Below are 69188 nucleotides of genomic sequence, written 5' to 3' on the forward strand. Positions count from 1 at the left end.
ATTTTTTAAATGCGTGCGGAATAAAAAGAGAACTAACGGTGCCTTACACACCTCAGCAAAACGGCGTTGCTGAGCGCGCACATCGTACAATCGTTGAAATGGCTAGGAGTATGTTAATTCATGCAAATTTAAAAGAATTTTTGTGGGCTGAAGCCGTTCAAACTGCAGTATATTTGAGAAATAGATGGCCGACCAGAGCGTTAAATGGATGCACCCCCTTCGAGGCTTGGAACAAGCGCAAGCCGACGGTAAACCATCTGAAAATATTTGGTTCACGCGCATTTGCACTGGAAAAAACCAAAAAAGGCAAATTCGTTGCAAAAGGAAAGGAGTACACTTTTGTTGGCTACTCTTTTGCAGCAAAAGCATATCGTTTATATGACCAAGAAAAGCTAATGATAGTGGAACGCCGAGACGTCAAAATTGTGGAGGGTGAGTTCGTCAAGGAAGTAAATGATATTTACGAAAATGGAGATCAGACTGAGGATCTTGCAAAAATCATCATACGCTTTGAGTCAAACGAAGAACCTGTGCAGGTACAAACTGTTGTTGAGCCCGAAGACAAAACGATTAGCAACATTGACAACAGCGATGATGATGAGGAGGAGTACTTCGTAAGTGCAAGCGATCCAGAACAGAGCCGCAGCTCAGATGAAGAAGACATCCCACAAATACGTGGCCCAGGAAGGCCAAAAATCATTCGTACTGGACAACCTGGCAGACCAAAGAAGCAGTACAATGTCCTCAACAATCTTAGCTGCTCCGATGACATTGAGACTCCACGGACCGTTGCAGAGGCGTTGCAAAGCCACGATGCAGAAGAATGGAAAAAATCTATGCGAAAGGAATTCGATGCACTCGTGTCAAATAATACATGGACTCCTGTCAATCTTCCGCCCGGAAAAAAGGCTATAGGTTCAAAATGGGTTTTCAGAATCAAACGCAACCAAAACGGTGACATTGAAAGGTTTAAGTCGAGACTTGTGGCACAAGGATGTGGCCAGCAGTTTGGCGTAAACTACTGGGAGACATATTCTCCAGTGATACGTTATGAGACAATCCGAATGTTATTTGCGATTGCTGCAGAAAAGCAGTTACACATGCATCAGGTGGATATCTCTAACGCGTATCTCAACGGTAAACTCCAAGAGTCGTCTATATGAAGCAATCCGTAGGCTTTATAGATGAGCAGAACCCCCACAAGGTACTCAAACTTCAAAAGGCTATCTATGGGCTGAAGCAGTCTGGACGTGTCTGGAATGACACATTGAACGAGGTGCTGGTTAACATGGGCTTTAAAAAATGTCAACACGAGCCATGTCTATACGTCAAACAGCATCAACAAGGCTTCAGTTATATAGCAGTTTACGTCGACGACCTGATAATCATCTGTCCAAAAGAGATGGACGTCAGCGCGATCAAGCAAAATATCGCATCCGTATTTGAGATGAAAGATGGAGGTCAGCTCAACTTTTTCCTAGGCATGGAAATTCATCGAGAAGGCAAACAAGGCGCCCTCAAGTTATGTCAGAAAAGGTATATTGAAAGCGTTTTGAATACTTTCGGTATGCAGGATTGCCGTCCAGTCGCAACACCACTTGACCCAGGTTTTCACGTTAGTTGTAACGATGAAGAATGTGTAAAGGTAAATAAGACATATTATCAATCACTAATTGGTTCGCTCATGTACTTAGCAGTTTTGAGCCGGCCCGACATTCTTCATGCTGTGAGCAAACTATCACAGCGAAACCAAGACCCTCATGTGGAGCACGAAACTGCAGCTAAGCATGTGTTGCGCTATTTACGAGGCACAATGAATATGAGCATCATCTACCAAAAGTCTGGAGAGCCAGTAAAAGGGTTCGCCGATGCTGATTGGGCAAATGACAAGCTGGACCGAAAATCATATTCCGGATACGTTTTCTTCCTAGCTGGTAGTGCGTTTTCGTGGACATCAGCCAAGCAGAGCGTCGTCGCCATGAGCAGCACCGAAGCAGAGTATGTGGCGCTATCAACAGCCGCTAGAGAAGCAGTATATCTACAAGGTCTGTTGCAAGAGATTGGATACTCAAATCAAGGGCCAATGACTATCTATGGTGACAACCTCAGTGCGCATCATATTGCGAAAAATCCTATTCACCATAAACGCACAAAGCATATAGATTTAGAATATCATTTTGTTAGAGACAAAGTAGAAAGTAAAGAGATAAAACTTGAATATGTATCCACACAGAAAAACGTTGCCGATGAATTAACCAAAAGTTTATGTAAGCAAAAGCATTATAGATTTGTAAAATCGCTTGGATTAATTGATTAATACATTGTAATCACAAAATATTATGCTTAAGCAAAAGTGTTGAAATTTGAAGTGTAACCATAATATGATCTGTCTGGCAACGCAAATTAACATAATGTACATGAACAGCGAGAGCCTCTGTTATCTCTCGTCTCGACTATTCGTATGTAAGTACATATGTACACATGTCATCTCTTCAGTTCTGAATAAACCACTTATGAGCACAGACGCGTCGTTCTCTATTTAATACATGACAAAAGGCGCAATTCACAATAGGTTATGGGCCCAGATCACCGAAAGATCGGGCGTGTATTAAAGACAATAAAAAAACCGTGGTAGAACTGGAAGTTAATATTTTGTTTGATGCAATTGCAAATAAATCGTGCACCAGTTAGAAAGTGGCGTGTAGCAATTAAAACAAAATGAGTGTGTCTCTGCAAATTGAAAAATTGGGGGAAGACAATTACGATGTGTGGTCTATGTCCATGCGTAGTGTATTGATCACAACGGATTTGTGGACATATGTAAGTGGTAAAACCGAAAGGCCACAGGAGGAAGCAGCAGGAATACGGGAACGCTTGGCACAGTGGGACAAGGCTGATCAAAAGGCGTTGGCATGTATTATATTAAATGTAAAAGCAACGCAGTTGATGCACATAAAGTCGTGCACAACGTCGAAGCAGGCGTGGCAAAAATTACGCCATGTACATGTGTCAGTGGGACCAGTGCGAAAGGTACAGTTATACCAAAAACTTTTGCGGCAAAATATGCAAAACGGTGATAACGTGGTACAATATGTAAATTCTTTCGTGGAAATTACTGAAAAGTTAGCCGAGCTAAATATCGACATTCAAGACGAGCTAAAAGTAATAATGTTGTTGTCGAGCTTGCCCAGCGGTTGGGAAAATTTCGTCGTGGCGATAGAAACACGCGACAGTCTGCCGTCGTTCGAAACGGTAAAAGTAAAAATACTTGAAGAAGGAGCACGTAAAGACGAAAGAGACGATCGTGAGCTTGCTGTACAGGCAGTGTACGCACACACACAGACTCAAAGAAACGGTGCGCGTTCGAAGAATTACGGCGCCAGTCGAAAAGACGGCAAACGAGACTGCCAGAAATCCAACGAGCATCGCGAGTTTCGAGGAAAATGCTACAAATGTAAACAAAGCGGGCACCGCGCATCCGAGTGCAAAAGCAACAAAGATAATACGAAAGAGTGCGTAAGGGATGAAAAATCAAACTTTTTTTTTTTTTTTTTTTTTTTTCATGTGGAAAATTTGTATTTTATTGTAAACAAGTTTACTGCTACCTTTCGTGGCAACTTAATCTAGTTTTACATTTAAGGGGAAAAACAATTGATCACAGGAGATACATACCTAATCTTAATGTTACATATATGGAGTAGGTACATACATTATTTAGAATATTTACAAAAAGTTAATGAGATGTTATAGGAGGGATCTAGTAGGGAGATCCAGTGGATGACTCTTTTTGAGTCTTCTTTTCCTTGGCGGGTTAATTCGACGTCTGGCTAGCGCATTAGGGTGACCACCAAGTCGTTGCAAGTACCTTGCTGCATGTAATTGTATAACATCGCCCACTTTGGGAACCTTTAGGTCCCTCTCGATGTCGCTGTTTCGTATGTACCATGGAGCATTGCATATTCGTCGTAGAATTTTTGACTGAGCAACTCTAATTTTATTTAAGTTGGTTTTTGACGCGATGCCGTAAACTTGAAGTGCGTATTTCCATATGGGGCTGAGGATGGACTTGTATATCGTGACTTTGCTGTACAGCGATAGCTTATTTCTTGGTGCAAGTAGCCACGCCATCTTTCCCGCTTTCGCCATCACAGACTGTCGAACCATGGTAGTATGGGTTTTGAAATTTAGTGACCTGTCGAGTACAACACCCAGGTATTTGTACGAGCTCTTGTGCGTAAGTGTGGAGCCCAGCATATTAATGCCTCCGCAAGAAAGTGTTCTCGTAGCAAAAGTAACATTAGCACATTTGCTGCTGTTGATGCCTATGTTCCATTTCTGAGCCCAGACCTCAAAGCTGCTCACATATTGTTGCAGAGCTTCCGTAGCTAGATTTATGCTTGGACTTCTGGTCAGCACTGCAGTGTCATCCGCGTAGGTTGCTATCAACACATCGTCCTCGTCCAACCCAGTTATTACCCTTGAGGAAGGCATATCGGCTGTATATAGGGTATATAACGTTGGTCCAAGAACGCTGCCTTGTGGGACGCCTGCACAGATTGGGCGCTTCGATGATTTTGCTCCATTTACAACAACTCTAAAACTTCTGTCCATTAGAAAGCTACTCACCAGCTGGAATAGCTGCGGCGGCAATATGTTTCTCAGCTTAAAGAGGAGGCCATCATGCCACACCCTGTCAAACGCTTGTTGAATGTCCATAAACACAGCTACCGAATACATTTTTTGCTCCATTGCATCAAGCGCGAAGTTGACCACTCGATGAAGTTGTTCTGGCGTGCCGTGACCTTGTCTAAATCCAAACTGCCACTTTGGAATTCTTTTCTTTACAGGTTCAAGCTGCATGATGCGGTTCAGTATCATTCTTTCCGCCATCTTCCCTAGCGCTGAGAGCAGGCTAATTGGTCTGTAGCCATCGACTTCTGTGTGTTGTTTTTCTGGCTTAGGTACCATGGAGATTAGCGCCATCTTCCAGCAGGTAGGAAAGTGTCCTATCCTAAGAATGCTGTTGAGGAGCAGCACTATAAATAGCAGCGCTTTTTTAGGCAGAAGTTTTAAAGTCCTGTTGTCCAGCAGGTCCTCACAAGGGGATTTTTTGGCCTTCAGCTTCTTAATTTGCTGCACCACCTCTTGAAATGTGACTGGGCTTGCTGGCAAGGACATTTGAAATGGCATTTCCAATTGTAGCTCGACGGCCCTTCGTGTAACAGCAGACGTAAGATTAAATGGCTTAAATCTTTGCTCTAAACTGTCTGCGAAGATATCAGCCTTTTGCTGACTGGAGTAGCACCAACCGCCTGCTGGATTTTTAATTGGCGATTTAGGCATGACTACTCTTTTAAATCGGCTTGTAAGCTTCCAGAGAGTATAGTTGAAAGATGCATCGGGGCCAGCTTTTTCTAAAATGTTATCAATGCTCGTCTGCTTGACTTTTGCAAGTACCTTTTGCAAACGGTTTGATAGTCTCAAGTAGATTTGATGAACTCGAGTATCACCCGTTCTCGCATACTCTCTTCTTACTCTTCTTTTCAGGCGCAGGAGAGCTACGGCACTTGGGGAAAGAGTATCTTGTCGTCGTTGGCTTGGTGAACATTGGTTTACAGGCGCAGCAGAAGATGCAGCCAATATTACGTTTCTCATAAATATCGAGATTGCATCTTCTATATCATCGGGACTTTTTATTTTCGTGTTGAGGTTGATTCTACTATCTAGTTCGGCTTGAAATACTTCAACGCAAGAGCCTCGAGGGAGAATTTGTTGCTTCATAGTTTTGATTTGAGGAGAATGATGCACTGATGCTACAATTGGCAGGTGATCCGAGGAGAGTTCATATTTAGTTTCGACTGACAGCTTGTTTTGCGCAATCCCGTTGACAATGAAAAAGTCGAGAGCAGAAGGTGTAAGGCGAGTGTTGTATGAGAAGAAAGTTGCCTCGCCAGTGGCAAGGATTTCGCATGTGCTACTGACGATGGCCTCTTGCAATCGCTTCCCTCGACAGCATGATCTCACGTTACCCCACCATGGGTGCTTTGCGTTAAAGTCACCGCCTGCGATGAATCTGTTCCCCAGGCTAAGAAAAAGTTGCTCAAAATCAGTTGTACTCCAAGGTTGGTTGGGTGGCAGGTATATTGAGGAGATCTTGATGCATCCAACATTAGTCGGCACACTCACGCTGGCAACTTGTATGTTTATCCTGGACATAGGTTCGTTCTGAGTATGGGCAATGGACGATCGTATGAACAGAGCAGAGCCACTTTTCGATGTTCCGCTGGGATGATCAGCGTAATATTGATCGTATCCTGGTACGAATGCTCTCCGACCAGGGCGCATATGTGTCTCTGTTATCAACATTACATCGATTTTATTAGCATTAAGGAAAAGTCTAAGTTCTTCAATGTTCTTGACTAGCCCTCGTGCATTCCATAATCCGATTTTTAATTGAAGCTTGTTCATTTTGAAATAAGCTTCTGTACCAGGTCGCGGAAGGCTTTGTTTGCCTCCATCGTATCCTGTATTAGTTTGAACATTTGATCCATTCTACTATTAAGGTCGTTTATAGCTTTTTCTAATATTTTGAATTTGCTACTAAAATGTTGATCTTCAGCACCATTAAACAACCGGGAGCTGTCATGTAATGTGTTCACGTTAATATTTTTCTCTGCACGCGGTCTTGTTATGTCTGCATAGGAGAACCCACTCCTCACATTGGCATTTGAGATGACTTGCGATCCGACTGGGTGATTTTTATTTTTGCTACTGGCAGGCATTCCATCTTCTGGTAGTCTGGCTGTCGGCTTAAGCTTCTTGCTGAGTTCAATTCGGACTGAACAACTTTTATAGCTAGATAGGTGATCTTCGCCGCAGTTTGCACAAATGGATTTGTTACTAAGACTTAGTTCGCACGATTTTGATCCAGTATAGTGGTCGCCAGAGCATTTTCCACAGACTGGCTTTTTAAGGCAGTAGTTTCGCGTATGTCCAACATCTTGGCATCTAAAGCACTGCACCAATTCTTTACTGTGCTTTGCCTTAATTACTGTTACTCTGTGCCTTCCAATTTGAGTAATCTTAAGTGCCTCTGCAATATTTGGTGTTTTCTTTAGGTTCACGTAGAACATACTCTGTCTTGTTTTTAAGTTATTTATTTCATGATCATCCTCTTCATTTATTTCAATATTACGCCAGTTTGGCTTCCTGGGGCAGTAGATGTTCATGACTGTGAAACCCTTGTCGGTGAAAGTGTGCTCAATTAAGTGTTTTGGTACATTTGGATGGATATCTCGAATAATCAATCTGTACGGCGTATCCTCTCTCAACTGATGGTGCCAGAATTCACAGTTTTGCTTCGTCAGCATATCAATAACTGTTCGAAAAGCTTGGGAATTTTTTGCATATATACGCGAAACTCCAAATCTGGATGTGCGAATGTCATACTCATCAGCTGGAATTACAGAATTGAGGGCGTCTTCGAGTTTGTCCATTAGGCACTATGCTTGGCTGCTGCTCATTGCTAGCTTCGTTTGCTACTAGCCCATGTTGCTCTTCTTCGTCCAGTTCCATGACAGATTCAGCTTCTTCAGATAGCGCTGCATAGCGATTATTTAGAAGTGTTACTGAAGGGGTAGTAACAGTTGTAAAATTTTGGCGGCCCTTGAATGGGTGATTTTTTGGAATAGCTGGGTGTGTAGTTTGTTTAATTGTTTTTGAGACTTTATCAGCTCTTTTTTGCTTTTTACTAATAGAGACCATCGGCATCTGAAAGCTACAATCTTTTCCTTGGGATACTTTTTTGGCTAAGCTTGAAGTAGACGCCTCAGCTCTCGAGGTGCTCGGTACTGAACATATGCTGCCAGTTACGGTATTTGCCATTGAGTAATTCGCTGGACATTTCCCTGTTGAAAAAGATAGTGTGCTCGTGGTAATAGTGCTTGTAGTCGTTGCGATCAAGCTACTATTGTAGTTAGGCGTTCCAATTGCCTTATATAGGTCTTTAGCCAAGCTGGCACGGAATTCTGCAGGTGCACCAGCTATTTTCCTCATCTTATCAGTCGCTGAAAGCTTATCACTAAGCTGGGAATGATCAGGTGAGTCTACGTCCATTTTTTGGCACTTCACGAAATTTGCTTGTTTCAAATTTGTGATTGCCTAGCATCAAGAATTCTTGCTACTAAGAAAAGTTGAGCTTTTGTTGCCCTTCGTTTGCGGCTGCGCGCAGGGCGAGGGCAAAAGCTTGCCCGCTGTACGACAGCTTACTTCGCTTACTGTTCTTTGTTGTTCTCGTGTTACCGACACCGCTACGCAGTGTCTAAAAATAGATTCTCGTGCGAGATAAGCACACAGAATGCTCTTTGCGATTATTTAGAAACTTCACAGCGCGACACGTCCGTCTTCGACGAATGTATGGAAAGAACTGAAACTGTTTAATGCACAGCTGCGTTGTTAAGCAGCGAAAAAATTCTTGGTGTATCGACAGTGGGGCAACATCGCATATGTGTTGTAATAAAAATTTGTTTGAAACCTTTAATAAGAAAAACACAACCATTATGTTGGCTGCAGAAAAGTATATTGAGTCCCTAGGTATTGGAACTGTAAAAATTAAATCAAATGAAACAAATATAGAATTGCGAAACGTGTTGTATGTGCCGGATTTAAAAATGAATTTCTTGTCGGTGAGCAAAGCAGCCGAGTTCGGGAATGTCACTACATTCGGAAATTCAGAAGCTTTAGTGCGAAATAAACATGGACATATAATGTTGCGAGCGGTACAAGAAAACAATTTATACGTGTATGGAGTGGAAAAAACCACTGATGAAGTGCATTTGATATTCGATATATCTCTTGCAAAAAAATGGCATAGCCGCTACGGGCATTTAAATTTTCAAAATTTAAAGAATCTTTGTGAGAAAGAACGTGTAATCGGGATGAAAATTAAAAACGTATCCGTAAATACAAATTGCGACACATGCAATAAGGCTAAAATATGTGCATTGCCGTTCCCACAAAAGGCAGAACGTGTTACGAAAAGTGTTCTCGAATTGATCCATACCGACGTATGCGGACCTATGAATGTTAAATCTCTGGCTGGAAACCGTTATTTTGTTACATTTATATACGACTACTCGCGAGAAATTCACGTATATTTTATGCGCGCCAAAAATGAAGTTTTTGAGAAATTTAAAATGTATAAAAGTTATGTTGAGTGCCAAACCGAAAAAACAATCAAAGCCTTGCGAAGCGATAACGGTACTGAGTACATAAACAATGAATTTACAAATTTTTTAAATGCGTGCGGAATAAAAAGAGAACTAACGGTGCCTTACACACCTCAGCAAAACGGCGTTGCTGAGCGCGCACATCGTACAATCGTTGAAATGGCTAGGAGTATGTTAATTCATGCAAATTTAAAAGAATTTTTGTGGGCTGAAGCCGTTCAAACTGCAGTATATTTGAGAAATAGATGGCCTACCAGAGCGTTAAATGGATGCACCCCCTTCGAGGCTTGGAACAAGCGCAAGCCGACGGTAAACCATCTGAAAATATTTGGTTCACGCGCATTTGCACTGGAAAAAACCAAAAAAGGCAAATTCGTTCAAAAAGGAAAGGAGTACACTTTTGTTGGCTACTCTTTTGCAGCAAAAGCATATCGTTTATATGACCAAGAAAAGCTAATGATAGTGGAACGCCGAGACGTCAAAATTGTGGAGGGTGAGTTCGTCAAGGAAGTAAATGATATTTACGAAAATGGAGATCAGACTGAGGATCTTGCAAAAATCATCATACGCTTTGAGTCAAACGAAGAACCTGTGCAGGTACAAACTGTTGTTGAGCCCGAAGACAAAACGATTAGCAACATTGACAACAGCGATGATGATGAGGAGGAGTACTTCGTAAGTGCAAGCGATCCAGAACAGAGCCGCAGCTCAGATGAAGAAGACATCCCACAAATACGTGGCCCAGGAAGGCCAAAAATCATTCGTACTGGACAACCTGGTAGACCAAAGAAGCAGTACAATGTCCTCAACAATCTTAGCTGCTCCGATGACATTGAGACTCCACGGACCGTTGCAGAGGCGTTGCAAAGCCACGATGCAGAAGAATGGAAAAAATCTATGCGAAAGGAATTCGATGCACTCGTGTCAAATAATACATGGACTCCTGTCAATCTTCCGCCCGGAAAAAAGGCTATAGGTTCAAAATGGGTTTTCAGAATCAAACGCAACCAAAACGGTGACATTGAAAGGTTTAAGTCGAGACTTGTGGCACAAGGATGTGGCCAGCAGTTTGGCGTAAACTACTGGGAGACATATTCTCCAGTGATACGTTATGAGACAATCCGAATGTTATTTGCGATTGCTGCAGAAAAGCAGTTACACATGCATCAGGTGGATATCTCTAACGCGTATCTCAACGGTAAACTCCAAGAGTCGTCTATATGAAGCAATCCGTAGGCTTTATAGATGAGCAGAACCCCCACAAGGTACTCAAACTTCAAAAGGCTATCTATGGGCTGAAGCAGTCTGGACGTGTCTGGAATGACACATTGAACGAGGTGCTGGTTAACATGGGCTTTAAAAAAAGTCAACACGAGCCATGTCTATACGTCAAACAGCATCAACAAGGCTTCAGTTATATAGCAGTTTACGTCGACGACCTGATAATCATCTGTCCAAAAGAGATGGACGTCAGCGCGATCAAGCAAAATATCGCATCCGTATTTGAGATGAAAGATGGAGGTCAGCTCAACTTTTTCCTAGGCATGGAAATTCATCGAGAAGGCAAACAAGGCGCCCTCAAGTTATGCCAGAAAAGGTATATTGAAAGCGTTTTGAATACTTTCGGTATGCAGGATTGCCGTCCAGTCGCAACACCACTTGACCCAGGTTTTCACGTTAGTTGTAAAGATGAAGAATGTGTAAAGGTAAATAAGACATATTATCAATCACTAATTGGTTCGCTCATGTACTTAGCAGTTTTGAGCCGGCCCGACATTCTTCATGCTGTGAGCAAACTATCACAGCGAAACCAAGACCCTCATGTGGAGCACGAAACTGCAGCTAAGCATGTGTTGCGCTATTTACGAGGCACAATGAATATGAGCATCATCTACCAAAAGTCTGGAGAGCCAGTAAAAGGGTTCGCCGATGCTGATTGGGCAAATGACAAGCTGGACCGAAAATCATATTCCGGATACGTTTTCTTCCTAGCTGGTAGTGCGTTTTCGTGGACATCAGCCAAGCAGAGCGTCGTCGCCATGAGCAGCACCGAAGCAGAGTATGTGGCGCTATCAACAGCCGCTAGAGAAGCAGTATATCTACAAGGTCTGTTGCAAGAGATTGGATACTCAAATCAAGGGCCAATGACTATCTATGGTGACAACCTCAGTGCGCATCATATTGCGAAAAATCCTATTCACCATAAACGCACAAAGCATATAGATTTAAAATATCATTTTGTTAGAGACAAAGTAGAAAGTAAAGAGATAAAACTTGAATATGTATCCACACAGAAAAACGTTGCCGATGAATTAACCAAAAGTTTATGTAAGCAAAAGCATTATAGATTTGTAAAATCGCTTGGATTAATTGATTAATACATTGTAATCACAAAATATTATGCTTAAGCAAAAGTGTTGAAATTTGAAGTGTAACCATAATATGATCTGTCTGGCAACGCTAATTAACATAATGTACATGAACAGCGAGAGCCTCTGTTATCTCTCGTCTCGCCTATTCGTATGTAAGTACATATGTACACATGTCATCTCTTCAGTTCTGAATAAACCACTTATGAGCACAGACGCGTCGTTCTCTATTTAATACATGACAAAAGGCGCAATTTACAATAAATACCACTTTTCAGCAAGTAAGCCAACCCACCAACAATACGGCAGCATCCATAACAGAAATGGATAAGTACCTGGCTGAGGAGTACACCAGCCGAAAAGATGATCCATTGGTATGGTGGAATCAGCGGAAAGCGCAATACCCGCTACTTTATAACTATATGCTGAAGCGCCTCTGCTTAGTCGCCACCTCAGTGCCATGCGAGCGCATATTTTCAAGTGCAGGCGAAACCATACGTAAAAGGCGCTCCCTTTTAAAGTCAACAACCGTTGAAAATTTAATTTTTTGCATAACAACATGTAAATCGGAAGTGAGCTCAACCTAATTTTTACTTGATTGCTTGTTTGCTTGATTAACATTTTTTTCTCTTATAGCTCTTAAATGAAGAAAACGAAAAGTATAAGAATTCCTATGAAAGGATCTCCTTTTTTTTAAGTTAGTATAAGAATTCCTATGAAAGGGTCTCCTTATTTTTATGTTAGTATAAGAATTAGGATCTCCTTATTTTTATGTTAGTATAAGAATTCCTAAGAAAGGAAATAAAAAGTTTGTTTTTTTGTTATATACATTTTTTTTTTTTTTTAGTTATAAATGTTTGATTAATATTGAAATGTAACGTATTTTATTTGTGTAAAAGTCTGTGGTGCTTAGGGTTCTGTTCATGAATAGTGAACAACTGAGCAAGTCAGCAACTGAGCAAGTGAGCAACTGAGCAAGTGAGCAAATGAGCAAGTGAACAACTGAGCAAGTGAACAAGTGAGTAACTGAGCAATCTAAGAGAGCAAGTGAGCAAGTGAGCAATATGAGTAAGTTGACTCACTTACTAAAAAAGAACAAGTGAACATGTTTACCAAAATGAGCAATGTTTACCCAACACTAATACCAGGCCACCGCGATAATAATACGAATAAACAATACTCTAAATAATATCTTACATGTATGTACATATATCTAACAGATTTAATTTTAGGCGGGGAACTTGGATGTGACTTAATTACTTAAAAGTCTTGAAATTAAGTCATATCAAGTCGACTCAAAGGTCAGATTAATTTTTGACCCCATTTAATATATAATGGCCTCCTCGTGGTGTTCCCTGGGTACCGATCTTCAATCGGGAGCCAATTTGAGCGGCGACTTTAAGTACATATGTATGTATGTATTTACGTATATATATGTATGTAGTTACATATATGAACATTCTTAAGGCATATCCTCTATTTATAGAAAGAAATATATATATTTATGCAAATTTATTTAAGTATATACACACTTGATCATAATAATAGGTACACGTTGAAGCTTTTCATTAATAATTAGTTTTATCGTACTTTAAGTGTTGAAAACAAAATTTTTTTTGGTATGTTTTATTTGTCAATGTATTGCAGTTCCGTGACAAAAAAAAATGAAACAGGGAAACCGCCGAATAACAGAGCTTTAAGCGATATTGCGAGTTGACATCACATTTTGGCTGATCAAAATAATAGGTACAGTGTCAGTAAATTTTGAATATCAAGTGAATAATTTGGAAATTCTTGGCTTTTTGGCAATTAAACATCCATTTCATTTAACTACAGTCTAAATATAAACAAATAATTATTTTTTTTTTTACAAGAATAGGCCGAAAGTCTTATTGTACAGCCCAATTGGCTCTTAGTCTGAAAAAAGAAGGCCAATCTCTTCGGGCCATTGCTAAATTAATGAAAAGGTTTCATAATTTTGTTGAAATGCTTTAAAAATAAAAACCTAGTCAGGAAACTCGCGGAAAGCCACAGAAAACAACCATAACACGTGACCACTACATGCTTTTCTTTGAGGAATAAGGACCCATTTAAGTCGTTAAAGGCTATTGTATCAGAAATTGCACTAGAAGTTAGTGCTCCAACGATCCGTAGACGGCTACAACAAGCCAGCCTTCCAAGGAGAATAGAAAGAAAGGTCCAACTTACGCGTCAAAAAAATTTATCCATGGGGCAAACTTTTGCTAAAGATCATAAAAACTGCGCAGGATGCGCCGGAGAGAAAAAGTGGAGAAGCCTTTTATGGAGCGACGAAACTAAAATAAATTTATTAGGGAATAAATGTGAAAGCAATGTAGGAAGCCTTAAAAGAAAGAATTTTGATCCATGTTTCACAAAAAAAATTTGTCAAACATGGAGGTGCCAGTTAAAGATATGGGGCTGCTCATCCTGGTACGGCGTAGGTCCATTTTTCCTGACAACGAACAGAATGGACGCTGAGCAATACAAACCCAGATTGCAGACAGTTATGCTATCTTATTCTGAAGAAAACATGAGTTTCCATTGGGTATTTAAGTAATATAACGACCCAAGGCACACATCCAAGCTTTTGACCAAATTTTTTGAGGACCAAACAATAGACGTTTTAAAGGGGCTTCTTAAATTTTCCGACTTAAATCCAATCGAAAACTTGTGGGCAGATTTACGAACAAAATTAGCCAAGTTTTCATTTTCGAATAATCAAAAATTATGCGAGGGCATCCAAAAATTGTGGTATGAGACACCTGCCAGACGCTTATTAAAAGTACGCCAAAAATAATTATAAAGGTGAAAAAAATAAAGGTGGATACATCGGATATTAACTATCAAATCCCATTTAGGCATCAACAAAATAATAATAACCAGTTAACAAACTTTTTTCATAACAATACTTGAAGTGTACCTATTATTTTGAGCAGCATGATTGTTCGGAGCAGAACCCAGCCGATTAGCTGCTTGCCAAATAGCACCTAATTCTTGGCCCTCAGCCGCTTATTTTGTTTGTTACTTATGTCTATGTCACTCATTTGTTTGTTAAAGCTTTGCGCTTGCTTGCCCTGCTAAACGCTCTCTGCCAGCTCGCTCTTCGCTATCTCCGCTTTGCGTCTGCCTACCGACGTCGGCCGAGCGAAGCTGCGCTTAGCGATCGGAGCGGCAATGTAAAGGGCAGGCAAGCCACACTTGCAATTTGGATGTCACGCATTAAAGAACATATCGTAATTTTATTTCTGCGCCGAGTTTTGTTTAATTCGAAATAATTAGTCGGCCGATTCGACACAAACAACATTATCTCCACATAAAATTTGGTGACCCCGACGTGATCTCTGAGTTGCAGTGTCAATTAATAATCATTCGCGATCGACATTCGTTAGCCCTAGCAAATTTTCGGCGGTTAAGCACAATTCGGTGCTAAAACACACTTACATACACCTACATACACGCATTGCTTGCTATTAATTTCTCTGTCGCGACAATTCGGTCAGTGCAGTGCGGTAGGCAGTGCAGCGAACTCACTAATACACACAAGCGGAGTACAAAGCGGAATCGGACAGCTCGCACAGCCGCACAGCAAAAGGCATTAGCTGTAATCCCTTTGCTTTCGGTTCCCACGTTTATACGTATACAGGGTGTCTTTTTCGGTCGTGCTGAGTGACTCTTTTAAAACCTCAACATGGCAGCACCTGAGCCTACCAATGTCGCGAACGCAGCAATGCCGAGTGATGTAGATTTCTACAAGCACAAGGCCGAGTCCATCGCGCGCCAACTAAAGGCCATGGATCGCTTTCTCACCAAGGAAGAGCTTGCCGAGTTAGATGAGGCAGAACTTCAAGCTCGCTTAGAGCAGATCGAGCGAATGAATGCGGATTTCGATGCCGCTCAAACGAGCCTTGAAAGGCTGGATTTCCTGCAGTTAGCCCATGATGCCCGGCTGGACTTTTCGAATGTTTATGTCAAGGTTAGGTCCAGGCTGTCGCGGGAGTTGATGGCTGCTCGCACGGTAAATGTTGCCAATTCAACGGCTCGGCATACTCTCGAGGGGAATTCGTCGTTGTTCGTCTATAATAGTATAGGCCGTTCTCGAATGCCCGAGTTGCAGCTTCCGCGATTCGGGGGAACTACATGGATTGGCCAGAATTCCACTCGATGTTCTCGACAATGGTGCACAAAGACCATCGTATACCAATCATCGAAAAATTCCAATATCTTCGTGGATGTCTAGATGGTGCTGCGCTGGATACGATTCGTTCCTTGGAACTTTCTGAGGAGAATTACGACAAGGCGTTGAATTTACTAATGTTGCGATTCGATAATAAACTGTTACATTTTCAGGCACACGTCAAGGCTATTTTCGGGCTGCAAGGGGTGGAGAAGGGCTCGGCTATCGGCTTGCGCGCGCTCAGCGACAAAATCAATTCGCACTTGCGTGCACTTCAGACCTTGGCGACCCCGCAGGAGATATCCGATGGGTTGCTGATCTTCATCATAGGCACGAAACTGGACCACAAAACAAAGGAGAAATGGGAAGAGAACTTGCCGACGTCAGGATTGCCTCGGTGGTCAAGCATGGCCTCATTTCTGGAAGCGAGATGTCGGATGCTGGAGAATTTGGGATCAGCCATGGCAACAAGTCCTAGTCAACAGGTGGGAGAAGACAAACCTGTCACCCTTATCACCTCCAGTAACGACCATCCTAACCCCATATGTAACCATTGCAATTCCTCCGAGCATTACATATCTAGATGTCAGGCATTCCTGAATCTCTCTGCGTTTGAACGATACAAAGAAGCAAAGAAGAGCCGCTTGTGTTTGAACTGCCTCAACAAAGGCCATGAATTGCAGAGGTGCAGGTCAGGACTTTGCAGGCATTGCCAGGCCAAACATCACACGCTACTCCACATTCCATCGGGAACTGGTGCTTCATCTTCCTCTTCACCGGCCGAGGAATCGATCCAGCAAGAGGCCGCGACTGTGCTTCTAGCAAGCGGGTGTTCCAGCCCTCCCCCCTCGATCCAGAAATCTCAGCCTAGCCAGAACGTGTTGCTACCTACTGCCCTCGTCCATGTAACAGATCGTTATGGAGCACTTATCCCATGTCGTGCCATTTTGGATTCTGCATCACAGGCAAACTTTGTAACATCTAGACTTGCTGATCAGTTGCAGTTGGATCATCGCTCGTCTTATGTTCACATCTCTGGAATTGGAGATTCCATTCTACCTTCGAGCAAGTCTGTACATATAGTTGTACAATCCCAGGACGCAAGCTATCGAGCTTCCTTCGCTGCAATTGTCACCAACTCAATTACGGAAATGCAGCCTAACTTCGGCGTAGACGCAAAGGATTGGCCAATGCCGAATAATCTAAAACTAGCTGATCCTAATTTCTCCAAGCCCCAACGTATCGATCTGTTGATAGGTTCTGGTTTGTTCTTCGATTTAATGTGCGTCGGACAGATTCGACTATCAGCCCAATTGCCAACATTGCAGGAGACTAAACTTGGTTGGATAGTATCAGGAAGCATTGATAGCTCGGAGAATAAGCGTGCAGCTTTAGCCGCTTTTGAAAATTCCTCGTGCATCTCTATTGACGATTTTCGACCCACAACGCTGGAGTACCAAAACTTAGAGCAGCAATGCAGGAAGCAGCTGCTCGAGTGCCAGGTGCAAGTGGAAAAACTGCGATCGGAGAATCAGGAACTGCAGCGCGAACTTTTCCATATATTAAAAACCTACATATCCACGCCAAATGAAATTCAACTTTCAACAGTTTCTACATTGCCAAATTTCCTGCCATTCTATGCAATTACAGAGGTTCCCGATGATCAAGACGTAGTCACGACAAGCCGCCTTCGTAAAGAAGCGCCGATTGCTGCGTTCGACGATCATCCCAGCGTAGCCGCCAGCTGCGCCCAAGCAAGCATCTTCAAGAGGGCCGTTGGAAAAATAGAGGTTCTGCCCCTTCAGGATGGATCTGTTGAAAGCCTTTGCCTTCCAACGGGGGGTGAATGTTCGGAGCAGAACCCAGCCGATTAGCTGCTTGCCAAATAGCACCTAATTCTTGGCCCTCAGCCGCTTATTTTGTTTGTTACTTATGTCTATGTCACTCATTTGTTTGTTAAAGCTTTGCGCTTGCTTGCCCTGCTAAACGCTCTCTGCCAGCTCGCTCTTCGCTATCTCCGCTTTGCGTCTGCCTACCGACGTCGGCCGAGCGAAGCTGCGCTTAGCGATCGGAGCGGCAATGTAAAGGGCAGGCAAGCCACACTTGCAATTTGGATGTCACGCATTAAAGAACATATCGTAATTTTATTTCTGCGCCGAGTTTTGTTTAATTCGAAATAATTAGTCGGCCGATTGGGGATAAAAAACATTATCTCCACAATGATATTGACTGTGAAGTACAAATGGAGCTATTTTCTTTTATAACATTATCTTATAATATAATCAAGTTTATTTGATTGAAAACAGATACTTAAGGAATAATTGAGAACTAATTTTAAGTTTAATATATTGCATAAAACCGTTTTCTGTTATGTTAAAGTTTACGTAGATGTGTGTACCTATTATTATGATCAAGTGTGTATATATATTTTTTCTTATATTGTATATTTAGATACATCATTGTTTTAGTTATAATAAACAAAAAAGTCGAGAACCGACGGCGTTTGCATAATTTTTATAATTTATAATAAACCTGTTTAAAATAAGGAAATAAATGTGTATTTTTATTATTGTAATATATTATATTTTGTGGTATAAATCAAACAAATAACAGCCCCACCCCCTGCCCATTCTTCATTTATTTTGTGGCGGTTGGTCAGTCCATCAAAAGACCCAAAACAAGAACCAAACTCAAATTTCAATTCTAGCGGCCAGCAATACTAAACACCCACACGCAAAGTACGTGAGAATGCATGTGCACCCATACACTAAAACATGCTGGTGGCAAAACAGAACCAGACCTGAGAAAGTTCAAAAAAATCTGAAAAAGCATACAATCACATATTTTTGTCGAAACATATTGCGTGTGTACTAACACATGCAAAGATGTTCTCTCTGCGCTCTCTCTCTCATGATGACGTCACTCTGGGGTACTGAACGCGCTAGCCAGTGTGTGACGCTTTCGTTGTATGAACTGGCACATCTATATACTGTATGGTTAGTGATGTCACGTAGTTTTGGTATATCTCTGAGGGACCGTATAACTTATCGATACCGATTGTGTTTTAAATAAGCGCCTCCTGTCGTTTAAGTACTTTTTTGCAGTTTTTTTATTTTTTCATTTAACTCTATATAAAAACTAAACTAAGTCCATCGGAAGTGTGTCGGGAATTAAAATCGACCAACTGAAACGACCGAAAGAAAGGCACATCGTGCAGCGCACGTTCGACAGGGCCCCGCACGGATTTTCTATTCAGACAAACTTTACATTTATGCAAAATCGAGTGCATATTCAATAAGAACGTTTTTTAGCCTGGAGCTAATATTATAAACTTAATTTTTATCGTAAGTTCGTAGGCAGAAAGAAGTTCTGGTGGTTTGTGTAAAATAAGAATGGCGGCAATAACGGAACTTTTTTCTCGCTCTAGTGTATGGGTGCTCTAGGCATTTCGAGGAAAAAATGTACATATGCACAAAAAAATGGGTTTAATGCACAAACATATGGATGTGCATATCTTTTTTCAAATGGCGGATCATGTTCAGTTCAGAATAACAAGATTAATGCAGCGTTTGCTGATTTCTGGACGCTTTTTCTTTTGCTTCTGCCGCCGCGCCGTCGTCGTCAACATGTGTTTATGTGTGTGTGTGTGCGATCCCGCTTCCGTAAACATGCAGCAGTGGGTCGTGTTTCTCTTGAACTGTAGACTCTCTTTTTCTCTTATCTCTGTTCAGTTTTTTTTGTAGTGGATCTCATTTTCGTGCTTAGTTGTTGCTGCTTGATTTTTTTTTGTTAATTGTTGGGGGTGGTTGGTGGTAGGCGTTCAGGGCATTCCAAAGTACTTGAATCATGCTTAATCAAATGCTAATGTCTCTTTTTTTTTCTCCTCTGCAGGTCTGTAGAATTAAGAGGCGCCATGTCTTCGAGAGAAGAAATATTTGCAGTAGTCACCTCCGAGGTGCGGGCGCTAATCATTAGTGGGCGTAAGCCGCCGGTTCCCCTCGACGACATTCTCAAGGACTATTGCGAGTTCGTGGGAGAGCCACTGCCATTCCGCCGGTTGGGCTACAGAAGCGCCCAAGATCTGCTGGAGGCTACCAGGAACTTTAACTTTCAGACATACGGAAGCACGGTAAATGTCTTTTAGGAACCTAACATACTCTTCGCTTATTAGCGCCTCTGTCCACCCACTTGGACTCGCACGCACACACACCCCCGCCCGATCTTTAAAGGTTATACCCTGTATTCGTCGTTTAGGAGGAGGGTATATCGTGTTCGTGTATATGTTTGTAACATCCGGACGGGGGATGTATTCCCGACCCCATTCGGGGGGTTTTTTTCTGTTCAGCATCAATGGTCGAGATTATTTACATAACTTATAAAGTAGCTTTTAAAAATCGGCAAGACCAGATGCAATTTTGAAGGAGGTTTGCGGTCAGATCATTAGAGGTACAGGGTATCTGTTTGTCGCGATACTCGACTGCAGAAAGTTTGATGGCTTTCTCTCGCCAGCAGCCAGCAGCACGCTGAGCTTGCTCTCTCGCTCAGCTTTCGATTGGCGCTACGCTGCGAAGCTTTTGCGAGCGCACCCGCCCGCAGTACCTTTCAACGCGTGCCGAAAGCTACAGCTGCCTCTGCTTGCTGCTGCTGCCGCTTGTGTCCACGGGGGCCTGCCGCAAAAGGGGCGACGTGTCAACAGCCTTCTTCTTCGTGTTCGTCTTCAAAAACTGTAAACAATGGCATTTTACTTAACTTAGTTTATTTATTTAACCGCCGTAGTGGAGTGCGCGAGTTGCTGTGGCTTTTACGAGCTTTGCCTCGCGATTTCTTTAGTTGCTGATTGAGCGCTTTTTGAAATGCAGGCCGCCCCACTCCCCACGAAAATGTGTAACACGAAAATCGAAAATGCCAGCAATTTAAACTTTTATTTTTCTGTGCATATCTTTGTCTCATTGTGTGTGTGTGTGTGTGTGGTGAAAGTGAACGAACGACTGCTATCTCTGTTCGTCCGTGCATTACACTTGAATTCTAGAATAGATGCAAATGCAGATTTTTACTTCCGTTGCATGGGGGTGCGTGGGCTGGCACTCGCCGCTCTACCCCTAACGCATTGCTCTACGGTCCGCCCAAATCAATAATTCCGAGTGCAACCAAAATGAGAGCAGAACTTACTAAATGAATGCAAAATCCTCATTGTACATATATACTGAGTAGCTTTCTCTGCATATCGAGTATAGCCGTCCCCCATATCACGTCTGGCGCCCTACCCTGCCCATACCCATGCAGCATTGCTCAATGGAGCTCTCCGACCTTATAAAGAGCGAAAGACGATTACAGCAATGAACCACAGTCCGCATTAAATGATTCATTTGGCTGAGCAATCAAAAATCAACATGAAACAGCTGCGATTTCTAAACCAGACACCGCAGCACTTGAGCTAACTCTGAAATCTTAGGGCGAAGAGTTAGCTGGGGTGCTGGAGTTTTATTGGGTCTCATTGATACCCAAACTGGGAGCTCGCCAAGCAGAAATTTAATGGCGGAAGGCTTTCCCTGGTCCCAATAATTTTAACTTTTTTGGATGCCAGAATAACCATATCTCTTTGCAGGTCTACATCACCGCCAAGTCCAGTGCGAAATCGGATCACATTGCGTCTATGGTGCGGCAGCAGAAATCTTCTAAATCCAAAGGCTCCCTCTCAAGGCCGAATCCACAGCAACGCGTTTTTCAAAACGTTGCACCCGCTTACCAGCAACAAAGGTATTCTCAGCAACAGCATCAGCAGTATTCGCAGCAGCAGCAAAAAGAAGTGCTACAGAAACAGAAACAGCAAAAGCTGCAGTTGCAGCAACAGCAGCAGCATCAACGGAATCACGTGCAGAATAAACTGCAGAATCAACTGCAGAATCAACAGCAGAATCAACTGCACAATCAACTGCAGAAGCAACTGCAACAGCAGCAGGAAAATTTAAAACAACAGCACGAGAAAGAGTTGACTGAGAAAAAATTGGAGATTGCGAAGCTGCAGGAGGTGGTTAATGGGCTTCGCAAGCACGGAGAGGAGAAGCAACGCCAGCTGGAAGAGATCAAGGTGCAGGACGAGCAAAAACTCAAGGAGCGGAAACAAGAAATAAAGAAGCTGGAGAAAGAGCTTGAGCATTTCCAACGCAAGGCCGAAGCCAAAGAGCTTCTGGACAAAAAGCTGGAGAACGTCGCTCCAAAAATCGCATCCAACACGCCGGTGCTGGCCAAAGATAAGAAGCAGCATCAGGGCGAGAACCAAGCTACCAAAAAAGTCGGAGAACTGGAGAAAGTCGCTCCGAAAATCGGTTATTTCAGACCAGGCAACGAGCAGACGCTGGCCAAAGATAAAGAGCACCATTCGAAAGAAGACGTGCACTTAGGCCGCATCGATATTTGCAACATGAATGGCCGTAGCAACGGCAACGGCCATGGCAGAACCATGGCGGGAAAGCCTCCTCAGCGCCCCATACTGGGCAACGGTGCTCCGCATCGTGGAGGTGGTCCGGGGGCTGCTTTTGACACGCCCATCAGCTCAAAAAATCGAGGAATGCAGCAGCGGAGCTCGGTGAATGATAGACTGAAGCTACAACAGCAGCCAGCGGCGACTCCAGTGACCGCAAATCAAACACCAATGCCTGTAGCAGTGCCGATAACTCCTCCTAAAACGCCAGAAACTCCCTCGACAAAGCCCAATCAGAGAGCACCGCGGACATCGCCGAAAATTCCGAAATCCCGGAGCCCCAGCAAGTTCGAGTTCAACTCAGATGCGACCCGCGACCCCATCGCCACTCTGAAGGCGTATTGCGATTTCAAAAACTTAGAGCAGCCCGCTTACCGCATCTTCGAGAACGTTGATCGGAGCCAAATTGTCTGCTCAGTGACGGTCGGCGCCTACGTTTACAGCTGCTATCCCAAGGAGTTTACTGATGAGCCGACGGCTCGCAGGGAGACCGCCAGAACGGCCATTGAGAAGATCAACACCGCAGAGTCGCGCCAGCCGCTGGCTATCTGCACACTGACGGATCACGAGTTCATCGACGGCCTGTACCAAAAGCTGCGGCAGTACCCCAACGGCATTATAGGCCACAAGCTGGAGGAGTGGTATGAACAGACCTTTAACCACCACCTACCCAGCCACTGGCACGATCTGGTTGTGGAGTCGAGTAAGATTCGTCTGGAAAATAACGTCCATTCTCTCATTCTGCTTGCCAACGTTCCCGCCTCTCCGAAGCCGAACAGAGCAGAATTCCAGCGGCACGAAATGCCTGAGCTTCGGCTGCCGTGGATGAACGAGGTGGACCACAGTTTAGGGCGACACCACGACTGGAGCATGTACATCACCCACTGCGACTCCACCAAACAGGTCTGGGCCCGACTGATCGATCAGATATCCAGCCTAGAGAAGTTGACGATGCACCTCAACAAGCACGTGCCGGCGCGCACACTGATAACGGATCCCATTGAGCAGAATATGTATCTGGTGGAAGTCACCGAGGGCTGGAGTCGAGTGCGAGTGCTCTCCGTGGATGCGAAGCAGCGAACCTGCCGCTGCCACTTTGTGGACTTTGGGGACGTGGCCCAGTTTGAGTTTGAAGATCTGGTTGGTTGTCCGCCCCAGTTCCTGATGCTGCCCGCACAGGCTATCTGCATGGGCATGTATGCACTGGAAAAGTTCGCGGATCACCCGCACGCCCAGGCCGTGCTCCTTAAAGAGCTCGCCGGCCAGCGGGTGGTGGCTCGCATCCTTACCACCGAGAAGCAGTTCAACGAACTCGGCGGCTGTGCCCAGGGCATTTGGAAGGATGATAGGCGAAGCGCCTGTCTGGTGGGCACCCTGTACGACACTTCCACGGTGGAGGACATTCACCTAAACGATCTAGTTGCCAACAGCATCAGTCGCAACACCCCGGTGCCCATGCTGAGTCCGGACCAGAAGTCCAATCCGGTGCTCATCTCGCATATCAACGAGGGCGGCGACCTCACGGTTCTACTCCGTAACGAGGATCTAAAGTTTGTGGAGCGCAGCATTGCCAACACGGTGGCCGACATTGGGGAGAAGCATCGTGTCACCTACTCGGACCTGCTGCGCGATCGCCTGGTGTTTGTCTACGACGAGTCAGTCGAAGGATTAAAGCAATGGTACCGCGGCATGCTCACCACCAAGCCGGAGAACGCCGAAGAGGAGACCTTCGACGTGTACTATGTGGACGACGGGCGCCTCCGCAAGACGCACATCTCAAACATCTATCGACTGGAGGCCAACAATCTGGCGCTGGCCGGGTATCCGCCTCTGGCTCTGCGCGTCCGCCTTCACGACGTACCCGATATCGTGGGAGACATGCTTGGACGCCTTCGTGGACTGATGCCGCCCCGCAGCGAGGCAATCGTGAGTGTCCTCCGCCGAAACCGGCGCCTTATGTGACAATAGCTAACAATCATTTCATGCATTCACAGCTCAAGGTGATGGATGGTTCCGGCAGTGACAAACTGCCGATGGTCAATGTTTATGTGCGCGGCCAGGATGCCAATGCCATGTACATGTGCGTGAACACCGCCATCCAGATGGAATACGAAGTGCAGAGGTAAGTTCCATGCCGTAGAACTGTCCTGCATTACGATCATCATTCGCACCCTCCCACCCATCACCATCACCACACGCCTCTAATTGGAATCAAGCCCCCTATAATACCACACCACACCATGCCATACCATATCATATTTGATCTGTGCTCCCCCAAATCATCCAAATGCATTTTCTATTAGAGCTTTCGACAAACTGGAAACAAAATGATGCTCTATCGCTAACCCCATCCACGATCAACGTCAATAATAATAAATGTACAACAAATAAACATCGATAATGTAAGATAATGCGTAAGAGCTCCATTCCCATCTCTGTATATAAAACTAAACTAAAATATACTCATACTCGTACCACTTCACATCACAATGCTACCTACCCGATTAGATCCTAGAACGTTTTTCATACCTTATCATCAATACTGTGTCCCACGCCCCCTACATTCGTTCCCCACTCCCCCAACGCTACCCTGACCCCGTCGCCCGTCCCAAACAGAATCACGCGTCCGCAGACCTACGACGATGGCGGCCTACACTTCAATCCCAACGGACAGCTGCAGCGACGCAACAGCTTTGGCTCTGCGGTTTCCAGTCACAGCAGCGGCAGCCTCAGCTTCAGCGACCATGTCCTGCCCGTCACCCCACCCGTCACGCCCACGATCAAGGAGTACGAGGCCATACCGGCAGTGGGCGCCTACTTCGAGGTGCGCATTGCCCTCTCCATCAACCCCGGACACTTTGCGGTGAGTCGAAGAATGGTTCGATAGCAATCCATCGTTAACTTTGTTCCAAAACGGCATTCCAGGTACAACCCTACAAGTGCTACAATCAGTTCCAGCATTTGATGAAGGATCTGCAGGCCCATTGCAAGGGAGCGGCGGCACAAGGCGTCCAACCTTCACGAGTGACCATAGGAGAGGCCTACGCAGCTCCAGACAGTGATAACGTCTACCATCGGTAAGTCTCGAACAGGGAGAATAGACAGACCAAGCCAATAGCTAATCCTCTTGCAGTGTAATTATTCGGAAGATTTACGATGAGATTATAACTGTGCGCTTCGTGGACGTGGGCGATGACGGTGTAGTGGCCTGTGATCAACTAAGGAAGCTTCCTCTGGCCTTGGCCGAGCTTCCCAAGATGGCCATACCAGCTCAACTATATGGTGGGGGTCCAGCATCCAACCTTATCTATCTACTTTTCTAATGCTATCTGTGCCATCCCATTCAGGCATCCAACTTGCAGACGTTCTCTGGACTCAGGAGAACTGTGTACGCTTCCGGATGCTAACGCTGGGTAAAAAGTTTATCGGGATTGTGCGGCGACTGAGCAAGTTGAAGGATGACACGCTAGCGCTGTGCCTGGAGCTGGTCGACACCTCCACGCCGCAAGATATAAAGCTGCACGAGATTCTCATCAACGAGAAGCACGCGCAGCCAGAGCCGAAGGTCTGAATCGAAGAACGACTTTAATATGAGTTTATATTTGCTTATTTGTAGCCTTAGGAATAGCTATATATGTATAATTTATTACGACGATACACATTCCCCCAAACGGGAACAAACAGTTGGGTTACTCTGTACCACTCGGAAACGCAACAATATAAAAGTTATGATTTTAACTACTACCGTTCGACGTCTATCGGGAGAAGGGGTGCACTTGGTTGGCCGCCTTGATGTTGGTCTTGACGGCCGAGGGAGCCTTGCCCAGCTGCTGCTGCACGTTGCCGGGACTCATGGCGGGCCCGCCCATGGGCGAGGAGGCGCGAATCGAGGGCGGCACCATCATGCCAGGCCCCGGGCCGTAATTGGTCATCTTCAGACCCTTGCCCATGCCCACCGCGGCAACGAGGAGCTGAGTGTCAGCCATACTGCTGGTTTGCTGGATGCCGGTGCGCGAGGAGGACTCGATCTCCCACTCCTCGCGCGCCTTGCTGACCATATCCAGGACGTGGGAGACAACCTTGTTGTACTGGGTGACCTGTTTCATGGCCGCATCGTTGGTGAGATTGGCGGCTTTCTGCTCGTTCGCCTGCATCTTCTGCTCGGTAAGCGGGTCGGGCCGCGTTCGCAGATAGTCCGGCACAATGTCGTGGGAAAAGACCGGCACGCGTCCCTCGGTGATATTTATTAACGTCTCGTCGCGATCCATGGACACCAGTAGCGGCAGGACAGTTCGGTTCCTTAGCGGTGGACACTGCTCTTTTGCCAGGATCTTCGTTAGCCCCGTCAAATGACTGGAAATGATAGCAAAATTGTCCAGAAATGTTGGCTAGTTGATTGTCTCGTATTCCATCTCCAGTTTCTGGATCATGGCCAGCACCGCCAGCTTCAAGTCGTTCAGGCGCTGCAGGACGGCGTCCAGCGTCATCTCAAAGTGCTTTTCCTCGCGCTGCATTTCCGTTTTTATATTAATCAAATTTAATTGAAAAATTTAATATTTTTACAACACACGCTAGTGTGACCATGTGAGGACGAGAACAGCTGTTGAAGTTGTAGGGCATTCTGGGTATTTTCTCACTCGGGCCATACGGTCTGACAAACATGGCCGCCGTGGTGCTCTAAGAAAAACACTGAACGCCGTGTTTTTTCATTTGCAACTAAAACCACACGAGAACTCTTTAAGCGTGCCCGCAAAACGTATAACAATGTAAGCAATTTAGTCTAGTGACTGTTACTATCGTTTTACACAATCGCTGATGCCTGCAAACGGTACTTCGCAACGGATAAATTTTTTTTGCTGTCGTCGAGTGTCTCGTACTCTCTCTCTCACTCGTTCGCTGTTGCTGACAAAGCAAACCATACGTGACGGGGCGTGTACATGTGTGTGTTGTTTGTGTGTGCAAGCTGGCCAGAAGCTGAAAAGTCAAAATTTGCTTGTATGCGTGGATGACACGATCAAAAGCCGGTCGGTGCTCCCGATCCTCCAGCACTCTCGGTCCTGCTACATTAACTTGCCCTACATGCATTCGTCGTCCTACGCCCCTGCTGGCCATGCGCTTGGCCCGACGCGCCGCGGCATGGGTTGAAGTTGATCGCGTATCGTCCCGTCCCCGCGATCGCTGACTCTCCCGTGGCTTGGAATATTCGCCCGGCAGCCGGAAAGTGTACGGGAATTCGGGCATTCTCTGCGTTTTCAGCCCAAGGCCTCTGGCATTCTCTTCTCTACTTCCTTGTTGATATTGTTGTTGTACGCCATTTCTAATGCCTCTCTTTCATGTTTTTTTATAATATAAATTGTAATATATTTGCAGCTTTTTGTGTATGTATTCTGAATAAGTATCATGCCAAAATGAAATGGTAAAGTGTTGCCGCGTTCGCATAATCGATTACGAATAAATACATATATACTCTATACAACCATAAATACGTGCGCGATTGTTGATAGAAAAAAGAGAGCTAGAGCGATATCGATATTGAAGCGATTCAGCCCGCGATGGCGTCGCGCAGGCGCGCCGATTTGAATCCCAAACTGCACATGGACAGTCATCCGACAGCTGCCCGCATAACAGGTACCTCCCAATCCAAATAATCACCACCCCTCTCAAACAGACAGAGAGTCTGATAATCCGGGGATGCGTTATCCCTCTGTTATGAAGTGACCCTAAAACGGCGCCATAAAGAAGGGATGCGATTCTCACTAAAGCCGACGGATCGACTGAACCTCACGAAAACCATTTTTAAACCGCCTACCCACCCACTCATTGTTTCAGATCCCTCTCTGCCCGCCGGCAAGCGACGCGAGATCGACAACGTCATGAAGAAGGCTCGGGCCAACACAACCAACGACTACTGGGACAAGAAACTGATCGAGGCCGAGGAGAAGGACCCCAATCGCTGGCGTCATACCGGCTACAAGAAAATGTACATCCAGGGCGAGAGCAGCTCCGGGGACAGTGATCGCGTGCCGCACGGCGTGCCGCGCCCCGGGGAGGGAGCCCCACCCCCCTATGGCCGCTATCCACCCGGAGGAGCCCCGCCAGGTCCACCGCCGCGCTTTGGCCGATCCCGCTCGCCCCATTCGCGCAGTCGTTCCGGATTACGCAAGTCGCCGCCGCTGTCGCCACCACCGCGTCGTCGCTCTCCGCTGCCGCCCATGCACGGCATGGATCGTCGCGGCGGCCCGCGATCCCCTCCCATGCCGCGCTCTCCCAACCATGATACCATGATGCGTCGTCCCGGCAATGGCCACGGTCGGCCCCGTTCCCCACCCGAACCGAGCTCCGGCTCCTCGTCCTTGCGCCGCAAGCCAAACGCGTCGCGTTCTCCCTTGGGCCGTCGCCGCTCACCACCGTTGCCTCCGCCATCGTCGGCGGGACTGGACAAGCGCAGTTCGGGACACATTCTACCGCGTTCTAAGCGTCCCCCTCGCCACCGCCAAGGGTAAGTCATGTCATTTAAAAATCGATTCCAATCTTTAATCTGTATCCTCTCTGCAGCAATCGATGCGTTCGCGTTCCAACAGCTCAATGAGCAGCAGCTCCGACGATTCCTGCTCCCTTTGTTCGCCCAGTCATCGCCATAGATCTCGGTAAGCATTCCTTCCGGCCTTATGTTTCCATTGATACTCAAACTTGATCTTCTCCCCCGTACAGATCCAGCGGTCCGCGCTCCCCTCCGCCAAAGCCGCGTGGGCATTATCGTGCCGGGGGTCCGCCACTCCCGCCGCCGGATACACATGGCCGCGTCCATGGGCGTCCCAGCAGTCCACCGCCGGTGCGTGGAAGCGGCTCGGTGTCCGCAAACGACAAGTATCGGGATGCCAAAATGCGTCACCTCGCTCACGAACGCGGCGCCACGTCGGATGCGCACATGAAAGTCGCTCGCTCGTCGCGTCACTCACCGCCGCCTGAAGATCCGCGTCTCAAGCACCGTCCGCCAGAGCCAGCAGAGCCGGCAGCGACGGCTGCTGCGGCCTCAGCTGCACAGGCCAAGAAGAAGAAAAAGGAGAAGGAGGTGAGTGTCGGAGTAGCTTGTATGAATCACGATCACATCCAATCATTGAATTACTCTGTTTATAGCAGGTGAGGCCACGCATCAAGATCGAGGGCGAGAAACCTAAAAAACCTGGGGCGCCCAGTGGCAGTGGAGGGAATGCAAACTCCTCGTCAGGTTCAGACGATTCGGGTGACTCGGACAGCGATGAGGTGCCGTCGCTGCCCACGTTCTCGGCCACAACGCGGCTGACGCTCTCGGAGCGCTTCGGGAAAATGGCGCAATGGAGCATCGATCGCAGTAACATGGAGAATATGCGCATCACCAAAGATTCCGCGGGTGGTGCTCTTAAAGTGATGATTGAAGAGGGTCTCGAATCGCCGCCGCGTCGCTATTCGTATTCGCCTGCGCCGGCCGGACACTTTCCGGAGGAGTTGGCGACCACAGCACCGTCGGGTATGCTGTCGTGGGACGATGTGCGCGTCCGTTATGAGTACTACAAGAGTCGTGGCTACTTAAGGGATTTGGATCTGAAGGTAAATGGAGTGTCCATACTCTGTAAAGCAGAAACTAAAGATTCCTTTCCTTCTCTCTTGCGCAGGACTACATCAAATGGGAGGAATGGTGGTATAAATATCAGGAGTGGCTGAAGCAGGAGCGCTACTATGAGTACTGGGATCGTAGCCAGCAATTGCGACGACGGCGCAAGAAGTTACCGGTCACTCAGCGTCTCAACTGAGACTGAGAAACGCCCCCGTGGGCATCCGTACCGCAGTGTCCCAATCCTGTAGCTATTCCCATCACCCTCCCCCAATTTGATCACCCTCGCTAACCAATTTATCCATTTATCATTTGAACTGAACCTTTATTTTGCTTTCTCCCTTACTTTTAATCTTACTTCATTTTCCCCAATCGATTCCCCCGCCTTTTTCCCCCTTTTTTGTACATTGAAAATGTACGGAAATGCATTTGTCAGCTCATGTATTTGATAACTAAACAATATGCATATAACACGCGATCCGAGCGCCAATCGCGGATGTTTATAAGGATTACATTAACACTGAAGATTGTAAGTTGTGTGGGGACTGTGCGTCCGGCCGCCGACGTGGTGCGGCACAGATCCCGAGAGGCAAATGTAAACGATTTAAATAAACCATTTAAAAACGGATGAATTTTACCGAATGTGCTCTCGATTTGGATTTCGATCGGATTTCAGGTTACACAGCACACTTATCCAGGAGCATGCTAATTTCTGCTGGCTGGCGTTGGCGACATTGGTCTCTCTACCGCCACAGGTGGCCCAGTCACAGGTGGTTGAGTCACCTACGCTTTGGAAGCGGCTCGGCTAGTGATTATCTTAAGTACCAGCGGAAGTTGCGGGTACCAGATCGCCTGTGTTGGCACTGGTCCACCATTCCCCATTGCAGACATATCAGCTTTCATTGCGTAAATAATAATTAAAACTGTCAAGTAAAAAGTGGAAGTAGAAAGCCGTTTACTGCTTGTGTTATCGGAAATATGGAATTTATCCTATTTTTATATAAATTATACACCAGATATTGAAAAGAACAATATAAATGACAAAAGGGGAGAGATAAATAGTAAGGTGGCGTGACTTTTGCCTTTAACACTTATTTTTATGGAAGATATATGCACATTATGTCATTATTTAAATACTTCATCAGGCATAACACACACTTCTACATACACACCCAAATATGTACCTACACATTTAAATAAAAATACCTATATTCAATTTTATATTAACCCAAAAGAGAGCTGAAATTCATATTAAATTTCATTCTTGTTTGAAAGAAATTGAGGTTAGAAGTAGACAGGAAACAGGAAACTAATATCGCGATCCTCTGCGGCTGATTCCGCTGTAGCTCCTCGTCCTTTAGGGAGGTCCAAGGAATGTGATCCTGGCAGGACTTTGGCAGCCACTGTTTGTCCTGCTGCGAGCTATAGCCATGATGTCGCTGGTGTATCGCTGAGTCAACAATGTGGCGTACCGTCTGCTGTAGCAGGGACCAGTGAACAATTGCGGAATTGTTGGTTCACGTCCACGGGAAATAATGTCAGCAACCAAATTCATACGCCGAATCAAACATTGGCCTTCAGCTTCGAGATTCGTAAGTGATTCAGTATATAATTTTGTATGTATTTTAAAAGGATATCTTCCTTCACAGAGGACTTATGTACCCTAAGACAGACAGAATCATCTCCCAGCAGAACAGAAGCGCCTAAGAAGTCATCCTGGCCATAGACAGCAAGGACTTTGACTACGAGATCCAAGGGAGGAGCTACGCGGGCTACTAGACTCTAGATATATCTCCTTGCTGTTAGATTTAAGGATGTACGCATTCATTTAGATAGTAGATACAAAAATGTTTCCTACTTGTTAATTTTTTTATACTAAGCTAAGTTTTAATGAATAAAACTATCCTAACTAATCATCCTTGATGTATCCTTTATCGGGAAAACTATCCCGACTACAAAAAGGCGAGGCACGTCCAGATCGGTGACCAAATAGCGGAGAAAACTAAACATTTTTGATTGGGGAAAATGTCCTTGATCCTTGATAAGGACTCCATAAAATCAGGGACATTTATCCGATCCCAGGAAGACGTCGCACGTCTCGATCGGCCCAAAAGTAACCGAGAAAACTAAGTAAGTATGGTTGGGGTTGTTGAAGTCCTTACCGGAGGATCAAGAAAATTTTTCCGAGCAAAGGATATCAAGGATCAAAAATATTAATTTTCTCTGCTTTTTATGGGCCGATCTGAGCGTGCGACGGCTTCATGTGTTCGGAAAAATGTTCCTGATTTGGTCGTGTCCTTATCAAGGACCAAGGATCAAGGATATTTACTCTAGACATATATATCATGTTTTCTCCCTTATTTGTGGCCCGATCGGGTTGCGTAATGGCCCCCGTGATCAGAAAAATATCCTTGATCCTTCCGTAAGGACTCCAATAACCCCAACCATACCTACTTAGTTTTCTCGGCTACTCGTGACTCGATCGGGACGTGCGATGACTTCCTGTATTCGGAAAAATGTTCCTGATTTGGTGGAGTCCTTATCAGGGAACAAGGATCAAGGATATTTGGTCAAGGCATATATATCTTGTTTTCTCCCTTATTTGTGGCCCGATCGGGACGTGCGATGGCTTCCTGTATTCGGAAAAATGTTCCTGATTTGACGGAGTCCTTATCAAGGACCAATGATCAAGGATATTTTGACAGACATTTATATCTTGTTTTCTCCCTTATTTGTGGTCCGATCGGGACGTTAGACAGCTTCCTGTGCTCGGAAAAATTTCCTCGATCCTCCGGTAAGGACTCCAATGCCCCAACCATACTTACTTAGTTTTCTCGGCTACTTTTGGCCAGATCGGGACGTGCGACGTCTTCCTGGGATCGGATAAATGTTCCTGATTTTATTAAGTGTCCTTATCAAGGATCAAGGACATTTTCCCCAATCAAAAATGTTTAGTTTTCTCCGCTATTTGGTCACCGATCTGGACGTGCCTCGCCTTTTTGTAGTCGGGATAGTTTTCCCGATAAAGGATACATCAAGGATGATTAGTTAGGATAGTTTTATTCATTCAAATCTGAGTCATTAGTCATCTGAGTCATATGATATAGGCGTCCGCGGGCACGCAAGTCATTCCTTGCCACCGAAGGGGGCAACCAGCTAAAATGAAAGGAAGAGTTAAATAAAGTAAATAAAATGAATAAATAATAACTTAATAACTTTACCAGACGGGGTAAGAGGAATGATCGCGGCATATCAGTTTGTGTCCAGAGAGAGCTGGAGGGAATACAAAAATAAAAGAAGAACCAAGAAAAAATAGTCTATGGATAGATGAATAGGGGGGAAACAAGGATAACTTACCAGGTCAAAGCCGATGAGGTAATGCATGGTGCAGGAGGGAAGACGTTGTCGGTATTGTATGAACCAGCGATGCACGTACGTCGTACATCGTAAAAAGTGCTGGCAAATAAATAATGTACGCGATGCACGCGATCGTAGATGCAGTATCGATCCAGCAACATACAAAGGGGTAAGAGGGCGGGAAAATCACGAGAGCGGCGCAGGACACGAAAGGTTAATGCCTCGGGCCGCTTATACATGGAAATATATCCTGAAATATGCTCCTAGAAGAAATAATCAATTCGTGAGTTCTCTTGAGATTAGGTTCCCATGGTTGGCTGGCTTATGATGACGCACTCCAGAGCCGAAGACCCTGCGATCTAATCCAGAAAGTTCGTTTGCGCCATATTCGGTGTATGAACTGGCACATGTAGATCCGTATCTATGTATGGTTAGTAGTCAAACTCACATTTGACAGCAGCAACCTAGAAGGAAAATTTCACCAGAGAATTAGAAAATCGGTTTTTTCGTTTTTTGGGTAACCTGGTAACCTTTTCCCTGCTCCCCAGCTGCCTGTCAAAACGCCGCTACGAGGCTCGAAGCAGTTCGAAAATCATTCCTATTTCTATCTTTGTGTCGAGCACATGTTCCAGTCAAAACAGAAAAAGTGAGTTCTGATAGAAAAAATTCAAAATTATTTGAAACAGTTTTGTGAAATATTCTACGGAAATTAGGCACAACAATTTAATAAATTTTTGAGAAAGTTTTGTCAAATATTTTACGGAGAAATTATACAAATTTGTTACTTTTACTTCAAGTTAATTTTATTTGTTATTTTTTTGGTTTTTTGTTTTGCAGAACTGTCTTTAATCAATAACAATCGATTCTTTGATAATGTCCAAGTTCAATGTTTGGCTGATCTTCTGGTGTAAGTATAGGATTCCACATCGGATATTGTATATAATCGATACTAACATTCTGTGGGGTGTTTAGGTGCCGTGATGATGATGCAGCCTTGGATGGGCCAGGGCCATGCCCTGTCTGCGGATGCGGTCAATGCCACAGCTGTGCAATCCACTTTTGGCTTATTGATGGGAGAAGCAACAACCGCCAAAACTACGGCCACTCCCCAGGCAGTGGTCAAGTCATCCACTCGCCAAGATGCTTCCAAGGAAATCGTCGCGGGAGCTCCTGCAGTAACCCCCACAACAGACCCAGTGACTGGCCCAGTCGGACCCATAATCGAGAAGACACGATTGGGATCATCAATTGGACTGATCACGGGTTTACTGTCCTGCTTGCATCGCACCACTATGATGGATGATAGCGTGCAACAGGAACTCGACTATCAACCGCAAATGGTGCCCCAGCGTATGGCCGAAGATTTCCTCTTGAACGAGCCCGAAAACGATCCGCACGGCGGTCTCACTAGGACCTCGTACAAGTACCGTTGCATGCACACGTCTTCGCCAGCCCAATGATGGAGACGGCCACTAAGATGCACCACAGCCCCATGACATCACCACTGCTTGAGTTACTCAATGACGTCGAGGACATGACGCTGCAGAATATTCCCAATGTTATCGACCATCTGCTGGCGAATCGTTTGGTGCTCGCAAGTGGTACCCAACTGGATAACAAGGACAAGAAGATCACGCAGAAGGATGACGATGTCTCCAAGAATGACGAGCTCAAGAAGGAAGCTGCTGAAGTCGCACCCACTCACGATAAGGACGAAATCGTTCTCGTGTGTCCCGTACACCGTGAGCACCATGCCAATCACAATGGCGAAATAGTTGACGATACCGTTATCCTTGTTGACCAGTGCCACGTTGTATAGGTCTGTAGATCGAGGTAGACATAGTATAGCGGTAGAATATTAGGTTTATAGGTAGCTAAAATTTGAATTTGAGTCTTGGCGTCACTCAAAATTTTTTGGTTTTTTTAAGCATTTAGTTGTTTCTATTTCGGGTTTTTGTTTAGTTTAGGCAGGGAATTGCGTCAGTGTCAAAATATTTTTTTTTCGATTTTTTGCATCAAAACTTAAAATTCCAAACAAATGTTATTTAATTGCGTTTAGGAAATTGTTTATATTAGAGATTATTGGAGGTCAGCGAGGTAACCAGATTCCTTAGCATTTATAGAAAGAAGAAAATAAAAACAACGAGCGCATTCAATTCAAAAGCAGATACTCTTCATTTAATTGATTTAAAAATTTAAATTTCAATTTGAATCAACCGGGTAATCGCAGGAAAACAGCTGGACATTTTTCGATAGAACAATCGGTTAAATAATTAATTACTTCACCCATAGATGTCGTAGAGGGGAAACACGCCATCTACCAAAGCTATTGTCGGTTACATTTCAAACGGAAAAAGCTTTTCAAGGTCAATTTAGGTATGTTATTTGCATAAATAATCGTCAATAAGTAGCAGCAGAAGTAAGGCGGTAGAAAAATGAAAAAATTCACCTATCTGCACGTCAATAGAGTGATATGCACGCAGGTTTACTTGACGGCATATAAATTGAAAAATTCCCATAAAAATGTGTAATTATTTGACATATTTTCAATTTCAACAACAGCCTGCGACGGAGTGTCTTGCTCGGCTAAAAGGGAAACTCGAGGCGGAGGCTGGAACTAACACGTACCAGATTGTGCCCGCTGCCACTGTCACTGCCACTGCCGCTGTCGCTGCCACTGCCGTGTTCTTTGCTGTGATTTCCGCTACACAAAGTAGCTGTTTTTCGTGGCGACTGAGTTAACTGATAATCTTATTAGGCACGGAATAAGGAGGGAGGGGTTAGGTGGGGAGGGAGAGAATCGCTTAATGCTAATGTGTCGATGGAAAGCTTCGCTGTGGTTAATTGAGGCTGGTGGTGGGTGAGACTTTGGGGTTGATGGGAGGGGGCATCTAAAGGATCGAGCCAATAGGTTATCTATTGAAAGGTTCTTTAATCCCACCATCCAGCCTCATGGCCGGGGCCTCTAACCCCAATCTGCAGTAACCCGACAACCCCCAGAGGGCAATCCCTCGCACAATTAAGCTCGAAATAACAACAGCGCTAAGAAGGCTTTAAGTCCTTTCCTTTCGAGAGTGGAGGATGGTACGAGTAGGATGGGAGTCTGAAGTACAACTTGAGGAGAAGTCACGTCTAATTACACACATCTAGGAGCAGCATTTTGACCTGATCTGGTTGACTTGCTGTTGCTGCTGGAGCTGTTGGTCGGACTGTTTTACTAAATTGGTTTAAAAAGCCACAGGGCAGAAATTCCATGGGTAGCCATGGATACGCCCCTCGGGGCGTAGCAGGAGGAGGCTCTTGGCGGCGACAGGCTTGGGGGCCATAATCCCTTTATAATCCACACACAATGCTATGGAAATATATCCTGAAATATGCTCCTAGAAGAAATAATCAATTCGTGATCTCTCTTGAGAGTAGTTCCCATGGTTGGCTGGCTTATGATGACGCACTCCAGAGCGCCTAGATCTCAGAGACTATAAAAGCTAGAGCAACCAAATTTGGTATCCACACTCCTGTTAGATCTAACTATAAAACGTGTGTTCGGAGCAGAACCCAGCCGATTAGCTGCTTGCCAAATAGCACCTAATTCTTGGCCCTCAGCCGCTTATTTTGTTTGTTACTTATGTCTATGTCACTCATTTGTTTGTTAAAGCTTTGCGCTTGCTTGCCCTGCTAAACGCTCTCTGCCAGCTCACTCTTCGCTATCTCCGCTTTGCGTCTGCCTACCGACGTCGGCCGAGCGACGCTGGGCTTAGCGATGGGAGCGGCAATGTAAAGGGCAGGCAAGCCACACTAGCAATTTGGATGTCACGCATTAAAGAACATATCGTAATTTTATTTCTGCGCCGAGTTTTATTTAATCCGAAATAATTAGTCGGCCGATTGGGGATAAAAAACATTATCTCCACATAAAATTTGGTGACCCCGACGTGATCTCTGAGTTGCAGTGTCAATTAATAATCATTCGCGATCGACATTCGGTAGCCCTAGCAAATTTTCGGCGGTTAAGCACAATTCGGTGCTAAAACACACTTACATAAACCTACATACACGCATTGCTGGCTATTAATTTCTCTGTCGCGACAATTCGGTCAGTGCAGTGCGGTAGGCAGTGCAGCGAACTCACTAATACACACAAGCGGAGTACAAAGCGGAATCGGACAGTTCGCACAGCAGCACAGCTAAAGGCATTAGCTGTAATCCCTTTGCTTTCGGTTCCCACGTTTATACGTATACAGGGTGTCTTTTTCGGTCGTGCTGAGTGACTCTTTTAAAACCTCAACATGGCAGCACCTGAGCCTACCAATGTCGCGAACGCAGCAATGCCGAGTGATGTAGATTTCTACAAGCACAAGGCCGAGTCCATCGCGCGCCAACTAAAGGCCATGGATCGCTTTCTCACCAAGGAAGAGCTTGCCGAGTTAGATGAGGCAGAACTTCAAGCTCGCTTAGAGCAAATCGAGCGAATGAATGCGGATTTCGATGCCGCTCAAACGAGCCTTGAAAGGCTGGATTTCCTGCAGTTAGCCCATGATGCCCGACTGGACTTTTCGAATGTTTATGTGAAGGTTAGGTCCAGGCTGTCGCGGGAGTTAATGGCTGCTCGCACGGTAAATGTTGCCAATTCAACGGCTCGGCATACTCTCGAGGGGAATTCGTCGTTGTTCGCCTATAATAGTATAGGCCGTTCTCGAATGCCCGAGTTGCAGCTTCCGCGATTCGGGGGTAAATACATGGATTGGCCAGAATTCCACTCGATGTTCTCGACAATGGTGCAAAAAGACCATCGTATACCATTCATCGAAAAATTCCAATATCTTCGTGGATGTCTAGATGGTGCTGCGCTGGATACGATTCGTTCCTTGGAACTTTCTAAGGAGAATTACGACAAGGCGTTGAATTTGCTAATGTTGCGATTCGATAATAAACTGTTACATTTTCAGGCACACGTCAAGTCTATTTTCGGGCTGCAAGGGGTGGAGAAGGGCTCAGCTATCGGCTTGCGCGCGCTCAGCGACAAAATCAATTCGCACTTGCGTGCACTTCAGACCTTGGCGACCCCGCAGGAGATTTCGGATGGGTTGCTGATTTTCATCATAGGCACGAAACTGGACCACAAAACAAAGGAGAAATGGGAAGAGAACTTGCCGACGTCAGGATTGCCTCGGTGGTCAAGCATGGCCTCATTTTTGGAAGCGAGATGTCGGATGCTGGAGAATTTGGGATCAGCCATGGCAACAAGTCCTAGTCAACAGGTGGGAGAAGACAAACCTGTCACCCTTATCACCTCCAGTAACGACCATCCTAACCCCATATGTAACCATTGCAATTCCTCCGAGCATTACATATCTAGATGTCAGGCATTCCTGAATCTCTCTGCGTTTGCACGATACAAAGAAGCAAAGAAGAGCCGCTTGTGTTTGAACTGCCTCAACAAAGGCCATGAATTGCAGAGGTGCAGGTCAGGACTTTGCAGGAATTGCCAGGCCAAACATCACACGCTACTCCACATTCCATCGGGAACTGGTGCTTCATCTTCCTCTTCACCGGCCGAGGAATCGATCCAGCAAGAGGCCGCGACTGTGCTTCTAGCAAGCGGGTGTTCTAGCCCTCCCCCCTCGATCCAGAAATCTCAGCCTAGCCAGAACGTGTTGCTACCTACTGCCCTCGTCCATGTAACAGATCGTTATGGAGCACTTATCCCATGTCGTGCCATTTTGGATTCTGCATCACAGGCAAACTTTGTAACATCTAGACTTGCTGATCAGTTGCAGTTGGATCATCGCTCGTCTTATGTTCACATCTCTGGAATCGGAGATTCCATTCTACCTTCGAGCAAGTCTGTACATATAGTTGTACAATCCCAGGACGCAAGCTATCGAGCTTCCTTCGCTGCAATTGTCACCAACTCAATTACGGAAATGCAGCCTAACTTCGGCGTAGACGCAAAGGATTGGCCAATGCCGAATAATCTAAAACTAGCTGATCATAATTTCTCCAAGCCCCAACGTATCGATCTGTTGATAGGTTCTGGTTTGTTCTTCGATTTAATGTGCGTCGGACAGATTCGACTATCAGCCCAATTGCCAACATTGCAGGAGACTAAACTTGGTTGGATAGTATCAGGAAGCATTGATAGCTCGGAGAATAAGCGTGCAGCTTTAGCCGCTTTTGAAAATTCCTCGTGCATCTCTATTGACGATTTTCGACCCACAACGCTGGAGTACCAAAACTTAGAGCAGCAATGCAGGAAGCAGCTGCTCGAGTGCCAGGTGCAAGTGGAAAAAATGCGATCGGAGAATCAGGAACTGCAGCGCGAACTTTTCCATATATTAAAAACCTACATATCCACGCTAAATGAAATTCAACTTTCAACAATTTCTACATTGCCAAATTTCCTGCCATTCTATGCAATTACAAAGGTTCCCGATGATCAAGACGTAATCACGACAAGCCGCCTTCGTAAAGAAGCGCCGATTGCTGCGTTCGACGATCATCCCAGCGTAGCCGCCAGCTGCGCCCAAGCAAGCATCTTCAAGAGGGCCGTTGGAAAAATAGCGGTTCTGCCCCTTCAGGATGGATCTGTTGAAAGCCTTTGCCTTCCAACGGGGGGTGAATGTTCGGAGCAGAACCCAGCCGATTAGCTGCTTGCCAAATAGCACCTAATTCTTGGCCCTCAGCCGCTTATTTTGTTTGTTACTTATGTCTATGTCACTCATTTGTTTGTTAAAGCTTTGCGCTTGCTTGCCCTGCTAAACGCTCTCTGCCAGCTCGCTCTTCGCTATCTCCGCTTTGCGTCTGCCTACCGACGTCGGCCGAGCGAAGCTGCGCTTAGCGATCGGAGCGGCAATGTAAAGGGCAGGCAAGCCACACTTGCAATTTGGATGTCACGCATTAAAGAACATATCGTAATTTTATTTCTGCGCCGAGTTTTATTTAATTCGAAATAATTAGTCGGCCGATTGGGGATAAAAAACATTATCTCCACAACGTGTATCTCAAAATTTCACCCCACCCCCTTCCGCCAACACAAAGGACGAAAATCTGTTGCATCCACAATATTGAGGATACGAGAAAACTAAAAACGCAGAATCATAGATAATGACCATATCTATCAGATGGCTGAATCTGGATCAGATCAGATAATTTTTATAGCCAAAAGGAACAAATCGATTTGCACTGGCTACGCAGCGCCCGACGTCACGCTCAGACTGATTTTCTGTCTCTCTCGCACGCACTTTGTCGTGTCGTTTAAGATTAGCGGCGTCTGCCGGAGGAGAGCCATACTGACTTAGTGTCGGGTATAACTGTAGAGTTGCGGTGTCCGCAGCAACTCAACGTTCCACCTCGTTATACCCGATACTCAAAATGAGTATTGGGGTATATTAGATTTGTGGTAAAAGTGGATGTGTGTAACGTCCAGAAGGAATCGTTTCCGACCCCATAAAGTATATATTCTTGATCAGCATCAATAGCCGAGTCGATTGAGCCATGTCTGTCTGTCCATCTGTCCGTCTGTCCGTCTGTCCGTCCGTCCGTCTGTCCGTCTGTCCGTCCCCTTCAGCGCCTAGTGCTCAAAGAATATAAGAGCTAATTATATAGGCGTCCGCGGGCACGCAAGAGTCATTCCTTGCCACCGAAGGGGGCAACCAGCTAAAATGAAAGGAAGAGTTAAATAAAGTAAATAAAATGAATAAATAATAACTTAATAACTTTACCAGACGGGGTAAGAGGAATGATCGCGGCATATCAGTTTGTGTCCAGAGAGAGCTGGAGGGAATACAAAAATAAAAGAAGAACCAAGAAAAAATAGTCAATGGATAGATGAATAGGGGGGAAACAAGGATAACTTACCAGGTCAAAGCCGATGAGGTAATGCATGGTGCAGGAGGGAAGACGTTGTCGGTATTGTATGAACCAGCGATGCACGTACGTCGTACATCGTAAAAAGTGCTGGCAAATAAATAATGTACGCGATGCACGCGATCGTAGATGCAGTATCGATCCAGCAACATACAAAGGGGTAAGAGGGCGGGAAAATCACGAGAGCGGCGCAGGACACGAAAGGTTAATGCCTCGGGCCGCTTATACATGGAAATATATCCTGAAATATGCTCCTATTTCTCCTATTCCTATTTCTATCTTTGTGTCGAGCACATGTTCCAGTCAAAACAGAAAAAGTGAGTTCTGATAGAAAAAATTCAAAATTATTTGAAAAAGTTTTGTGAAATATTTTACGGAAATTAGGCACAACAATTTAATACATTTTTGCGAAAACTTTGTCAAATATTTTACGGAGAAATTATACAAATTTGTTACTTTTACTTCAAGGTAATTTTATTTGTTATTTTTTTGGTTTTTTGTTTTGCAGAACTGTCTTTAATCAATAACAATCGATTCTTTGATAATGTCCAAGTTCAATGTTTGGCTGATCTTCTGGTGTAAGTATAGGATTCCACATCGGATATTGTATATAATCGATACTAACATTCTGTGGGGTGTTTAGGTGCCGTGATGATGATGCAGCCTTGGATGGGCCAGGGCCATGCCCTGTCTGCGGATGCGGTCAATGCCACAGCTGTGCAATCCACTTTTGGCTTATTGATGGGAGAAGCAACAACCGCCAAAACTACGGCCACTCCCCAGGCAGTGGTCAAGTCATCCACTCGCCAAGATGCTTCCAAGGAAATCGTCGCGGGAGCTCCTGCAGTCACCCCCACAACAGACCCAGTGACTGGCCCAGTCGGACCCATAATCGAGAAGACACGATTGGGATCATCAATTGGACTGATCACGGGTTTACTGTCCGGCTTGCATCGCACCACTATGATGGATGATAGCGTGCAACAGGTACTCGACTATCAACCGCAAATGGTGCCCCAGCGTATGGCCGAAGATTTCCTCTTGAACGAGCCCGAAAACGATCCGCACGGCGGTCTCACTATGACCTCGTACAAGTACCGTTGCATGCACACGTCTTCGCCAGTTCTACCGCCGATATTCATCATGTTGCAACAGCTGTTGCAGCCCAGCCCAATGATGGAGACGGCCACTAAGATGCACCACAGCCCCATGACATCACCACTGCTTGAGTTACTCAATGACGTCGAGGACATGACGCTGCAGAATATTCCCAATGTTATCGACCATCTGCTGGCGAATCGTTTGGTGCTCGCGAGTGGTACCCAACTGGATAACAAGGACAAGAAGATCACGCAGAAGGATGACGATGTCTCCAAGAATGACGAGCTCAAGAAGGAAGCTGCTGAAGTCGCACCCACTCACGATAAGGACGAAATCGTTCTCGTGTGTCCCGTACACCGTGAGCACCATGCCAATCACAATGGCGAAATAGTTGACGATACCGTTATCCTTGTTGACCAGTGCCACGTTGTATAGGTCTGTAGATCGAGGTAGACATAGTATAGCGGTAGAATATTAGGTTTATAGGTAGCTAATATTTGAATTTGAGCCTTGGCGTCACTCAAAATTTTTTTGTTTTTTTAAGCATTTAGTTTATATTTCGGGTTTTTGTTTAGTTTAGGCAGGGAATTGCGTCAGAGTCAAAATATTTTTTTTTAGATTTTTTGCATCAAAACTTAAAATGCCAAACAAATGATATTTAATTGCGTTTAGGAAATTGTTTATATTAGAGATTATTGGAAGTCAGCGAGGTAACCAGATTCCTTAGCATTTATAGAAAGAAGAAAATAAAAACAACGAGCGCATTCAATTCAAAAGCAGATACTCTTCATTTAATTGATTTAAAAATTTAAATTTCAATTTGAATCAACCGGGTAATCGCAGGAAAACAGCTGGACATTTTTCGATAGAACAATCGGTTAAATAATTAATTACTTCACCCATAGATGTCGTTGAGGGGAAACACGCCATCTACCAAAGCTATTGTCGGTTACATTTCAAACGGAAAAAGCTTTTCAGGGTCAATTTAGGTATGTTATTTGCATAAATAATCGTCAATAAGTAGCAGCAGAAGTAAGGCGGTAGAAAAATGAAAAAATTCACCTATCTGCACGTCAATAGAGTGATATGCACGCAGGTTTACTTGACGGCATATAAATTGAAAAATTCCCATAAAAATGTGTAATTACTTGACATATTTTCAATTTCAACAACAGCCTGCGACGGAGTGTCTTGCTCGGCTAAAAGGGAAACTCGAGGCGGAGGCTGGAACTAACACGTACCAGATTGTGCCCGCTGCCACTGTCACTGCCACTGCCGCTGTCGCTGCCACTGCCGTGTTCTTTGCTGTGATTTCCGCTGCACAAATTAGCTGTTTTTCGTGGCGACTGAGTTAACTGATAATCTTATTAGGCACGGAATAAGGAGGGAGGGGTTAGGTGGGGAGGGAGAGAATCGCTTAATGCTAATGTGTCGATGGAAAGCTTCGCTGTGGTTAATTGAGGCTGGTGGTGGGTGAGACTTTGGGGTTGATGGGAGGGGGCATCTAAAGGATCGAGCCAATAGGTTATCTAATGAAAGGTTTTTTTATCCCACCATCCAGCCTCATGGCCGGGGCCTCTAACCCCAATCTGCAGTAACCCGACAACCCCCAGAGGGCAATCCCTCGCACAATTAAGCTCGAAATAACAACAGCGCTAAGAAGGCTTTAAGTCCTTTCCTTTCGAGAGTGGAGGATGGTACGAGTAGGATGGGAGTCTGAAGTACAACTTGAGGAGAAGTCACGTCTAATTACACACATCTAGGAGCAGCATTTTGACCTGGTCTGGTTGACTTGCTGTTGCTGCTGGAGCTGTTGGTCGGACTGTTTTACTAAATTGGTTTAAAAAGCCAAAGGGCAGGGGATTCCATGGGTAGCCATGGATACGAGTATGAAACTGGCGATGAGAGCGCGTGAGAACGTGAGCAATTATTACAGTTAAGTTTAAGAGAGGGCGAGCCCTCGGGGCGTAGCAGGAGGAGGCTCTTGGCGACAGGCTTGGGGGCCATAATCCCTTTATAATCCACACACACAATGCTATGGAAATATATCCTGAAATATGCTCCTAGAAGAAATAATCAATTCGTGATCTCTCTTGAGAGTAGGTTCCCATGGTTGGCTGGCTTATGATGACGCACTCCAGAGCCGAAGACCCTGCGATCTAATCCAGAAAGTTCGTTTGCGCCATATTCGGTGTATGAACTGGCACATGTAGATCCGTATCTATGTATGGTTAGTAGTCTCGTTTCCGACCCCATAAAGTTATATTCTTGATCAACATCAATAGCCGAGTCGATTGGGCCCTGTCTGTCTGTCTGTCTGTCCGTCTGTCCGTCTGTCCGTCCGTCCGTCTGTCCGTCCCCTTCAGAGCCTAGTGCTCAAAGACTATAAGAGCTAGAGCAACGATGTTTTGGATCCAGACTTCTGTGATATGTCACTGCGACAAAAATATTTCAAAACTTCGCCCCGCCCACTTCCGCCCTCACAAAGGACGAAAATCTGTGGCATCCACAATTTTAAAGATATGAGAAAACCAAAAACGTAGAATTGTAGAGAATGGCCATATCTTTAAGACTGCAGAATCTGAATTGGATCGTATTATTATTATAGCCAGCATCAAGAAAACAATTTCATTTTTTCTCGCCCTGTCTCTCTCTAACACACGTACCATAGGCGGCTTTGCTTAGAGTAAAACATTAGCGCCTAGATCTCAGAGACTAAAAGCTAGAGCAACCAAATTTGGTATTCACACTTCTAATATATCGGACCGAGACGAGTTTGTTTCAAAATTTCGCCACACCCCCTTCCGCCCCCGCAAAGGACGAAAATCGGGGGATATTCAAAAATCTCAGAGACTATTAAGGCTAGAGTAACCAAATTTGGTATCCGCACTCCTGTTAGATCTTACTATAAAACGTGTATCTCAAAATTTCACCCCACCCCCTTCCGCCTACACAAAGGACGAAAATCTGTTGCATCCACAATATTGAGGATACGAGAAAACTAAAAACGCAGAATCATAGATAATGATCATATCAGATGGCTGAATCTGGATCAGATCAGATAATTTTTATAGCCAAAAGGAACAAATCAATTTGCACTGACTACGCAGCGCCCGACGTCACGCTCAGACTGATTTTCTGTCTCTCTCGCACGCACTCTTTGTCGTGTCGTTTAAGATTAGCGGCGTCTGCCGGAGGAGAGCCATACTGACTTAGTATCGGGTATAACTGTAGAGTTGCGGTGTCCGCAGCAACTCAACGTTCCACCTCGTTATACCCGATACTCAAAATCCGATTATCTTTCGTAGTGATCAGACGTGTTTTTGTTTTGCGCTCCGCATTTTTTCCTTTTGTTTTGAATAAACAGCCGGTGTTTTCCTAACTAAATTCTAATTATACTTCCTAACCAGACAACAATCTGGAAACCTATTCTATTACGCGAGTGCATGCCTTTTGATTTGTGTTAAAACATTATTTAACTTTTTATTTTTCGGCGTCGGCTTGTGCTTGTGCTTGTGTTTGTGTTGTTGCAGTGAGTGAGTACGCATTACATTGCATTGCAGTCCGCTCTCGTCTGGTAGCTTTTGTTGTTTTATCACTCTCTCGCTATCACCTCAACTTCAATACCTGTTCTTTCTCTCTCGCTCTTCAAACTTTCTGAGCAATAGCGCTCTCTGCTTAGTAGCTTTCGCTATAACCGCTCTCCACTCTGCTCTCTTTTTTTTACTAATTCCGCTTTGAGCGTTGTCTGGCACATTGGTCTGATACCAATTTGTTTTGCAAATAATAGTAAATAAATAAATAATAAAATGGAATACGCTGTGGTCTGTGCCAAAAAAAGCTGTAAGAAGCAGATCACCCACGATCAGCCGAATGTCCCCTGCTGGCTCTGCGACAGCGTAGTGCACGCAAAATGCGCTGGATTTTCTGGCCTTGTGAGTGATGCTATAGCCAAACGTAATGGCTTGCATTACAGTTGCGAGGCATGCCGTGCGGTGGAGAAAGACATGGTGGCTTTCATGAGGCAGACGCGGAGTGGCTTTAAGGAGCTGACCGTTGGTTTTAAAAACCAATACGATCGGCTCTTAGCCATGGAGGCTCAGTTTAGCGGTTTAAAACTGCAGAATGAGTCTCCGAGGCGCAAAAAGGTCACTCCGCGGGATCTGCGATTGCCAACCGTCACTCAGCCGTGCGCCGCCGAAAAACTGACTCCGACCACTCCAAGTGTGCAGCAGTTGATCTCGTTGGCCACTCCAAGGGCAACGACAGCAGATTCTGGCGATGCAGATTCGGTAGCCGAATTCATCGCCTCGGAGAATGTGCAGCCAAGTACGTCTGCAGCGTCCGTGTCCGTGGTGTCCGCAAGTTCGCTAGTTGTCCCGTCTATCCCGATCCCACCAGTAAATAGCCGTTCCGGACGTCCGGATATTGCCACCACAGGTACTAGGCCTGTGGTGACTAAACCACTGGTGGGAGTCCCACCAAAACGACAAGTTTTTGTTTTACGGCTGGCCCCTGACCTCACATCTAATGATGTAATTGCTTTTATTCAAAGCAAAATAAAAGCCGTGGGTTTAAAGGTGGAGAAATTTAACTTCTCTTATGCCAGGGAGATAGCCTCGTTTAAGATAAGCATCTCCCCAACTCAATTTGACACCATTTGCTCCGGCAAATTTTGGCCGGAGCATTTGGTGGTGAAGGAGTTTAAGGCTAAGAAGAAGAATAGGCCCCCCATATCCCTTCCAAATCTTTCCAGTGTGCCACCCTCAACCTCAACTTCCTCTTCCTCAACTTCCCGTCTTGCTTCCACCTTTCCAAAAAACTAACTTCTCTTTTAGTAACCTATCAGAATGTAAGAGGCTTGCGTAGTAAGCTCAGCATTCTTTTCCGGGATAGTGTTGCATTTGCTTCCCACGTTATTGTGTTTACTGAAACCTGGTTAAAGCCGGACATTCTTAGTTCCGAGGTTTTGGCAGGTCGGTACACAACTTTTAGAAAAGACCGTTCGTCTCGACGTGCAGGGGGGGTTCTAATTGCAGTGGACTCTTACTTCACGTCGGAACACTTCACAGTCAAAGTTCAACAGGAACTGGAATTCCTGTGTGTAAAACTGATTCTTCCCGCTTTCGCTATATTCATTACTTGCTCGTATATCCCACCTTCTTCGGATATTTCAATTTATGAGCAGCACTTGTCCGCTTTAACCGCTGTTTCTTCCTCGCTATCTGATAAAGATCGTATGATAGTTCTTGGTGACTTCAACTTGCCAGGAACTGTTTGGTCTTCGGTAAACGAGTCTAGTATCCTAGTGCCCATGTCACGACATGACTTTGTTGACGGCTTGCTTGACCTATCCCTGTCTCAAGTCAACCATGTGAAAAATTCCTTGGGTCGATTGCTTGATCTGTGCTTTGTATCGGATCCGACCATAGTGTTGTTAACCCGAGCCCTTCCGCTCACTATACCTGAAGACGCCTACCACCCTACTTTCGAGGTGTCGCTAGATATAGGACCAACTGTATTGGATCGGTCGAGTAGGCTGCCCGAACGTGTCCGCTGCTTTCGTAAAGCCGAGTTTGCGAAGCTTAATAACTTCATTAGGGATTTTGATTGGTCCGCTTTGTACTTGTGCACTGATATCATAAAAGGCACAAACATTTTTTACAATGCTCTTGGCACATTTTTCGATTCTTGTGTCCCGCTTTCTTGTCCGACTAGATCTGGAAAACCCCCTTGGTTTACCAAAGAGTTATCCAGTCTAAAAAACTTAAAATCAAGACTTTATAAAAAATTTCAAGAAGTGGGTTCTCCTACTTCTCACTCTCGCTATGTATTAGCTCGGTCAAACTTTTCAGTTCTTAATGCTCAATGCTATAAGAACTACCTATCTCGATGCAGGATACGTTTTTCCCAGGTCCCTAAACAGTTTTACAGCTTCGTAAACAGTAAGCGTAGAACGTCCGCACACCCATCCTCGCTATCATTTTGTAATACGTCGGCAAATAATGATCAGGCAATAAAGTATATTCTTGATCAGCATCAATAGCCGAGTCGATTGAGCCATGTCTGTCTGTCCATCTGTCCGTCTGTCCGTCCGTCCGTCTGTCCGTCTGTCCGTCCCCTTCAGCGCCTAGTGCTCAAAGAATATAAGAGCTAATTATATAGGCGTCCGCGGGCACGCAAGAGTCATTCCTTGCCACCGAAGGGGGCAACCAGCTAAAATGAAAGGAAGAGTTAAATAAAGTAAATAAAATGAATAAATAATAACTTAATAACTTTACCAGACGGGGTAAGAGGAATGATCGCGGCATATCAGTTTGTGTCCAGAGAGAGCTGGAGGGAATACAAAAATAAAAGAAGAACCAAGAAAAAATGGTCAATGGATAGATGAATAGGGGGGAAACAAGGATAACTTACCAGGTCAAAGCCGATGAGGTAATGCATGGTGCAGGAGGGAAGACGTTGTCGGTATTGTATGAACCAGCGATGCACGTACGTCGTACATCGTAAAAAGTGCTGGCAAATAAATAATGTACGCGATGCACGCGATCGTAGATGCAGTATCGATCCAGCAACATACAAAGGGGTAAGAGGGCGGGAAAATCACGAGAGCGGCGCAGGACACGAAAGGTTAATGCCTCGGGCCGCTTATACATGGAAATATATCCTGAAATATGCTCCTAGAAGAAATAATCAATTCGAAAATCATTCCTATTTCTATCTTTGTGTCGAGCACATGTTCCAGTCAAAACAGAAAAAGTGAGTTCTGATAGAAAAAATTCAAAATTATTTGAAAAAGTTTTGTGAAATATTTTACGGAAATTAGGCACAACAATTTAATAAATTTTTGCGAAAGTTTTGTCAAATATTTTACGGAGAAATTATACAAATTTGTTACTTTTACTTCAAGTTAATTTTATTTGTTATTTTTTTGGTTTTTTGTTTTGCAGAACTGTCTTTAATCAATAACAATCGATTCTTTGATAATGTCCAAGTTCAATTTTTGGCTGATCTTCTGGTGTAAGTATAGGATTCCACATCGGATATTGTATATAATCGATACTAACATTCTGTGGGGTGTTTAGGTGCCGTGATGATGATGCAGCCTTGGATGGGCCAGGGCCATGCCCTGTCTGCGGATGCGGTCAATGCCACAGCTGTGCAATCCACTTTTGGCTTATTGATGGGAGAAGCAACAACCGCCAAAACTACGGCCACTCCCCAGGCAGTGGTCAAGTCATCCACTCGCCAAGATGCTTCCAAGGAAATCGTCGCGGGAGCTCCTGCAGTCACCCCCACAACACACCCAGTGACTGGCCCAGTCGGACCCATAATCGAGAAGACACGATTGGGATCATCAATTGGACTGATCACGGGTTTACTGTCCGGCTTGCATCGCACCACTATGATGGATGATAGCGTGCAACAGGAACTCGACTATCAACCGCAAATGGTGCCCCAGCGTATGGCCGAAGATTTCCTCTTGAACGAGCCCGAAAACGATCCGCACGGCGGTCTCACTATGACCTCGTACAAGTACCGTTGCATGCACACGTCTTCGCCAGTTCTACCGCCGATATTCATCATGTTGCAACAGCTGTTGCAGCCCAGCCCAATGATGGAGACGGCCACTAAGATGCACCACAGCCCCATGACATCACCACTGTTTGAGTTACTCAATGACGTCGAGGACATGACGCTGCAGAATATTCCCAATGTTATCGACCATCTGCTGGCGAATCGTTTGGTGCTCGCAAGTGGTACCCAACTGGATAACAAGGACAAGAAGATCACGCAGAAGTATGACGATGTCTCCAAGAATGACGAGCTCAAGAAGGAAGCTGCTGAAGTCGCACCCACTCACGATAAGGACGAAATCGTTCTCGTGTGTCCCGTACACCGTGAGCACCATGCCAATCACAATGGCGAAATAGTTGACGATAACGTTATCCTTGTTGACCAGTGCCACGTTGTATAGGTCTGTAGATCGAGGTAGACATAGTATAGCGGTAGAATATTAGGTTTATAGGTAGCTAATATTTGAATTTGAGCCTTGGCGTCACTTAAAATTTTTTTTAAGCATTTAGTTGTTTCTATTTCGCGTTTTTGTTTAGTTTAGGCAGGGAATTGCGTCAGTGTCAAAATATTTTTTTTTAGATTTTTTGCATCAAAACTTAAAATGCCAAACAAATGTTATTTAATTGCGTTTAGGAAATTGTTTATATTAGAGATTATTGGAAGTCAGCGAGGTAACCAGATTCCTTAGCATTTATAGAAAGAAGAAAATAAAAACAACGAGCGCATTCAATTCAAAAGCAGATACTCTTCATTTAATTGATTTAAAAATTTGAATTTCAATTTGAATCAACCGGGTAATCGCAGGAAAACAGCTGGACATTTTTCGATAGAACAATCGGTTAAATAATTAATTACTTCACCCATAGATGTCGTTGAGGGGAAACACGCCATCTACCAAAGCTATTGTCGGTTACATTTCAAACGGAAAAAGCTTTTCAAGGTCAATTTAGGTATGTTATTTGCATAAATAATCGTCAATAAGTAGCAGCAGAAGTAAGGCGGTAGAAAAATGAAAAAATTCACCTATCTGCACGTCAATAGAGTGATATGCACGCAGGTTTACTTGACGGCATATAAATTGAAAAATTCCCATAAAAATGTGTAATTATTTGACATATTTTCAATTTCAACAACAGCCTGCGACGGAGTGTCTTGCTCGGCTAAAAGGGAAACTCGAGGCGGAGGCTGGAACTAACACGTACCAGATTGTGCCCGCTGCCACTGTCACTGCCACTGCCGCTGTCGCTGCCACTGCCGTGTTCTTTGCTGTGATTTCCGCTACACAAAGTAGCTGTTCGTGGCGACTGAGTTAACTGATAATCTTATTAGGCACGGAATAAGGAGGGAGGGGTTAGGTGGGGAGGGAGAGAATCGCTTAATGCTAATGTGTCGATGGAAAGCTTCGCTGTGGTTAATTGAGGCTGGTGGTGGGTGAGACTTTAGGGTTGATGGGAGGGGGCATCTAAAGGATCGAGCCAATAGGTTATCTATTGAAAGGTTCTTTAATCCCACCATCCAGCCTCATGGCCGGGGCCTCTAACCCCAATCTGCAGTAACCCGACAACCCCCAGAGGGCAATCCCTCGCACAATTAAGCTCGAAATAAAAACAGCGCTAAGAAGGCTTTAAGTCCTTTCCTTTCGAGAGTGGAGGATGGTACGAGTAGGATGGGAATCTGAAGTACAACTTGAGGAGAAGTCACGTCTAATTACACACATCTAGGAGCAGCATTTTGACCTGGACTGGTTGACTTGCTGTTGCTGCTGGAGCTGTTGGTCGGACTGTTTTACTAAATTGGTTTAAAAAGCCACAGGGCAGGGGATTCCATGGGTAGCCATGGATACGAGTATGTAGTGGCCAGTTGTGACTCTAAAACTCCAGAGAACAGCTTGGGAAGTACGGCCCTCGCGTTTAACATTAACTCTGCTCTTTACAAAAACAAGATAAAAGATCAATTACAAGAGAGCAGTAGTTAAAGCTTCCATTGAAGAGCTTAATGTCTAATTTAGAGAAGCAGCGTGGATTTGTGGGAGCTATGTTTTAAAGCTTTACTAGAAATCATACGATTACTCCGTTAGTCGTGGAAGCTATGTGTAAGCTTTGCTTAGCATCGTACGATTACTCCGTTATCTAGGGAAACAAGGTGTAAGCTTTGTCTAAAATCGTACGATTACCCCGTTGGTTGTGGAAGGTAAAGTTCCGATCGTAAGGGCTAATGCAAGTAATATAACTGCTGGCTAGATCATTGCTCTAGTGAAGCTGTGCGAATTCGGATGTGTCTTTTTATACAAATATATATATACAAGTGAATTTGAAAACGTTGTGCAATCAAACACGTGCCAAGTAAATTGAAGTTCTGGTGGACTTTATTATTCCTTTTGGATTAAGAAAAATAAAAGGTATTTGGACCTTACAATAGTGACACAGCTTTAACAGTCTCGTATCATAGGGCTAGAAATCTTACTACGTTCGACACCTCCAAGAACGAGGTCGTCAAAGTCCATCGATTTCTTAGTAGATCTGGGAAAGACCTCGGATTTCCCAGGAACCAGCATCTACATAAACCAACGATAACTACAACCAAATAAACCAGAAAGAGCCGTCCGAAGATATACTAGAGTGAAACCCGAAGTTATGTGGAGGCATACTTGAGCTGAAGTACATTTTGGAGTAAGACGAGAAGAATGGTTTTCTTGCGAATTCGGAGAACCTAATATGCCGCACTCGTCACCCTTCTCGCTTATGAATTAAGCGCGCGGCTAAGGCTTTCGCATGTAGTTCTTCGCAGTGTGTGGAGTGGTTCTCAAACTGTGAAAATAAAACATCATTCTGCGGCGATCCACACTGCCGTTTAATAGTCGTCGTGTGAAAATGTACCAAAGTATTAGTTTTGAGTCTCGTCATGAGATTTTCCATTTATTAAAGATTAGGCTACGCACTAACTATTTTTGTATTGTCTAGATTTAAAAAAAAAAAAAAAAAAACCAATAATGTATATAATTACCCATAATTAGAAATTAGCGCAAATGAAAACCACATTTTTTTAAGATCAGCCGTTGAGTGGCAAATCGTCGTCGTACGGGTATGGAAATGGAAAGAAAATCGGTGTTTCATCCGAATTAGAAGTGAAGACCTGTATATTCATAATTTTTCTCCCTTCCTCAGAATATGTTCCTACGTCGCCCCTTGAGCTCAACGGACACGCCGGATAATTCGTATAAAGTATGAGTGAGTTACGAAACTTCCTTAAACGGAATTCTCGAGTATTTTCGAAATATATATCTGTCTTATAAAACTTCTATTCCGGTATATAAAACAACCATATCCATGCCATAATTTAAGGCGGATCGGCTACTAATTTTTCTTTCACGTTTGCCTTCTAGTTATATAATTATCATATTTTTCTCTTCTTTCCAATTTAATTTCTTTTACGCCATATTCTCTACACATAAGTCTTATATACATATACACATATAACTAGGTATAACTTGCTACTATTTCCTCCTTCTTTATTTAATTACTTTAGGCTAAATTTATACCTATCTGGAAAACCATGAAGTCCAAACCCTTAAATTTTGAATTATTAAATAATAATTAGCAGATAATAATGAAACATTAAACCTTTCGTGTTTGTCCTGAGTAGAGCCTGAGGAAGTCCGATGATCAAATAGAGATGCGCTCGATTAGTGTTATGCTGTCGATTAAACGGCATACAAAGGTAGGGAGGGTAGAGAAGGGGTCAAAGTCATCTGAGTTCCCCAAGAGCGACGGAATATAGCCTGACTATTTGTCGGTAGTCGATTAACCAGTTAGTTAAAATTCACATTCTTTTCTTTTTGATTTCTTTTGTAGAGTTCCTTTTGAACATTAAATCAAGTGTACCTAAAACATCTTTGCGAATGTGTTCGTATAGCAGATAGGAGAGTAGGAAAGATCCCACGACATTCCGGCGAGCTAGTTAGAGCATAGCTAGAGGTCCACGTTCCGAAATCCTGCTATACTATTGGTGTCTGACCGTCAAAAAAAAGTATGTACAACCTCCATCCGTACATACAATCTCACACCTCTACGAATATGAATTTATGGCACATTACATAGATTGGCGCCCAACGTGGGGCCAGAGTACGAGTTACTACTGGTTAAAACCCCCAAAAACTTTGCTCGTTGCAATTTTAAATTCCACATTAAAATTAATACTTCCCGTCCAACTACTGTAACGGAGGATATTGATGGAATTTTGGGCTTAAAATTCTGAGTTTCGGAATACCTAACCAAATAGAATCCGCCAGGTAGCAAGGGATGGAAACTGATTTTTTTTTTGTTACCAGAATTAATTTGCGAATATACGACAGCTATTCACAAAGGCGGATAGGTCGGCCAAATTATAATAGGATAACCCCAAAAGAGTTTATGAGGGAAGAGTATCGATGGCTTTCGGAAGTCTAATTTTCTAGATATAGATTTGGAAATTAGCCATTGCCAAGGTTACTGACCACATAAACATACCATAGACCAATTTAGATTTCATTGAGGTTATATTCCGGCGACAAGAGAAAGCGTATATCGGACGGAGTCAAGCTCGAAAAGGACAAATATTGGGTATTTAGGAAAATTTTGTAGAATTTATTGAAGCTTTGGTCCTATAATTAGGGACTTCCACATTTAGTGATCAGAACTCGTATTACTGACTGGGTTACCTTAACATGTCACCAGAAGAAGTCAACTAATATGTACTGCGTCTTGTGGGCACAGGTATCATGATACTTGCATGAAAGAATTCGTGAAAAATAACAGAAATTGCCCCGTATGTAGGGCGGAGTTGAATCCGGAGGAACTTTCGTTTGATGAGAATACTCTAGCAGCCGAATTACCACCCGACATGGGTTCGGGTATAGTGCCGTTAGAAGGGGGATCCAACCCGGAGTCAAACGCTTTAGAGAGAGGACATCAAAAGTCAAGAGGGGCTAGGCCTAAACAGGGACGGGGAACTACATCGCGCAGAGGGATGCATACTAGGTTGCAGTCTCAACAATTTCGGGATAATTCTTTGGGCAGTATCAGCCATAGGTCGGGCGAAGGAGATATGCCGGAAAGAACCCTTGAGGTTATACAAGCACTGATAAAAGGTGAGCAGAAAGATATGATGGTGGAGCTAAGTTCATTCGTTAAGAATTTGATCGAAGAAAATCTACGCGGACAATTAGGTAGGATGACGACAAGGCAAAATCACGAGCCTAATATAACAGGAAACTCGTTGTCTTCAGAAAATGGAAGGGAAAGGGGATTACCACATCCAAATGTCTCTAACAGGGCAATAGCTCCTGGGAAGGCCGCTAATATCTTAGCCAGTTGGCGTCTAAAGTTTGACGGATCCAAAGACGCTATGCACGTCGACGAATTCCTGTACAGGGTTCGTTCACTTACATCCTCCACTTTAAATAACGATTACGAATTACTCTGTGACAATATGCATCTGCTTTTCTCGTCTAAAGCCAGCGATTGGTTTTGGAACTTCCATAGAAAGAACCCACAGTTTTCTTGGCAAACTTTTTCTGCCTCGTTCAGACAACGATTCGATTATGCTGAAGATGATTTCGACTTGTGGGAGTTGATTAGAAAACGCCGTCAGAGAGAGGGTGAATCGTTTGACGATTACCAGACGGCCGTCGAAGAATTAGTGTCCAGGCTCGCACACGAGGTTAGCGAAAATAAGTTAGTAGACATTTTAAAACGTAACGCAAAAACGGCCCTCAGATATGAACTCTTGCATCTCAAAATCAGCGATCGAACTGGCCTGAGAGAAGAAGCCTTTTCTGGCCTTTTCCACGAGGTAAATTCAGCAAACCGAATGTAGCAGAAATACTTACGGACCATGAAGATATGGAGGAAGAAGACGTTTCGCAGATTTATCGTAAGAAGCTAGTATGCTGGAACTGCGACCAGGAAGGGCATCGTTTTGATGATTGTTTAGGAGAAAGGCGAATTTTCTGCTATGGGTGTGGTGCTAAGGATATTTATAAACCTCGATGCGTCAAATGTAACCCAGCGAAAAACTTGAAACGGGATGTACCGACCGGAGCCCAGTCAGTACATCCGACCAAGAACAGCAACTAAACGAAAGTAAACCAATTACCTTAAGAGGGCTTTCCGAAGGGGTAGTTGACGTAAAACCGGATATGATACTACACCAAATTTGTACAGGTATAGATTTAGCGACTCAAACGATGGAGAGCAAAGAGTTAGATTCAGAAAATGTGAATACGTGGTTTAAATTGATAGTTAAGCCCAAACGATCGACGGTCCGGAGACGAGCGTTCTGGAAAAAGGTCCAATCTGTTCGAAAACGTTTAGTCTCAGCAGTTATTTTGAGTTCAGATAACCGATTGTACACGGAGGTAATGATCGAAGGGCAAACTTATAAGGCTTTGCTGGATTCAGGAGCAACCATTAGTTGTTTGGGTGGGAGAGCAGCAACCTTTTTAGCACATCACCCACAATCTCAGAAGTGTTTGGGAACCATACGCACTGCCAGCAACGAAGCTTGTACCGTAGTGTCCAAATTGGTGGTCCCGATTGAATTCCGTAAAATAGTTAAGGAAGTAGAGTTCTTTATCATACCAGATTTAAAGCAAGATGTTTATTTAGGAGTTGACTTTTGGAAAGATTTCGGTCTTCTATCCCAATTATTGACCCGAGAAGGAACTGTGAGCTGTTTGGAGAATAGAGACGACACGATTATGAAGGAAACGCCTAAAATGCATTCCCTAAATGAAGAACAAAGGAACCAATTAGAGGCGGTAATAAGAACCTTCCCGTCATATGAATGCGACGGACTAGGTCGTACACACCTAATACAACATTCTATGGTAATCAATGCCGAAGTACCCGTCAAACAACGACATTGGCCCATTTCCCCCGCGAAAGAGAAAGTGATGTTCGAAGAAGTAGAGAAGATGATTAAGCTGGGCGTGATAGAACCTTCAAATAGTCCATGGAGTAGCAATTGCGTCCTAGTAAAGAAAGGGAAGAAGAATAGGTTATGCCTTGATTCTCGAGAGATCAACAAATATACCCGAAAAGATGCATACCCCCTTCCCCATATAGATGGGATACTCAGTCGATTGCCACCTGCCAAATACATAACGGGACTCGATATGAAGCATGCTTATTGGAAAATTCCCCTAGAGGAGTCTTCACGACAATACACCGCGTTTACCATACCTAACCGACCGCTGTATCAATACAAAGTTATGCCTTTTGGTCTAACCAATGCCTCACAAACCCTCTGTCGTTTAATGGATAAGGTGATACCTGCTAACTTGCGTACGAGAGTGTTTGTTTACCTCGATGACTTACTAATTTTATCAGACGATTTCGAATCCCATTTAATGTTACTGAGAGAAGTTGCAGTACACTTACGAAAGGCTAATGTTACGATAAACATTGCCAAGTCGCACTTTTGCATGCGTGAGATTAAGTATCTGGGGTTCATCATTGGATACGGACAGGTAAAGACGGATCCGAGTAAAATTGAAGCTATTAAAGAATTCCCCGTTCCCAAGACGGTGAAACAATTGCGACGATTCCTTGGTCTTGCTGGGTGGTACCGTCGTTTCGTCGACAATTATGCAACGGTAAGTTGCGCCCTCACAGAACTATTAAAGAAACCGAAAGCGTATGCGTGGAACCCTTTGGCCAATCAGGCATTTGAAAAACTTAAACAGTGCCTGACGTCAGCTCCCATTTTGTCTACTCCTGATTTCTCAAAACCCTTTTTGCTGTTATGTGATGCTAGTACTGTAGGAATTGGTTGTGTGTTAGCTCAGAAAAACGAAGAAGGAGAAGAATTACCCGTAGCATTCATGTCCGAGAAGCTATCTAAAGCTCAGAAAAACTACTCAGTCACGGAATTAGAATGTTTAGCGGTGATAAAGGGAATTAAAAAGTTTCGTGCTTATGTAGAAGGTCAGGCATTCGAGGTGATAACCGATCATGCCTCATTACAATGGCTTATGCGTCAGAAGGAGTTGTCTGGTAGATTAGCTCGATGGGCCATAAAACTACAGGGATTCTCTTTTGAGATAACGCACCGGAAGGGCTCACTAAACGTGGTAGCGGATGCCCTATCGCGTAAAGAGGAAATTACTGTTTCCGAAATGGAAGAGCAGGGTCCGATAGTTGATCTATCTGCCGCAGAATTTAAATCACCAGAATATATGACCTTAATTGATAATATTCGCGCTAAGCAAGACAAATTACCAGACTTGAAGATTCTCAATGATTTTGTCTACAAAAGAACCGAACCTGATCAGGGAAATAATGTAGATAATCTATCTTGGAAATTGTGGATTCCTAGGGAACTCACCCAAGGTGTAATCTCGCGGGCCCATGATCCGCCCAATGCCGCTCACAGTGGAGTAGGGAAAACCATCGAAAAGATTAAAATATATTTGTTTTGGCCAAAAATGAACAAGCAAATACGTGAGTATGTAACTCATTGTGAAGTGTGTCGTCACACCAAACACCCGAACACCGTGTTGAAACCACCCATGGGAAAACCAATGGGGTCTGATCGTCGGTTTCAAAAGCTTTATATGGATTTGCTGGGTCCATATCCCCGATCCAAGAAAGGGCATATTGGTTTACTTATTATCGTAGATCACTTCACAAAATTTCATTTCCTATGCCCCCTTAGGGTGTTTACTTCCAATCGGGTGTGCGATTACCTCGAAAATTATTTGTTCTGTACATTTGGAGTCCCCGAGGTGATATTAACAGATAACGGATCTCAATTCGTTTCTGGAGCCTTTCAGGCTTTTCTAACCCGCTTTGGGATACAACATATTCGTACGGCGATATATTCACCACAGGCGAATGCCAGTGAGAGACTCAATAGATCGGTGTTAGCAGCTATAAGAGCTTACATAAGCCGGGATCATTCCACTTGGGATACCAAATTACCGGAAATCAGTGCTGCTCTCAGATCCTATTTCCTAACCTTTGGACAAAATATGATTCTGAATGGCAAAGACTATGAGTTGCTTCGCCGCTTAAGACTCTTATCGGAGGATAGCCGCATTAGTTATCCGGAAGCACTACAAATTATTCGCGAATCGGCAAAGAAAAAGGTGAAAGAGTCACATGAACAAAATTCTAGGCGATATAATCTACGCTGTCGAAAAGTAGAGTTTAAGGTTGGAGAGCCAGTACTTGCCCGCAATTTCTGCCAAAGCAATGCTATTAAAAAGTTCAATGCAAAGTTAGCGCCGGTTTTTATTTCAGCCGTGGTATCTAGACGAGTTGGCTCATCCTATTATCAACTGAAGAACGAACAGGGTAAAAACTTAGGAATATTTCACCTCAAAGACATACAAGTGAAGCACTAGGCAACTGTCCTATTTCCGTTTAGGCTTCGCCAGTTAAAACTAGCGCTTCCTCAACTGTGGTGTAGTGGCCAGTTGTGACTCTAAAACTCCAGAGAACAGCTTGGGAAGTACGGCCCTCGCGTTTAACATTAACTCTGCTCTTTACAAAAACAAGATAAGAGATCAATTACAAGAGAGCAGTGGTTAAAGCTTCCATTGAAGAGCTTAATGTCTAATTTAGAGAAGCAGCGTGGATCTGTGGGAGTTATGTTTTAAAGCTTTACTAGAAATCATACGATTACTCCGTTAGTCGTGGAAGCTATGTGTAAGCTTTGCTTAGCATCGTACGATTACTCCGTTATCTAGGGAAGCAAGGTGTAAGCTTTGTCTAAAATCGTACGATTACCCCGTTGGTTGTGGAAGGTAAAGTTCCGATCGTAAGGGCTAATGCAAGTAATATAACTTCTGGCTAGATCATTGCTATAGTGAAGCTGTGCGAATTCGGATGTGTCTTTTTATACAAATATAAAGATCCAAGTGAATTTGAAAACGTTGTGCAATCAAACACGTGCCAAGTAAATTGAAGTTCTGGTGGACTACATTATTCCTTTTGGATTAAGAAAAATAAAAGGTATTTGGACCTTACAATAGTGACACAGCTTTAACAGTCTCGTATCATAGGGCTGGAAATCTTACTACGTTCGACACTGGGAAAGAAAAACCAATTGACCCCCCTCCAAGAACGAGGTCGTCAAAGTCCATCGATTTCTTAGTAGATCTGGGAAAGACCTCGGATTTCCCAGTAACCAGCATCTACATAAACCAACGATAACTACAACCAAATAAACCAGAAAGAGCCGTCCGAAGATATACTAGAGTGAAACCCGAAGTTATGTGGATGCATACTTGAGCTGAAGTACATTTTGGAGTAAGACGAGAAGAATGGTTTTCTTGCGAATTCGGAGAAACTAATATGCCGCACTCGTCACCCTTCTCGCTTATGAATTAAGCGCGCGGCTAGGGCTTTCGCATGTAGTTCTTCGCAATGTGTGGAGTGGCTCTCAAACTGTGAAAATAAAACATTATTCTGCGGCGATCCACACTGCCGTTTAATAGCCGTCGTGTGAAAATGTACCAACGTATTAGTTTTGAGTCTCGTCATGAGATTTTCCATTTATTAAAGATTAGGCTACGCACTAACTATTTTTGTATTGTCTAGATTTAAAAAGAAAAAAAAAACCAATAATGTATATAATTACCCATAATTAGAAATTAGCGCAAATGAAAACCACATTTTTTTAAGATCAGCCGTTGAGTGGCAAATCGTCGTCGTACGGGTATGGAAATGGAAAGAAAATCGGTGTTTCATCCGAATTAGAAGTGAAGACCTGTATATTCATAATTTTTCTCCCTTCCTCAGAATATGTTCCTACGTCGCCCCTTGAGCTCAACGGACACGCCGGATAATTCGTATAAAGTATGAGTGAGTTACGAAACTTCCTTAAACGGAATTCTCGAGTATTTTCGAAATATATATCTGTCTTATAAAACTTCTATTCCGGTATATAAAACAACCATATCCGTGCCATAATTTAAAGCGGATCGGCTACTAATTTTTCTTTCACGTTTGCCTTCTAGTTATATAATTATCATATTTTTCTCTTCTTTCCAATTTAATTTCTTTTACGGCATATTCTCTACACATAAGTCCTATATACATATACACATATAACTAGGTATAACTTGCTACTATTTCCTCCTTCTTTATTTAATTACTTTATGCTAAGTTTATACTTATCTGGAAAACCATAAAGTCCAAACCCTTAATTTTTGAATTATTAAATAATAATTAGCAGATAATAATGGAACATTAAACCTTTCGTGTTTGTCCTGAGTAGAGCCTGAGGAAGTCCGATGATCAAATAGAGATGCGCTCGATTAGGGTTATGCTGTCGATTAAACGGCATACAAAGGTAGGGAGGGTAGAGAAGGGGTCAAAGTCATCTGAGTTCCCCAAGAGCGACGGAATATAGCCTGACTATTTGTCGGTAGTCGGTTAAACAGTTAGTTAAAATTCACATTATTTTCTTTTTAATTTCTTTGGTAGAGTTCCTTTTGAACATTAAATCAAGTGTACCTAAAAGATCTTTGCGAATGTGTTCGTATAGCAGATAGGAGAGTAGGAAAGATCCCACGACATTCCGGCGAGCTAGTTAGAGCATAGCTAGAGGTACACGTTCCGAAATCCTGCTATACTATTGGTGTCTGACCGTCAAAAAAAAGTATGTACAACCTCCATCCGTACATACAATCTCACACCTCTACGAATATGAATTTCTGGCACATTACATAGATTGGCGCCCAACGTGGGGCCAGAGTACGAGTTACTACTGGTTAAAACCCCCAAAAACTTTGCTCGTTGCAATTTTAAATTCCACATTAAAATTAATACTTCCCGTCCAACTACTGTAACGGAGGATATTGATGGAATTTTGGGTTTAAGATTCTGAGTTTCGGAATACCTAACCAAATAGAATCCGCCAGGTAGCAAGGGATGGAAACTGATTTTTTTTGTTACCAGAATTAATTTGCGAATATACGACAGCTATTCACAAAGGCGGATAGGTCGGCCAAATTATAATAGGATAACCCCAAAAGAGTTTATGAGGGAAGAGTATCGATGGCTTTCGGAAGTCTAATTTTCTAGATATAGATTTGGAAATTAGCCATTGCCAAGGTTACTGACCACATAAACATACCATAGACCAATTTAGATTTCATTGAGGTTATATTCCGGCGACAAGAGAAAGCGTATATCGGACGGAGTCAAGCTCGAAAAGGACAAATATTGGGTATTTAGGAAAATTTTGTAGAATTTATTGAAGCTTTGGTCCTATAATTAGGGTCTTCCACATTTAGTGATCAGAACTCGTATTACTGGGTTACCTTAACATGTCACCAGTACAACGTACCCCAGGGGGCAAGGCGTCGGGTGACGTGGACGCCCAGATCTGTGGTATATGTCAAGAAGCCATAAGAAGAAGTCAACTAATATGTACTGCGTCTTGTGGGCACCGGTATAATGATACTTGCATGAAAGAATTCGTGAAAAATAACAGAAATTGCCCCGTATGTAGGGCGGAGTAGAATCCGGAGGAACTTTCGTTTGATGAGAATACTCTAGCAGCCGAATTACCACCCGACATGGGTTCGGGTATAGTGCCGTTAGAAGGGGGATCCAACACGGAGTCAAACGCTTCAGAGAGAGGACATCAAAAGTCAAGAGGGGCTAGGCCTAAACAGGGACGGGGAACTACATCGCGCAGAGGGATGCATACTAGGTTGCAGTCTCAACAGTTTCGGGATAATTCTTTGGGCAGTATCAGCCATAGGTCGGGCGAAGGAGATATGCCGGAAAGAACCATTGAGGTTATACAAGCCCTGATAAAAGGTGAGCAGAAAGATATGATGGTGGAGCTAAGTTCATTCGTTAAGAATTTGATCGAAGAAAACCTACGCGGACAATTAGGTAGGATGACTATAGCTTCAGATAGCACGCCTGTGCAAGCGACAAGGCAAAATCACGAGCCTAATATAACAGGAAACTCGTTGTCTTCAGAAAATGGAAGGGAAAGGGGATTACCACATCCAAATGTCTCTAACAGGGCAATAGCTCCTGGGAAGGCCGCTAATATCTTAGCCAGTTGGCGTCTAAAGTTTGACGGATCCAAAGACGCTATGCACGTCAACGAATTCCTGTACAGGGTTCGTTCACTTACATCCTCCACTTTAAATAACGATTACGAATTACTCTGTGACAATATGCATCTGCTTTTCTCGTCTAAAGCCAGCGATTGGTTTTGGAACTTCCATAGAAAGAACCCACAGTTTTCTTGGCAAACTTTTTCTGCCTCGTTCAGACAACGATTCGATGATGCTGAAGATGATTTCGACTTGTGGGAGTTGATTAGAAAACGCCGTCAGAGAGAGGGTGAATCGTTTGACGATTACCAGACGGCCGTCGAAGAATTAGTGTCCAGGCTCCCACACGAGGTTAGCGAAAATAAGTTAGTAGACATTTTAAAACGTAACGCAAAAACGGCCCTCAGATATGAACTCTTGCATCTCAAAATCAGCGATCGAACTGGCCTGAGAGAAGAAGTTCGCAAGCATGAAAACTTCTGTAAAGACAACCATAACCCTTTTCCACGAGGTAAATTCAGCAAACCGAATGTAGCAGAAATACTTACGGACCATGAAGATATGGAGGAAGAAGACGTTTCGCAGATTTATCGTAAGAAACTAGTATGCTGGAACTGCGAACAGGAAGGGCATCGTTTTGATGATTGTTTAGGAGAAAGGCGAATTTTCTGCTATGGGTGTGGTGCTAAGGATGTTTATAAACCTCGATGCGTCAAATGTAACCCAGCGAAAAACTTGAAACGGGATGTACCGACCGGAGCCCAGTCAGTACATCCGACCAAGAACAGCAACTAAACGAAAGTAAACCAATTACCTTAAGAGGGCTTTCCGAAGGGGTAGTTGACGTAAAACCGGATATGATACTACACCAAATTTGTACAGGTATAGATATAGCAACTCAAACGATGGAGAGCAAAGAGTTAGATTCAGAAAATGTGAATACGTGGTTTAAATTGATAGTTAAGCCCAAACGATCGACGGTCCGGAGACGAGCGTTCTGGAAAAAGGTCCAATCTGTTCGAAAACGTTTAGTCTCAGCAGTTATTTTGAGTTCAGATAACCGATTGTACACGGAGGTAATGATCGAAGGGCAAACTTATAAGGCTTTGCTGGATTCAGGAGCAACCATTAGTTGTTTGGGTGGGAGAGCAGCAACCTTTTTAGCACATCACCCACAATCTCAGAAGTGTTTGGGAACCATACGCACTGCCAGCAACGAAGCTTGTACCGTAGTGTCCAAATTGGTGGTCCCGATTGAATTCCGTAAAATAGTTAAGGAAGTAGAGTTCTTTATCATACCAGATTTAAAGCAAGATGTTTATTTAGGAGTTGACTTTTGGAAAGATTTCGGTCTTCTATCCCAATTATTGACCCGAGAAGGAACTGTGAGCTGTTTGGAGAATAGAGACGACACGATTATGAAGGAAACGCCTAAAATGCATTCCCCAAATGAAGAACAAAGGAACCAATTAGAGGCGGTAATAAGAACCTTTCGTAAGTGTACTGCAACTTCTCTCAGTAACATTAAATGGGATTCGAAATCGTCTGATAAAATTAGTAAGTCATCGAGGTAAACAAACACTCTCGTACGCAAGTTAGCAGGTATCACCTTATCCATTAAACGACAGAGGGTTTGTGAGGCATTGGTTAGACCAAAAGGCATAACTTTGTATTGATACAGCGGTCGGTTAGGTATGGTAAACGCGGTGTATTGTCGTGAAGACTCCTCTAGGGGAATTTTCCAATAAGCATGCTTCATATCGAGTCCCGTTATGTATTTGGCAGGTGGCAATCGACTGAGTATCCCATCTATATGGGGAAGGGGGTATGCATCTTTTCGGGTATATTTGTTGATCTCTCGAGAATCAAGGCATAACCTATTCTTGTTCCCTTTCTTTACTAGAACGCAATTGCTACTCCATGGACTATTTGAAGGTTCTATCACGCCCAGCTTAATCATCTTCTCTACTTCTTCGAACATCACTTTCTCTTTCGCGGGGGAAATGGGCCAATGTCGTTGTTTGACGGGTACTTCGGCATTGATTACCATAGAATGTTGTATTAGGTGTGTACGACCTAGTCCGTCGCATTCATATGACGGGAAGGTTCTTATTACCGCCTCTAATTGGTTCCTTTGTTCTTCATTTAGGGAATGCATTTTAGGCGTTTCCTTCATAATCGTGTCGTCTCTATTCTCCAAACAGCTCACAGTTCCTTCTCGGGTCAATAATTGGGATAGAAGACCGAAATCTTTCCAAAAGTCAACTCCTAAATAAACATCTTGCTTTAAATCTGGTATGATAAAGAACTCTACTTCCTTAACTATTTTACGGAATTCAATCGGGACCACCAATTTGGACACTACGGTACAAGCTTCGTTGCTGGCAGTGCGTATGGTTCCCAAACACTTCTGAGATTGTGGGTGATGTGCTAAAAAGGTTGCTGCTCTCCCACCCAAACAACTAATGGTTGCTCCTGAATCCAGCAAAGCCTTATAAGTTTGCCCTTCGATCATTACCTCCGTGTACAATCGGTTATCTGAACTCAAAATAACTGCTGAGACTAAACGTTTTCGAACAGATTGGACCTTTTTCCAGAACGCTCGTCTCCGGACCGTCGATCGTTTGGGCTTAACTATCAATTTAAACCACGTATTCACATTTTCTGAATCTAACTCTTTGCTCTCCATCGTTTGAGTCGCTACATCTATACCTGTACAAATTTGGTGTAGTATCATATCCGGTTTTACGTCAACTACCCCTTCGGAAAGCCCTCTTAAGGTAATTGGTTTACTTTCGTTTAGTTGCTGTTCTTGGTCGGATGTACTGACTGGGCTCCGGTCGGTACATCCCGTTTCAAGTTTTTCGCTGGGTTACATTTGACGCATCGAGGTTTATAAACATCCTTAGCACCACACCCATAGCAGAAAATTCGCCTTTCTCCTAAACAATCATCAAAACGATGCCCTTCCTGGTCGCAGTTCCAGCATACTAGTTTCTTACGATAAATCTGCGAAACGTCTTCTTCCTCCATATCTTCATGGTCCGTAAGTATTTCTGCTACATTCGGTTTGCTGAATTTACCTCGTGGAAAAGGGTTATGGTTGTCTTTACAGAAGTTTTCATGCTTGCGAACTTCTTCTCTCAGGCCAGTTCGATCGCTGATTTTGAGATGCAAGAGTTCATATCTGAGGCCCGTTTTTGCGTTACGTTTTAAAATGTCTACTAACTTATTTTCGCTAACCTCGTGTGAGAGCCTGGACACTAATTCTTCGACGGCCGTCTGGTAATCGTCAAACGATTCACCCTCTCTCTGACGGCGTTTTCTAATCAACTCCCACAAGTCGAAATCATCTTCAGCATCATCGAATCGTTGTCTGAACGAGGCAGAAAAAGTTTGCCAAGAAAACTGTGGGTTCTTTCTATGGAAGTTCCAAAACCAATCGCTGGCTTTAGACGAGAAAAGCAGATGCATATTGTCACAGAGTAATTCGTAATCGTTATTTAAAGTGGAGGATGTAAGTGAACGAACCCTGTACAGGAATTCGTCGACGTGCATAGCGTCTTTGGATCCGTCAAACTTTAGACGCCAACTGGCTAAGATATTAGCGGCCTTCCCAGGAGCTATTGCCCTGTTAGAGACATTTGGATGTGGTAATCCCCTTTCCCTTCCATTTTCTGAAGACAACGAGTTTCCTGTTATATTAGGCTCGTGATTTTGCCTTGTCGTCATCCTACCTAATTGTCCGCGTAGATTTTCTTCGATCAAATTCTTAACGAATGAACTTAGCTCCACCATCATATCTTTCTGCTCACCTTTTATCAGTGCTTGTATAACCTCAAGGGTTCTTTCCGGCATATCTCCTTCGCCCGACCTATGGCTGATACTGCCCAAAGAATTATCCCGAAATTGTTGAGACTGCAACCTAGTATGCATCCCTCTGCGCGATGTAGTTCCCCGTCCCTGTTTAGGCCTAGCCCCTCTTGACTTTTGATGTCCTCTCTCTAAAGCGTTTGACTCCGGGTTGGATCCCCCTTCTAACGGCACTATACCCGAACCCATGTCGGGTGGTAATTCGGCTGCTAGAGTATTCTCATCAAACGAAAGTTCCTCCGGATTCAACTCCGCCCTACATACGGGGCAATTTCTGTTATTTTTCACGAATTCTTTCATGCAAGTATCATGATACCTGTGCCCACAAGACGCAGTACATATTAGTTGACTTCTTCTGGTGACATGTTAAGGTAACCCAGTCAGTAATACGAGTTCTGATCACTGAATGTGGAAGTCCCTAATTATAGGACCAAAGCTTCAATAAATTCTACAAAATTTTCCTAAATACCCAATATTTGTCCTTTTCGAGCTTGACTCCGTCCGATATACGCTTTCTCTTGTCGCCGGAATATAACCTCAATGAAATCTAAATTGGTCTATGGTATGTTTATGTGGTCAGTAACCTTGGCAATGGCTAATTTCCAAATCTATATCTAGAAAATTAGACTTCCGAAAGCCATCGATACTCTTCCCTCATAAACTCTTTTGGGGTTATCCTATTATAATTTGGCCGACCTATCCGCCTTTGTGAATAGCTGTCGTATATTCGCAAATTAATTCTGGTAACAAAAAAAATCAGTTTCCATCCCTTGCTACCTGGCGGATTCTATTTGGTTAGGTATTCCGAAACTCAGAATCTTAAACCCAAAATTCCATCAATATCCTGCGTTACAGTAGTTGGACGGGAAGTATTAATTTTAATGTGGAATTTAAAATTGCAACGAGCAAAGTTTTTGGGGGTTTTAACCAGTAGTAACTCGTACTCTGGCCCCACGTTGGGCGCCAATCTATGTAATGTGCCAGAAATTCATATTCGTAGAGGTGTGAGATTGTATGTACGGATGGAGGTTGTACATACTTTTTTTTGACGGTCAGACACCAATAGTGTAGCAGGATTTCGGAACGTGGAACCTCTAGCTATGCTCTAACTAGCTCGCCGGAATGTCGTGGGATCTTTCCTACTCTCCTATCTGCTATACGAACACATTCGCAAAGATCTTTTAGGTACCAAAGAAATTAAAAAGAAAATAATGTGAATTTTAACTAACTGTTTAACCGACTACCGACAAATAGTCAGGCTATATTCCGTCGCTCTTGGTGACCTCAGATGACTTTGACCCCTTCTCTACCCTCCCTACCTTTGTATGCCGTTTAATCGACAGCATAACCCTAATCGAGCGCATCTCTATTTGATCATCGGACTTCCTCAGGCTCTACTCAGGACAAACACGAAAGGTTTAATGTTCCATTATTATCTGCTAATTATTATTTAATAATTCAATAATTAATAAAGGAATTAAATAAAGAAGGAGGAAATAGTAGCAAGTTATACCTAGTTATATGTGTATATGTATATAGGACTTATGTGTATATGTATATAGGACTTATGTGTAGAGAATATGCCGTAAAAGAAATTAAATTGGAAAGAAGAGAAAAATATGATAATTATATAACTAGAAGGCAAACGTGAAAGAAAAATTAGTAGCCGATCCGCTTTAAATTATGGCACGGATATGGTTGTTTTATATACCGGAATAGAAGTTTTATAAGACAGATATATATTTCGAAAATACTCGAGAATTCCGTTTAAGGAAGTTTCGTAACTCACTCATACTTTATACGAATTATCCGGCGTGTCCGTTGAGCTAAAGGGGCGACGTAGGAACATATTCTGAGGAAGGGAGAAAAATTATGAATATACAGGTCTTCACTTCTAATTCGGATGAAACACCGATTTTCTTTCCATTTCCATACCCGTAAGACGACGATTTGCCACTCAACGGCTGATCTTAAAAAAATGTGGTTTTCATTTGCGCTAATTTCTAATTATGGGTAATTATATACATTATTGGTTTTTTTTTCTTTTTAAATCTAGACAATACAAAAATAGTTAGTGCGTAGCCTAATCTTTAATAAATGGAAAATCTCATGACGAGACTCAAAACTAATACGTTGGTACATTTTCACACGACGGCTATTAAACGGCAGTGTGGATCGCCGCAGAATAATGTTTTATTTTCACAGTTTGAGAGCCACTCCACACATTGCGAAGAACTACATGCGAAAGCCCTAGCCGCGCGCTTAATTCATAAGCGAGAAGGTTTCTCGAATTCGCAAGAAAACCATTCTTCTCGTCTTACTCCAAAATGTACTTCAGCTCAAGTATGCATCCACATAACTTCGGGTTTCATTCTAGTATATCTTCGGACGGCTCTTTCTGGTTTATTTGGTTGTAGTTATCGTTGGTTTATGTAGATGCTGGTTACTGGGAAATCCGAGGTCTTTCCCAGATCTACTAAGAAA

At 43.9% G+C, this 69188-nt stretch overlaps 8 protein-coding genes and 2 pseudogenes across 10 annotated transcripts; 6 read left to right on the top strand and 4 right to left on the bottom strand.

Moving 5' to 3' along the window:
* The first annotated feature begins 2550 nt into the window (after positions 1 to 2550).
* Positions 2551 to 6936, top strand: LOC117192997. The gene is made up of 2 exons (XM_033397727.1): positions 2551 to 3532; positions 6932 to 6936. Exons 1-2 carry the CDS (start codon positions 2719 to 2721, stop codon positions 6934 to 6936), a joined length of 819 nt encoding a protein of 272 aa, XP_033253618.1. The 5' UTR covers positions 2551 to 2718.
* A 12746-nt stretch (positions 6937 to 19682) lies between these two features.
* Positions 19683 to 26007, top strand: LOC117192535 (tudor domain-containing protein 7B-like). Of its 3 annotated transcripts, XM_033397233.1 has the most exons (8): positions 19683 to 19920; positions 21397 to 24198; positions 24267 to 24394; positions 24889 to 25135; positions 25198 to 25349; positions 25406 to 25554; positions 25620 to 25837; positions 25889 to 26007. In XM_033397233.1, the coding sequence occupies exons 1-8, from the start codon at positions 19705 to 19707 to the stop codon at positions 25892 to 25894; spliced, it is 3918 nt and encodes a 1305-aa protein (XP_033253124.1). In that variant the 5' UTR covers positions 19683 to 19704; the 3' UTR covers positions 25895 to 26007. The 3 variants fall into 3 exon arrangements, 2 of the variants coding, with proteins under 2 accessions (XP_033253124.1, XP_033253125.1); XR_004474369.1 differs by lacking the exons at positions 24889 to 25135; positions 25198 to 25349; positions 25406 to 25554; positions 25620 to 25837; positions 25889 to 26007 and adding exons at positions 24576 to 24674; positions 24781 to 24882; XM_033397234.1 differs by lacking the exons at positions 24889 to 25135; positions 25198 to 25349; positions 25406 to 25554; positions 25620 to 25837; positions 25889 to 26007 and adding an exon at positions 24576 to 24768.
* LOC117192537 lies at positions 25854 to 27553 on the bottom strand (annotated as a pseudogene).
* A 271-nt stretch (positions 27554 to 27824) lies between these two features.
* On the top strand, positions 27825 to 30505 carry LOC117192536 (annotated as a pseudogene).
* A 2411-nt stretch (positions 30506 to 32916) lies between these two features.
* LOC117194035 lies at positions 32917 to 33840 on the bottom strand. The gene is made up of 5 exons (XM_033398676.1): positions 33751 to 33840; positions 33557 to 33684; positions 33221 to 33483; positions 33085 to 33136; positions 32917 to 33019 (listed from the first exon to the last, which is right to left on the bottom strand). Exons 3-5 carry the CDS (start codon positions 33457 to 33459, stop codon positions 32990 to 32992), a joined length of 321 nt encoding a protein of 106 aa, XP_033254567.1. The 5' UTR covers positions 33460 to 33483; positions 33557 to 33684; positions 33751 to 33840; the 3' UTR covers positions 32917 to 32989.
* Positions 33774 to 35383, top strand: LOC117194034. Its single transcript, XM_033398675.1, has 3 exons — positions 33774 to 33866; positions 34058 to 34127; positions 34193 to 35383. The coding sequence occupies exons 2-3, from the start codon at positions 34094 to 34096 to the stop codon at positions 34678 to 34680; spliced, it is 522 nt and encodes a 173-aa protein (XP_033254566.1). The 5' UTR covers positions 33774 to 33866; positions 34058 to 34093; the 3' UTR covers positions 34681 to 35383.
* A 5398-nt stretch (positions 35384 to 40781) lies between these two features.
* Positions 40782 to 41335, bottom strand: LOC117194050. Its single transcript, XM_033398692.1, has 3 exons — positions 41078 to 41335; positions 40942 to 40993; positions 40782 to 40876 (listed from the first exon to the last, which is right to left on the bottom strand). The coding sequence occupies exons 1-3, from the start codon at positions 41314 to 41316 to the stop codon at positions 40847 to 40849; spliced, it is 321 nt and encodes a 106-aa protein (XP_033254583.1). The 5' UTR covers positions 41317 to 41335; the 3' UTR covers positions 40782 to 40846.
* Positions 41336 to 41337: 2 nt separating this feature from the next.
* LOC117194049 lies at positions 41338 to 42963 on the top strand. The gene is made up of 3 exons (XM_033398691.1): positions 41338 to 41403; positions 41595 to 41664; positions 41730 to 42963. Exons 2-3 carry the CDS (start codon positions 41631 to 41633, stop codon positions 42620 to 42622), a joined length of 927 nt encoding a protein of 308 aa, XP_033254582.1. The 5' UTR covers positions 41338 to 41403; positions 41595 to 41630; the 3' UTR covers positions 42623 to 42963.
* A 5345-nt stretch (positions 42964 to 48308) lies between these two features.
* Positions 48309 to 48868, bottom strand: LOC117194022. The gene is made up of 3 exons (XM_033398649.1): positions 48605 to 48868; positions 48469 to 48520; positions 48309 to 48403 (listed from the first exon to the last, which is right to left on the bottom strand). The coding sequence occupies exons 1-3, from the start codon at positions 48841 to 48843 to the stop codon at positions 48374 to 48376; spliced, it is 321 nt and encodes a 106-aa protein (XP_033254540.1). The 5' UTR covers positions 48844 to 48868; the 3' UTR covers positions 48309 to 48373.
* Positions 48855 to 50502, top strand: LOC117194021. Its single transcript, XM_033398648.1, has 3 exons — positions 48855 to 48946; positions 49138 to 49207; positions 49273 to 50502. Exons 2-3 carry the CDS (start codon positions 49174 to 49176, stop codon positions 50163 to 50165), a joined length of 927 nt encoding a protein of 308 aa, XP_033254539.1. The 5' UTR covers positions 48855 to 48946; positions 49138 to 49173; the 3' UTR covers positions 50166 to 50502.
* Positions 50503 to 69188: the final 18686 nt, after the last annotated feature.

This window comes from Drosophila miranda (assembly GCF_003369915.1).
Source record: "Drosophila miranda strain MSH22 chromosome Y unlocalized genomic scaffold, D.miranda_PacBio2.1 Contig_Y2_pilon, whole genome shotgun sequence".
Classification (NCBI taxonomy): domain Eukaryota; kingdom Metazoa; phylum Arthropoda; class Insecta; order Diptera; family Drosophilidae; genus Drosophila; species Drosophila miranda.

What these genes read in the sequence shown, in the direction of transcription:
- LOC117194034 (XM_033398675.1), top strand. Translation starts at nt 34,094, where the DNA reads ATGTCCAAGTTCAATGTTTGGCTGATCTTCTGGT. An exon ending in TGTTTGGCTGATCTTCTGGT is followed by an intron (nt 34,128 to 34,192) that starts GTAAGTATAGGA and finishes TGGGGTGTTTAG; the next exon opens with GTGCCGTGATGATGATGCAG.
- LOC117194050 (XM_033398692.1), bottom strand. Translation starts at nt 41,316, where the DNA reads ATGTATAAGCGGCCCGAGGCATTAACCTTTCGTGTCCTGCGCCGCTCT. An exon ending in ACCTCATCGGCTTTGACCTG is followed by an intron (nt 40,994 to 41,077) that starts GTAAGTTATCCT and finishes TATTCCCTCCAG; the next exon opens with CTCTCTCTGGACACAAACTG. An exon ending in CATTCCTCTTACCCCGTCTG is followed by an intron (nt 40,877 to 40,941) that starts GTAAAGTTATTA and finishes CTTTCATTTTAG; the next exon opens with CTGGTTGCCCCCTTCGGTGG.
- LOC117192997 (XM_033397727.1), top strand. Translation starts at nt 2,719, where the DNA reads ATGAGTGTGTCTCTGCAAATTGAAAAATTGGGGGAAGACAATTACGAT.
- LOC117194049 (XM_033398691.1), top strand. Translation starts at nt 41,631, where the DNA reads ATGTCCAAGTTCAATGTTTGGCTGATCTTCTGGT. An exon ending in TGTTTGGCTGATCTTCTGGT is followed by an intron (nt 41,665 to 41,729) that starts GTAAGTATAGGA and finishes TGGGGTGTTTAG; the next exon opens with GTGCCGTGATGATGATGCAG.
- LOC117194035 (XM_033398676.1), bottom strand. Translation starts at nt 33,459, where the DNA reads ATGTATAAGCGGCCCGAGGCATTAACCTTTCGTGTCCTGCGCCGCTCT. An exon ending in ACCTCATCGGCTTTGACCTG is followed by an intron (nt 33,137 to 33,220) that starts GTAAGTTATCCT and finishes TATTCCCTCCAG; the next exon opens with CTCTCTCTGGACACAAACTG. An exon ending in CATTCCTCTTACCCCGTCTG is followed by an intron (nt 33,020 to 33,084) that starts GTAAAGTTATTA and finishes CTTTCATTTTAG; the next exon opens with CTGGTTGCCCCCTTCGGTGG.
- LOC117194021 (XM_033398648.1), top strand. Translation starts at nt 49,174, where the DNA reads ATGTCCAAGTTCAATTTTTGGCTGATCTTCTGGT. An exon ending in TTTTTGGCTGATCTTCTGGT is followed by an intron (nt 49,208 to 49,272) that starts GTAAGTATAGGA and finishes TGGGGTGTTTAG; the next exon opens with GTGCCGTGATGATGATGCAG.
- LOC117194022 (XM_033398649.1), bottom strand. Translation starts at nt 48,843, where the DNA reads ATGTATAAGCGGCCCGAGGCATTAACCTTTCGTGTCCTGCGCCGCTCT. An exon ending in ACCTCATCGGCTTTGACCTG is followed by an intron (nt 48,521 to 48,604) that starts GTAAGTTATCCT and finishes TATTCCCTCCAG; the next exon opens with CTCTCTCTGGACACAAACTG. An exon ending in CATTCCTCTTACCCCGTCTG is followed by an intron (nt 48,404 to 48,468) that starts GTAAAGTTATTA and finishes CTTTCATTTTAG; the next exon opens with CTGGTTGCCCCCTTCGGTGG.
- LOC117192535 (XM_033397233.1), top strand. Translation starts at nt 19,705, where the DNA reads ATGTCTTCGAGAGAAGAAATATTTGCAGTAGTCACCTCCGAGGTGCGG. An exon ending in TTCAGACATACGGAAGCACG is followed by an intron (nt 19,921 to 21,396) that starts GTAAATGTCTTT and finishes ATCTCTTTGCAG; the next exon opens with GTCTACATCACCGCCAAGTC. An exon ending in TCAACCCCGGACACTTTGCG is followed by an intron (nt 25,136 to 25,197) that starts GTGAGTCGAAGA and finishes ACGGCATTCCAG; the next exon opens with GTACAACCCTACAAGTGCTA.